A 70,369-nucleotide genomic window follows, 5' to 3' on the forward strand; every position below is an offset into this window, starting at 1 on the left:
AGTCCCGGCTACATATCTGTAAAGGATTCAACCGGGCGGTGAGTATAACATTTCATCCACTAATGATAACTTTACTAGCATTACTCATACGTATTTTGTAAACCGTGACTCTCAGCAGTCCTCAAATGTTTCAGCACCGGACAGTTCCTCTTGTCGCGCGCTCCTCAGACACAGGTTGTGGTGATCGATCCACACAAGAATGCGCAGGGAAGAGACAACTGTACTGTACCTTTGGGATGCCTCTTTGCATTTTATAATTACGTTATGTGTTTTTATTCAGTGTCTCCCCCCTCTCTCAGGGTAATCCTGGTCAACTTGTGAACTGATAATGCCCCAAGCGAGATAAAGTCACTTACAGGACTTCAATCTGGGGCATCGCAGGATTTTCTCCGTGGATGAAGCGACGACCATGGGATTAAATGAACATCGATGTTCCAGATCAGTGACAGACGACTCAGGTTGAATCGAAATCAGACATTTCCAAATGCAGAAATAATAATGGGAGCAGAGTTGTAGTTTAACACCCTTCTCTGCTCTTCCATTCGAGCAGTTACCACCCTTGACTTTAGAGTAGAGACTGTGTCTGTCCACGGCCACTTCAATTAAATAAATCAAAAGTAAGCAGAGAGAAGTCGTACACAATAACCTTATACAAGTTAACACCATTATTTCGACAGTGCTACAAAATAGGTCTATTAAATGTGGTCTCCTAAATATTCGATCTCTGTCATCTAAAGCTGTGTTACTGAATGATTTAATATCAGATAATCACATTGATTTATGTTGCCTAACTGAAACCTGGCTGAGCCATGAAGAATATGTCTGCCTGAATGAATCGACTCCTCCAAGTCATATTAATACTCACATTCCTCGAGGCACAGGTCGAGGAGGTGGAGTAACAGCCATCTTTGAATCAGGCCTATTAATTAATCCTCAACCAAAATTACACTACACCTCATTTGAAAGCCTTGTTCTTAGTCTTTCATCCAACCTGGAAAACACTACAGCCAATTCGATTTGTGATTCTGTACCGCCACCAGGTCCATATTCAGAGTTTATATCTGAATTCTCAGAATTTATATCAAGTTTGGTTCTTAAAACCGATAAAGTTATTATTGTTGGAGATTTTAATATCCATGTGGATGTTGATAATGATTGCCTTAGTGCTGCATTCATCTCCTTGTTGGACTCGATTGGCTTCTGTCAGAGTACAGAAACCCACTCACAGCTTTGGCCACACGCAGATCTTGTTCTTACTTGTGGCGTAGACATTGAGCATCTGAGCGACTTCCCACAGAATCCTCTTCTGTCAGACCACAACCTCATAACTTTTGAATTTATACTACCGGAGTGTACTCCGTTAGTCAAAAGTTTCTACACTAGATGTCTAACTGATGGTGCTGTAGCTAAATTTAAAGCGATTCCTTCTGTATTTGATTCGATACCACGTCTCAATATAACAGAGGACTCCTGGTCTAACTTTAGTCCGTCCCAGATTGATCATCTTGTTGACAGTGCCATAGGCTCTCTGAGAATGACACTGGACTCGATAGCCCTCTGAAGAAGACAGTGAGAGAGGAGGTTTGCTCCTGGGTATAACCCTCAGACCCGTAAACTGAAGCAAGCGTCACGCAGCTTGAGCATATGGCGTTCAACTAATCTCGAAGAATCCCGCTTAGTTGTGAGATAGTCTTAAAACATATAAGAGGCCCTCCGTAATGCCAGAGCAGCCTATTACTCATTAATAATAGAAAAAATAAAACAACCCCAGGTTTCTCTTCAGCACTGTAGCCAGGCTGACAGAAGTCACAGCTCTGTGGAGCCGAGCATTCCTATAAACCTTAGTGGTAATGACTTTATAGACTTCTTTAATGAAAGATTTTAACTATTAGGGACAAGATTAATAATCTCTTGCCCATAACCAGTGCCAATCTGTCCTCAAGTGGAATGGCCTTGGAAACCGCTGTATGCCCTGGTGTATATTTGGAGGATTTTCTCCTATCAACCGTGACCAATTATTTTCAACGGTTTCTACTTGAACACGTCTACCTGTCTCTTGGACCCCATCCCGACGAGGCTGCTTAAAGACGTTTGCCTTTAATTGGCGGCTCTCTATTAGATATTATCAATGTGTCTCTGCTAACAGGCCACGTACCACACTCCTTCAAGGTGGCTGTTATTAAACCTCTCCTGAAGAAGCCCACTCTGGATCCAGAGGTATTGGCTAACTACAGGCCGATCTCTAACCTCCCTTCCTCTCCAAGATCCTTGAGAAAGTGGTCGCAAATCAGTTGTGCGACTTTCTACATCATAATAGTTTATTTGAAATTTCAATCAGGATTTAGAAAACACCACAGCACCGAGGCGGCACTGGTGAAAATTACAAATGACCTCTTAATGGCAGCAGATAAAGGACTCCTCTCTGTCCTGGTCTTGTTAGACCTTAGTGCTGCATTCGACACCATTGACCATGACATCCTGTTACAGAGACTGGAGCAGTCGATTGGCATTTCAGGCACGGCACTAATTTGGTTTAAATCCTATTTATCAGATCGATCTCAGTTTGTATTTGTAAACGATGGCGCCGATAACCACCAACGTTAATCACGGAGTTCCACAAGGTTCTGTGCTTGGACCAATTTTATTTACCTTATACATGCTTCCTTTGGGCAATATTATCAGGAAACACTCCATAAACTTTCATTGTTATGCAGATGACACTCAACTATATTTATCGATAAAACCAGAGGAGAGCAACCAACTCTGTAAAATTCAAGCATGTCTTAAAGACATAAAACATGGATGACCTGCAACTTCTTGATGTTAAACTCAGACAAAACCGAAGTAATTTTAATCGGCCCTGAGCACCTCAGAGATCAATTATCTGGTGATGTGGATTCTGTAGACGGCATTGCCCTGGCATCCAACACCACTGTAAAGAATCTTGGCGTTATCTTTGATCGGGACTTGTCCTTTAACTCCCACGTAAAGCAAATCTCAAGGACTGCATTCTTTCATCTACGTAATATTTCAAAATCAGGCACATCTTGTCTCAAAAGATGCAGAAAAATTGGTTCACGCGTTCGTTTGTGCGAGACTGGATTACTGCAACTCCTTATTAGCAGGCTGCTCTAATAAATCTCTTAGGTCTCTCCAGTTGATCCAGAATGCTGCAGCTCGTGTTCTCACTAAAACTAAGAAAAGAGATCACATCACTCCTGCACTAGCTGCTCTGCACTGGCTCCCAGTAAAATCAAGAATCACTTTTAAAATTCTTCTCTTAACCTACAAAGCCTTGATTGGTGATGCTCCATCATATCTTAAGGAGCTTGTCGTACCATATTGCCCACTAGAGAGCTCGCTCACTAAATGCGGGACTACTTGTAGTTCCTAGAGTCTTAAAAAGTAGAATGGGAGCCAGAGCCTTTGGTTATCAAGCTCCTCTTTTATGGGACCAACTTCCAATTTCAGTCCGGGAGGCAGACACAGTCACCTCGTTTAAGAGTAGACTTAAGACCTTCCTCTTTGACAGAGCTTATAGTTAGGGCTGAATCAGGTTTGCCCTGGTCCAGCCCCTTGATATGCTGCTATAGGCTTATAGCTGCCGGGGACGTTTAGGATGCACTGAGTACCTATCTCCTCTTTTTCTCTCCTTAAGGATGATTTTTCATCTCTCAATCACACGTTACTACCTCTGCTTCCACTCCGTAAGTCCTTTTGACTTTACGTCTCATGGGGTCATCGGACCCTATGAGGCGGCATAAATCTATCTGCCTGATGGATCGTCTGGGTCGTGGAATTCCTGCTCATGACTACGCCACTGTCCTGTTGAGACTCCGCCACTCCTCCTCCCCACCGCCATCTGCCTGATGGATCGTGGAGGTCTCCATCGTGGAATATGCCTACTATGAACTATTCATACACTCTGTCATATTCATTGAATGTATTTTAACTCTAAATCTGTCCTTCTGTACACATTACATCTATTGCATCTGTCCATCCTAGGAGAGGGATCCTCCTCTGTTGCTCTCCTCCAGGTTTCTTCCTTTTTCCCCTGAAGGGTTATTTGGGAGTTTTTCCTGGTCCGATGTGAGGTTTTGGGGCAGGGATGTCTATGTGTACAGATTGTAAAGCACTCCGAGACAAATTTGTAATTTGTGAAATTGGGCTATACAAATAAACTGAATTGAATTGAATTGAAACAGTCGACTGTCCTGATCCGTCTTAGTCTCTGTAGGCGGAGGTTATCTGTCGGGGGGGCATGTGCTGTGGATGGTAGGAGTTATATGGACCCTCCAAGTGTCCGTTATAGCCGGTTTGAGTCTGATACAGGCTCTGGTCCACAGGGGAGGGGGAGTAGTGGTGAGAAGGTGGGTAGTGGGGTGAAGGCTCCTGTTTGGGCATCAGGTTACTGCTGATGCTCAGAGGTGGTGTAGGGGGGCCGTCGTACGGAGGGGTCCCCACTCCTCCGGCATTATACTCATTTGGCGAGTGATTCTCATTCACTCCTCCTTTTATGGCCCTCAGGTGAAGCAGGTGAGCAGAGTCAAAAGTGCCATAAGGCGGACTTGGCAGTCCTGGAGAGGAGTAGCCCACCACGCCATCGAGGGGAGCAGGTACGGCCCGGGCTCTGTGTCTGTCCTCAGGCCTCGCCACAGCACCAGACGCTGGTCCCAGCTGCAAGCAGCCAGCCACCAGGTTGCTGGTGGGCTGTGAGAGGCCCTTACACAGCGTCTCCATGAAGGCCCGGCTCTCTGTGGAGAGGCCCCCCTCCATAGCCTCAGACAGAGCGCAGATGTAGTTGCGGGCCAGTCGTAACGTCTCGATCTTAGACAGTTTCTGTGTTTTGGAGTGACATGGCATAATGGTGCGCAAGTTCTCCAGTGCATCATTTAGACCGTGCATACGCGAACGCTCTCTTGCATTAGCCTTCACACGTCTTGCACGGAATCGCTCCTGCCGGGCCTTTGTTATCCGCTTTTTCTTGGGCCCGCGTCGCTTGGACTCGTTTTCATCCTCGGGTCCCTCCTCCTCATCCTCCTCATCCTCCTGTGCATCCTCACTCCCCAGCTCACTGTCCTGTTGATTCACTCCACCTGCTCTGTAGCAGTGTGATGAGACTGACGCATCCCCATCAGGTGAGCTCATGTCTCCGTCCATCCACTGCAGAGGGCTGACGGCCTCCTCCCCCTCGCCTTGTCTCACATATGGTTTAATCATCATGGTACTCTAGAAACAACACAACATTTTTGTCAAACACATGTGCTTTTTAATCAACACTTTTACAACCACGGCAGAAGAATGACAATGGTCAAAAGTAACGATGTAATATTAAAATATTGCAATCATACTTTCACTTCAAGGATGTATTACTTTATCCACTTCTGTTTTAGACTGTTTTAATCCATATAGTTTTAGACTAAAAAAACAGCAAAATCTTGATGCTATCTATGACATATGTATGTAATAATACTATCAATTATGTGGAAATATATAACACAATGTCAGGTTAACACCAGGCTAAATGATTGTTAGTATTTAGGATGCTGTTCATACATCAGTTGACTGAATAGTTTCTCTTCCGTGGTTTGTGATAAAGAAGTATGACAAAGCAATGGATCAGGACTAGCGCTGCAACTGTGAGAATACTGAGGTCAAGTCCTCATTATCTTTTTTTCTGGGAATTAGATTGTGTTGTTGTTGTTGCAACAAACAGGATATTTACAAACAATTTAAACATACACATTTCAGTATTTAAAGAAGAGTTTAAATGTGATACAAAATAAAGGATTTTGTATTTCTCCACCTCACACTGTCCTTTGTTTAAGTGAATTCAAATTACAGAAAATATAATAAACAGTTTGAGGAATAAAAATGAATAAAAATAAAAATAATAGGAACTTGTCATTTCTTCTTTTTGGTGTCAATCAAATGTGTTTGCATCAGCATCGGGGGACTTTGGTATTTCTTAAGTCCCGGCTACATATCTGTAAAGGATTCAACCCGGAGCCGGTGAGTATAACATTTCATCCACTAATGATAACTTTACTAGCATTACTCATACGTATTTTGTAAACCGTGACTCTCAGCAGTCCTCAAATGTTTCAGCACCGGACAGTTCCTCTTGTCGCGCGCTCCTCAGACACAGGTTGTGGTGATCGATCCACACAAGAATGCGCAGGGAAGAGACAACTGTACTGTACCTTTGGGATGCCTCTTTGCATTTTATAATTACGTTATGTGTTTTTATTCAGTGTCTCCACCCTCTCTCAGCTGGTCAACTTGTGAACTGATAATGCCCCAAGCGAGATAAAGTCACTTACAGGACTTCAATCTGGGGCATCGCAGGATTTTCTCCGTGGATGAAGCGACGACCATGGGATTAAATGAAACATCGATGTTCCCAGATCAGTGACAGACGACTCAGGTTGAATCGAAATCAGACATTTCCAAATGCAGAAATAATAATGCCTCGCCTTTAAAGTGCGTGCATGAACTGCTATTTGCTAAATATACTTTTTGTAAATAACTGATAATATATATAGTAGATGCGATTGAAAATACACACACAAACGAGTCCTTTAAACTCATCCAGGATACTAAATTCCATGCATATATTTTTTTAATCTCTCACCGTGTTGTTGTGTCCCGGGACCTCCTCAGGAAGTTGGCCGATGATATGTTACTTTTACAGATTGGTGTCTCTGTAGCTACTGTCAAACGGTGAAGAGAGGTGTCTGTCTCTGGTGTCTCCCGGTGCAGAGCTGTCCCACAGGTTATCAGTGTGGGTCACTCTGCGGGGGCTCTGGGTTTTAAACTCCACGTCAAAGCTCCTCCCTTCTCCCCCATCCAATTTATGTTGACGCGCTTGAGCTCGCGCGTGGCCGGCCCGTGGCTCAAGTCCCTGAAGCTCGCCTCACGCGCGCGCCTGCGGGGTGTGTGTGTGTGTGTGTGTGTGTGTGTGTGTGTGTGTGTGTGTGTGTGTATGTGTGTGAGTATGGTCAGGGAGATGTGCATAAGCTCACTGAAACTCTCCAGACAAACTGGAGAGGCCCAGGCCTTTGTTGCTTTGCGAGGGCGGCCGCCAAATCCGCAACACGTTTGCATTGAACGGAGCAGAGACGCGCTCAGTCGGCTGAGCCTAACTGTCTGTGACAGCTTGAAGTTGCGCGTGAGCAGGTGTTTGCTCCATCCCCTCTTCTGCACTGCAGAAACAGGCTGTTGAACAAGTTCATCTCACCCAAGAGGCAGCTCTGACCAGACGGGGTACGTTTGGTCACATGGTGCATATAGTGTCTCTGGGACTTAACAGCTTCTTCTCTCTGCTGTAGGTCCATGCCCTAAATCAGCAAAACGATATTGAATGTTGTAGCCGGACTTCAAGCTCTCACGTACTTTACACGAATTATGAAATACATTCCACTATAAGTAGCGTTGAGGTTCTGCCTTACAATCCATGACTTAAGCAAAAAACACCATCAGAAAAATATACAATAAGTAAGTAAGCATATCAAAAGTAAAAGCAAATTGTATGCACATTCTCACTTTGATACTGTTGTATTATTATGGATTATTATTATTGATAGGATTGCACAAAATGTAAAAGCAATGTATACTGATCTTTATGTAAAATCTGGATCAGAAAAATAACTATATAGGAATAAAGGCACTAACTATAACTACAAATGGTGATGCCGTGGAAGAATACTTTTTGGTCAAAAGACCTTTTTAGAATACTGTGTTTTTTTAGACAACAGCTAAAAAGTATAGTGAAGTAAAAAGTACAGTATATCTGGTATAAGTACAACATGGCAAAACATGTAAATGCTCAACTAAAACGAGTACTCCATTGATTAGCATTACAGTCCTACAATAATGTCAAATGATTTATACATCAATTTAAAGTTATTTTAATTAATGTGGCAGAAGCAGTAATATCAGCTTTTTTATTCGACACATGTTTCTCCCTTTTTAAGGGCTGGAGCCATACATTTCCCACAATATAACTCGAGTTCATGAGTGTGATATAGCGGAGACTTTAGCCTCAAGCAGATATGAGGAGAGGCTAACTCCACACCCCAGGTAGTTTTATGTTTCAATCATGCAGTCTTCTGCCACAACTGACGCTGAAGTGATATCACTTAAGTTCATTTATCGGACATGACAGCTCCAGCCACAAAGGGCGTTAATACAACTTTATTCATATGATAACCTCTCAGACTTGGAAATACACTTTGATGTGTTCCCCCTTTCTGAAGTGCAGTACTTGTATCAGTGTACTTGGTTACATTCCAACACTGGTAGTTTTCAACAGGGAAAAATCTGTATCATCAGCAAAGCTGCTGGATGTAATTCAATTCAGTTATAGCCCATTTTCACAAATTACAATTGTGTCTCAGAGTGCTTTACAATCTGTACATATAGACATCCCTGTCCCAGAACCTCACATTGAATCAGTAAAAACTCCCAAACAACCCTTCACGGGGAAAAAAGGGGAGAAACCTTCAGGAGAGCAACAGAGGAGGATCCCTTTCCAAGATGGACAGGTGTAATAGATGTAATGCGTACAGAAGGAATCATTATACATAAATTAAAACACAGTAACAACACAACCAATGAATATGACAGAGTGTATGACTAGTTGGTAGTAGGCATATTCCACGATCCAGACCTCCATGATTCATCAGGCAGATGGATCATGGAGGTAATGATGTATGTATTGCTTTTCTTTTAGTATCCTATAAGTTAACAATATCAAAAGTTGATTTGATCAATTATATCTGAGGCTTTGCACTGACCAAGAAAGAAAACGTTTGTGGAGGGTTGGCTCTTGCAACATTCACGTGCCTAAACAACCAGTCAAGGATTTAATAATGTGCAAAACATTCTCATGTTTTAGAGCAGTTTAACAAAAGCAGAACTGTGAGGTTGGTTTATCGCTATATGATATTGATACATACACTTATAAAGTAACTCAAAAGGGGCATGCTGTGTGTGGAACTAAAGATAACTGTGTCTTACCAGGACTGATTTATACTCCTTCGGAGAATAATGCACGTCCTTCTTAGTATACTTGTAAAGCCACAACCAAAAGGCTTGCGTCAGTAGACAACTCAACTGTGACCCATTATATTTGCCTAAAATGATCAACATTAGGTTGTAGATTTGGTATATACACACACTAATTCAAGTGTAAGGATACATTAAATAGTGCATTAGTATTTTGGTCTTGGTCTGTCAGAACCACGCTAAGGTCCTGTGATGACGATGTGAGCAATAACAGAATATCCTGTTGACCCTGACATCGCTGTTTGGGGAACAGGGAGGCATTTGCATGATTTAGGAACAGAGCACCTTATGCTCAAACAGAGAGGCTTGAGTTAGGTTACGAGGTAATCTGCATGGCCAGTGTGCTTCTCATTCTCGCTTCATTCCCAGGCCGACCACCTTCCCCACTGCTCCTCCCTGTGGGTCTTTGCCTTTCCTATTCCACACCTGCTGCCTGAAATGGGAATAGCAGAGCCGGGCCTCTGGCATCCCAGGAGTGTGAGTAGCAGGGGAATATGATAGCTGAGGCCTTGTGTCCTCATTGCACACACTCATAACACTGGGATTCTAAAAGAAATTGGAATTTGTATTTTATTTTGTCTTCGGGGTATGCAACCTAACTTGCTGAATGCATCTGTCATGACAAACATCTCTTTCACTTCATCATTTTTCTTTTCAGTCTGTCCCACTTACTCTATATCACCCTGTCTTTATCTTCCACAAGTGGTGCTCAAGTGTAATAGTGTATGTATGCCATCGTGTCCCCAGATCCCTCAGTGCTGACCTCACACGATGAAGCTCTACTGCAGATGGCCTTCTCTTCAACATATCTCTTATTTTAACAGTCTGTGGCTCAGATGCTCATCCATCCTCCACTGGCTGTCAGCTCACTCAGCATGTTCACATTGCTCAGAGGACACTGCCTCACCTTAACAAGGTATGTTCGTGAGATGGGAATTGAGTTTATTATAATCATTAATATGAAGGACGGATAAAACTTCACTCCAGTACACACACAAACATGACCTTCCCATGAATCCCCAGTGTATCTGTTTGTGACAGTGGGGGAAAGTGGACTTTGTCCATCTGTCATACTGGAAGTCCTCTGAGAGATGCCAACGCCACAGCACGAGGAGTGAGTGTATGTCAAGTGGGTGTTTGCGTAGTTCATATTTAGGGATGTGGGTGGATTGCATACCAAAGTAATCAAAATAATGTTCTTCTTCTTACAATATTAGCAGCCCTGGATATATTGTGATTGCAGTGATACTGTGATGAGGTGAGTGCAATGGATCAAGATTGTATCGCTCACTGCATGTGTGTATCCACTTCAAATGATAATACGGTCATGAAATTGTTTGGAAAGCACACAAGACACTCTCGAGAATGAATGTTGCTCTGTATTTCATGGTCCCCCATCAACTTTAGAAATGGCCGGCATTTAAGCCAAAACTTGAACCTCCCTCCAGCCCAGCACCGACCCTGGGGAGACAGGGGTGATGTTGACCATGCGTCCTCCTCCGAACCATCTCATTGATGGACCCCACTACTGGGTAAAATAGTTACCCCCCTCTGCCTGAACCCCTAAACCCCCTTAACCCTTCCCTAAACCCACTGTTGGCCCCCTGTTGTGCATGCTCATTGGCTGACCGCCTTCAGGCGTCCCTTTTCCACGGGTCCATTGTCTGGCCCCATAAGCAGCTTTGTTTCTGCATGTGCAGCTGGGCTAGCCTGCGCAGCCATTAGCCACAACACGCTCAAGGGAGAGCGGGATAATATAATTACAAAACAAAAGTCAGGTGGCTCACGAGATCTGCCGGGAGAAGCCCATTTGGGGGAGAAGCGAGGACACGCTGGCGGGTGGCCAGCTATAATTTGATTATGAAGTTGTGTGAGTGACAAAAGAAACAATTGAATCTCTTTTTTCTTTTATTTGCCCCACTGTGGTTTAATTTGATTCCACTGGGGCTTTAAAAAGAAGGCAGTGTGAAAAGAGAGAAGATTTACTCTTCTAATTTCAAGTCACCAGCTCAGAAAATGTAATGTGCTCTGACAAAATAGCGAGAGAAATTCTTCCCTGAGCTAACTTTATTGTTACTACAACACTTTGACTGCATGGGAGGCCCAAATCAGATAAATCGCTGAATGCCACATTTTTCCTGTGAACTGACTGGTCTTGTGCTCTTGTTTTGCATGAATGCACAAAGACTGCTGGACAATAGGATCAGTGGCAGATCCATCTCCTGTAATACGTTCTTCAAACAGGGCTGCAAGTGTGTCCCCCTGTTCTGTCGGCAGACCAGAATTTATCCTGTTAGTCACCCTAGATGAGTGAAAGAGTAAAATCAACCCCCATCCCAGCTGGACGGACAGACACACACACACACACACACACACACACACACACACACACACACACACACACACACACACACACACACACACACTTAACCCCACACTGGGGAGTTATACACACAGCTTTATGGACAGCTGATAAGAACAGGTTTAGCTGGTGCCTACTGTTTGAAGCAGGTCAAGCAGAACAAGATCTGTGAATGTCTTTTTTTTTCCATAGTTCATACTGCTAAAGACTGCATTTTGTTTAGTTTTTTTTTGTTTAGCTGTTATATAAGACAATAAGCAATTGTGTCAGATGCACACATGCTCTCACTACCGAAGGGTTGGTGTCAGTATTGTGCTAGCTCAGGGTGTGTAAACGCCCATTTCTTGCCCCATTAGGCACAGTTTGATCGTGCCCCTGGGAGAACACCACATTCTCTTGGTCTGGAAGACTGTTCACGAGAGGTTACACTGCAGATTAATCGACTGTCTGGTTACTGTTTTTTATAAGTATCCACTTGTATAAAGAAAACGAGTGTGCCACTTATGAAAAGAATCCATATGCAAAGATATATATATCCCATTTTATTTAATTGTATTCCTACTTTAAAAAAAACTTGTATGGATATATACAGGACTGTCTCAGAAAATTAGAATATTGTGATAAAGTTCTTTATTTTCTGTAATGCAATTAAAAAAACAAAAATGTCATGCATTCTGGATTCATTACAAATCAACTGAAATATTGCAAGCCTTTTATTCTTTTAATATTGCTGATTATGGCTTACAGCTTAAGAAAACTCTAAAATCCTATCTCATAAAATTTGAATATTTCCTCAGACCAAGTAAAAAAAAGATTTATAACAGCAAAACAAAATCAAACATTTGAAAATGTGTTTCCAGGTGTTTCGAGTTAATTAGACGATTCAAGTGATTTGTTTAATACCCTACTAGTATACTTTTTCATGATATTCTAATATTTAGAGATAGGATATTTGAGTTTTCTTAAGCTGTAAGCCATAATCAGCAATATTAAAAGAATAAAAGGCTTGCAATATTTCAGTTGATTTGTAATGAATCCAGAATGCATGACATTTTTGTTTTTTTAATTGCATTACAGAAAATAAAGAACTTTATCACAATATTCTAATTTTCTGAGACAGTCCTGTATACATATATATTTATATATATATATATATATTTATATATATATATTCCGTTGTATTCCTACTTTAAAAACAACTTGTATAAATATATATATATGTATATATTCCATTTTATTCCTACTTAAAAAAAACTTGTATAAAGAAAACAAGTGCGCCACTTTCTTAATATATATATATATATATATCCATCCATCCATCCATTATCAATTCCGCTTATCCTCATTAGGGTCGCGGGGGCGCTGGAGCCGATCCCAGCTGACATCGGGCAAAGGCAGGGGACACCCTGGACAGGCCGCCAGTCCATCTCAGGGCACACATAGAGACATACAACGATTCACTCTCACATTCACACCTATGGGCAATTTAGACATCAATTAACCTGCAGCATGTCTTTGGACTGTGGGAGGAAGCCAGAGAACCCAGAGGGAACCCACGCTGCCACGGGGAGAACATGCAAACTCCACACAGGAGGACCGCCCCGACCGGGATTTGAACCCACGGCCCTCTTGCTGTGAGGCGAAAGTGCTAGCCACTACACCACCGTGCAGCACAGCATATATGGAATGGAATATATATATTCCATTTTATTCCTACTTAAAAAAAAACTTTTTAGTATAGTATAAGCTGTCGCGGTCCATTTATGTCACCACATATGTTTTTACTTTTAAACAGAAAAGTTCAATTAAATTCATGTAAACCTCTCACTGAGAAAAGTGATTCTTATGTGGGTATTACTTTTCAATGTTTACATCATGCGTGAATTTAAACACAAACATCCTTCTTTGTGTTGCTTATGTTTTATTAGATGGCAGCTTTAGTTCTGAGGTGTTGCCGGAAAGGCAGAGCCGATATACTTCTTTCCACCACCATAGGAAGAATTATCCCAGGTGTAAGTTTGGAAGATGAGCTCCTTTCCCCCCAGGCTCACACGACACCTGGATGGACAAGAACAAATGTGATGTGGAAAATCACATTCTGGAAAACATCCCAAGAGACAAGACAAGAGGTATACTCACTGTTTTCCCGGGCGAGTGATGTAACAAAGACTGTATAAGGCAAAGTCAAATTCAGGGCTGCAGCCAATGACTGCAGAACCGACCTGCTTGAAGTAGCCCTCCCACATAAACTGCATCCCCATGACATCAGGGTAGGAAGTCCACTGAGAGCAGGTGAAAGAAAGACATTTGGAAAGTGAAGGGAGTGCCGCTCGCGTCAGTTTAAATCAGCACATTGAGCTCTACATTGTAAAGCTTACGGGCCCATTGAAGCTGTGGCTGTAGTAGTTCAGATTTCCTCTTTTTTCGAGAAGATAAAACTGGATCCAGTTGTGGAAACCAGACACCTTTCCTCCCTTGATCTCTCCTATGAAGGACATTATTTTTTGAATAATCAATCAAAAAAAATGTGCAAAACATCTGTGGTGTTTGGAAGAAATCTGCTCTGTCCAAACCTGCAAAGATGTGTTCAAAGCCGCTGGAGTCCATCTTGTTGTTGTTGCGTGAGTACAGACCAAACCACATCATCTTCAGATCTTGAATGAACTCTTCCTCTGACACATAGATGCCTTAAAATACAAAATAACAAGGATTCACTGTCAGTTCTACTTGACACTTGGCAGGTGCATTGCTGGGGACCCAAGGGAATTCTGTGTTGAATTTGGAGTCAAGATTGAAAAAGTTGGAATAAACTAGGACTCTATGTGCAGCAGCGGGGGAGCTTCAGGGCTCTGCAGTCCAGCATGTCAAGCAACTAATATGGCCATTTAGAAGTTACCTCCAATACTGCACCAATGTTTCTGACCACGAGTTACCACCTGGGTGTGTTTTTTCTGATTTAGTGATTTTGGGGACAAACGCCATCTTGCTTTACTTTGCCCCCTTTCTGGAACTGGTAATGTTGACATTGGCAGTGGTATTGTTGTATTGTATGCAGTCATGCCAATGATTACATTTAAATTGATAGCTACTTTAAGAAAAATTCAAATGAGATCAAATTGTAGACCACAGCTAACTCACTGTCCTCGTGGCAACATTTTTGTGGGGTTATCTGTCAAAGCATTATAGGAACTCTAGTTCCAAAATGTTGCGCAGAACTTTCCGCAATGAGGAGATTGAGCAGGAGACCACTAGCATCAACAGACATGTGTGGCTCCACCAGTGTCTGGATGTGTACTTTACATGTGGACCTATTACCCTTGGTGTAGAGGAAAGCAAACAGCTTCCTGCCCAGCTCAGTGTTGGACATGGTCTCCCTGACGAAGGCTTCCTGCTCAGCCAGCTGCTGAGGACTGAAGTCCTCTGTCTGTCCAGTCATCCTGTCGTAGTTGTCCAGCACAGCAAGTAGAGCAGCGTAGGTGGGTCTGGAGAACAGAGCCTCCTCATTCAGGTATCGGAACAGGCTGGAAGAACAAACACAAAACAACACCAAAAAGAGGGTCAATATTTGACATCAAGTTCAAGCAGAAGACAGTGCTGCGTTAATAAGATCGTCTTCTCACGGTCTAGAGGACAGATCGTCCTGGGAGCTCGTCTGAGAGCCGCCCACCAGAGCCTGAGAGTCAATGATCAACTCTGAGGCTGAGGCCTTGTTTGAATCCAAAGCATAGAGCATCTCAGAGAGAGCCTTGATCTCAGCATCAGTGATCAGACCACCTCCACCTCCACCGCCCTCACCTGCAGAACATCACAAACACACACAGATAGTTACTGTATCATGTTAGGGGTGGTAGCACTTGTGTATTTCTACCTGGTTAGTTAAAAAAAGTGAGACTTGTAATGGAGTATATTTATATTACAGTATTGCTACTTTTATCTCAGTCAAGGATCTCAGCACTTCCTCCACCACTGAGTATTATTACTGTGGAAGAAGGGAGCATGTTAAGTTAAGTGAAGTGTTTTATAGTCCACCAGCGACACCTGCTGGTCAAACACTGAAAGCAGATTTGAGAGGTTCAGATCCTATATTTAGGTGAAAGTACCAAAACCACAAATTTAAAATAATCCAATACGAGTAAAACGTGTTCATTTAAAACTGTAATCAAATAAGTATTATCAACTTAATGCACTGGAAGTTTCAAAAGTAAAATGAGGAGTGATTGATTTTTTTATATAGATTATAATAAATCGCATGATTAATACTGATGCATCAATCCATAGGTAGTATTTTGCTTTTGTGGTTGGTAGAAGCGGGGCTAATTTAACTTATTTACATACAGTGAGGTAGTAGTCCAGTGGTTCCCAACCTAGGAGTGACAAAGGGTCAAGAGTTAAATCTGAGGAGTCCTGAGATTATTAAAAGGAGAAAAAGAAAGTTCTGACACCACATTTGCAGGTTTTTTTTTTACCTTTCTCAAATCGTTGCTTTTAGTTAAATATTATATATTTTAAAATATCAAGCAGTTCTTCAAATAAAACTTTGAGACGTATAAAAGGATGCTCTCTTTTTGGTGGAACTGCTGACAACTCAGATGTCTAATTGAGAACCTGCAGTATTGGGCTGAATGTTTAACTTCTTGTATTCAGTGTCCACCCTGGGGAAATGACCAGGTGTCATACGTGAAGGAGCTGCTCAGGAAACACAATCAGCTAGAAACTTGCTATTTGTTGTAAAATACTATCTGACACGTTTGGCGGGAACCGCTATCGGCAACACGTGGTTGTTCTTACTGTCACAAAGGTCTGCGAAGTCGCTGCAGCAGTTGTTGTGCTGGGCACACTTGGAGTTGCAGTGGCACTTGTTCTGATTGTTGTATTTCTCGTCACATCTGCCTTTACAAGATGTGGCTCCAGCTAGAAAGTAAAGAAACAGAGATTTGATATTTTCCGTCGGAAGTCTGCGTTGTGTTATGGATTAGTTATAAAATAAAACTTTGTCATGTACCTTTACATATTTGATTGTAGTCAGAACAACAGTCTTTGAAGCGTTCACAGGACGAGTTACACTGACAGGACAAACTATTGTCTGTTCCATAACCACACCGACCCTGACATGAGTCCAGAGTGTCTGAGAATCAACAGGACAGATTGGTTTCTTAGTGACAGACCGACATGTAACTGTATTACATGGTTATACATAAACCAAAAAGAATAGGTTATGTGTTAATAGAGGAGAAAAATATATCTTACTGCTGTATCCCTGGTGGAGCAGGGTTGTCCAAAGTGCCAGTACAGCAAAGACCTTCATTTTGGCTCAGCTGCAACCTGAAAACAATTTGAACTGACTGTTATCATGATCCTCCTTATAAAGGAAGTGTTACGTGACCAAGCCAAGCGCTACGCTTACACTAAACCAGCCCATAAGTCAGGAGGTCAATCACTTCTCCGGGACCGTGTTTAGTGGATACAATTGGTTATCAGATATTTTAACTCTAAAATAATTATACTGTTTTTAATGACAATGAACATTTGTAAATAATTTGTGATTGATATGTTGTAGAACAGGAGTGTAAATCAACAGTGTGTCATCTGTATCTCAGCTCTGTGAAACTACACACCTGCTTGGCACAGAGGTGGCACTTTCAATGTATCAATATATCAAGGTTTTTTTGTGTAAATAAAAATGTAACTGATCCAAAACAGGTAAAAATAAGTTTCCACATGAGCATCCGTCCTACCAGAGTGACCAGGTGCTGCATTTCACAGGATCTCTGCAAGCGCGGAATAGCTCACCTGCTTCAGTGACACTGTTGAGATCACTTGCTCACACGGCGAATACCAACCATCAGCAATGCATACAGGCCCTTAAAGCAATGCATACTGTAGAGCAGTGGTTCTCAAATGGGGGTACGGTACACACCCCCCTGGAGGTACGTGAAGGCATGCACTCCAGGGGCTACGTGAGTTTTTTTAGCTCACGTAAATTAGTATTCATTAAAAAATCCTTTAAAAATAGTTATTTAATAAATATAACTTACATTTATGTTTTATTGATTAAATAAAAAAATCTTAAGGATTTTTGAATCCACAAACACACAGACACACACGCACATACACACACACACACACACACACACACACACACACACACACACACACACACACACACTGCTGCTGCACATAGAGGTAACTAATTGCTTTGTCTTTGAAAATGTGAGAAGAAATGGGGGGAAATGCTAATTTTCTTAGACATATTGCTTGTTTGTCTGACCCAACAGTCCAAAATCCCAAAATATTCAGTTTTAAAATCCTCATGTTGTAGAAGCAAAAGGTTTGGGAGTTCCGTTCGAAAAAATACTGAAAATATGAATGGATGAGCAAAACAGTTGCGGATTCATTCTGTCAATCAACAAATTGTTAGAAGTTGTTCTTAAATTTTAACAACACACAATCTAATTAACATTTTTAAAACAGTATAATTAAAATCTACACTAGTCTAAAATGAATATCTCCGAATAAAATTAGTATCTGATGAGATGGTTACACATCGACGAATAATCCCATTTCATTGTAATGCAACAGTGCAATCTTCAGTTTTCTATAGTTGAATAAATCAGACACTGATGACACAGCGCTATGTTTTACTTCTTTCTTCTTTTTTTTAACCAAAAATAATTTGCGCATGCAGGTTCGGGGATACTTTGCTGGAAATAAATTTCACAGCCGGGTACATCACTGAAAAAAGGTTTGAGAACCACTGCATATAGTGAAATGTTAGGCTTATTATATTCTGAGGCAGGTGCTGTCAAACATACACTTGCAAAGCACTTAACACTTGTATAACAAAAGCATCTAACAGTAATACAAGAACAGTTCAGCTTCCAGTGCAACCAACCATGATATATCAGAATAAACAGGGAGATCGATGAAGGTACTTATAAAATACTACAAAATGGAAATACGTAAGCGCCTCAAAATTAAACTGAAAAAAGTACAGTATTTTATTAATGTAGTCTAATTAGTTACATTACACTTCTGAGAATAACAACATGTAGCTGTCGAAGGTTGGGAAAAGATGACCAGGACAGCAAAGTAAAATTCAAAACAAAGTGGATTTAATCAAGTGTGGTAGAACAAAAGTCCAAAGACACAAAATATTTAACGTGCAGCACGGGCCTGGATGAAGTCAGCTAAAAGCATCGTTCGATAACAGACTCAAATTCTCAAGGAGAACATGACTCTTTATAATCTTTTAGAGCAAGCGTGATTGGATAATATAGATGGAGACGTAACTCGGTTTAAACTTTGTCCGTCTCATTGTTGGAGCTCAGGGTGGTCCCACCCTCTGGGCTCACGACAGCAACACTGGTTGGTTAAAACAGATGGAGGTGTTCCTGGTTTAGACTTTGAACACCTTCTGATGGAGCTCAGGGTGGTCCCAGCATATATCCCAGAATGCATTTCACCAGCAACCGGAAACAGTAACGGAGGAGAAAATAAACTACTGACAGTTGACTTTTTATAAATACTACTGTTGTTGAGTCACGGAATGTAATTTTACTGTAAAAAATAATTTACATTGAATAATTAGAGTAAACCCAGGAGCAAGAACAGCTGATGTGGTGACGTCATCAAGTCAGCTGCTGTTCCAATCGCAGAAAGACCGTCCTCCCGTCGTCCCGTCCTCCCGTCCTCCGGAGTTTGGACTCCCAAGACCAGACTCCCAAGTCCAGACTCCAAAAGAACACAAGTCTGTACTCGTGGACTTTGAATTGAGAAACGCCGATAGCCTACCACATTATTGTGGGGTCAGGATCGAGCAGGATGTTAAACACAACTGTAAGCTTCTCCCAGACGGTAGAGGGCGCTGCGCAGTTATCAGCGGCTCTTCTCAGAGTACTTTTGTCCCTCCTCGGCTTCCTTACCCAACGTGCACTTCAATGACATTCTGAGCTTTGATAAGTCAGTTCTTTGCAAATAGTTCAATGATGTCGTTAACCTTTTTATTCCGAACAATTACAAGAGACTTTGCAAAGGTGAGCGCATAAAGCTTTACACTTGGTTATTTTAAAAATCATTGTACCTGAAGCTCGAGCTGTTATAAGCTGTCGTGTTGGTTAGCTTCCTTATTTTCTGATTCATGAGCTCAACGTTACTGGTTCAGTTCCAGTGAGTTACCTATTTATTTTATGTTTTAGAAATCATCGTGGCTGGATGTCTCTGGAAAATCTGTTATCTAAACATGGCATTTGTGGATACAAAGTTGTGCACGCTGTCCACTAAAGACAGAGTTGGCCCCAGGTCACCTAAGTGTTCACATTCTCCCATCTGTCGTCCTCAGATCACTATTTCTCATCATGTACAGTCGTTACACACAGGCTGTCAGCTCCTGGCGGCTGAGAAAGCCCTCCTGATCAAACTGCGGAAAAACACTGGCTACACTTTCATTAACTGCAAGAAAGCACTGGAGAGGTTTGATAATGACGTCACACAGGTAACTTAACCCCCTACTCTCAATCTGCCTGCACTCAGAATACAAGTGTGCTAAAGCATTATATATGTATTGTGTGTGTAATGTGTGTATGTTGACTTGTGAAACGAATAGCTGTGTCGATGATGTCATTTCTAATCGTTCAGGCAGAAACCTGGCTCCATGAGCAGGCCCAGATTGAGGGCTGGAGCAAAGCAAGCAAGCTGGTGGGTCGCAAAGCCAAAGAGGGACTCATTGGTCTGTTCATTCAAGATCAAGCTGCAGTTATGGTGGAGGTAAGAGCTGTGATACAGGGGTTAATTACAAGCACAATAAGTCCTTTATTGCTTTTTTAAGTGTTGGATGTGGTATTCAGCCTTTCAGCTATATATGTTGTCTTTCTTCTTCTCTGCTGTATGCAGGTAAACTGTGAAACAGACTTCGTGGCCCGTAATGAGAAGTTCCAACAGCTGGTTAAGGATGTGGCCTTTGTCACCTTGGCTCACCACCTGAATAAAACCCAAAGCAAGACAGGATATGTTAAGGTAAATGCAGTGGCGTGCCGTGGGCCTCGTTTGTTTGTGAAAACATTCATTCTTTGGCAATAAACCTGTTTCTGATTCTGATTCTGATTCTGATTCAGTGAGGTCCTACACAGTCCCACCCGAATTAATCCACCTCTTATTACTATCATTATGATGGCATGGCTCTAGACACTATACAGTTAGACAGAGATGCAGTATAACCAGGCGTTGCGTCACCTTGAAATTGACATTTTTATTCAGAGAATTGCAGGGGAAGTGTGCAATACAGTCCAGTTCAACTAATAGGCAAGAACATACTCGAGTGCAACAGTTATATTAATATTCTTCTTCTATCCATTTCTGGTAACACAAACTTTGAGCTTTAAGTCCAACTTTTTTTTACATTGTGTTCACTAAACAGCGCAGTCACCCAGAGCAGTTTCACCGTGATGATGAAAGTTCCTGTTTACCCAAACACATGACACAATGAGTCTTTTCAATATTTCCCTATTTTTCTTCACCTTTTCATTGTGCAGATCGGTTGCCCTGCGCGCTTGTTCGTTGATCTGTAGATCCGCTCGGGTGTCCCCAGAAGTTTTCAAAAGCACCGATGCTTGCAAGTGCCGAGCCGTACTCTGGTGTCTCGTTGCTGCCTTGGTTAGACAACTCAAGTTTGCAAAGCCAGTGTGGCTTCCAACACCAAATCGATCACTTGCAAATAATAGGCATTCCCAGCAGTCCGGTGTGCAGAGCTTCTCGGAGCCTGAGTCATTGGTAGCGCTCGTAGTTGAAACTTTGAAAGTGGCGAACGAACCCCTGTCCCGCCTGTGACGGGCTTTGTAGCGTCGGCTTCGGTCTTAAAGTTCGTCTTGAGAATGGCGTTATAATTATATCCTCGACCAAATCGATATCTTCTCCTCCTTCCGCCATTGTGGGTTGAAAAGCTTCGTAGTACGCGAATTAATTCGTTTATCAAATTCAGTTTCCTAGTTCTGAGGTTCTGCATATACCTGCCCATAGGCCCCGCCTCTCAATATTGGTAATCCAATCAAAAGACGTGCAGCACTACGCCTGCTAGCTGGCTCCTGTGCCGGTTCCGGGGCCTTCTAGCAGGCCTACAGGAGCCAACTCTAAAGCTGATTGGTTGACACAAAATGTTCATTCCCATTCACTTTAAGCTACCAGCGCCCGCAATGTTGATTCTGAAGGCCTGAGGGCAGATTTTAGCCCCCTAGCAACACACGATGGCTGAATATGATTGGATAAAAGATCTAACATAAAGACCAGCCCTCCAAATCTCAACCTGGGGCTGGAAGCAGTGCAACCAAAAGGAAAGCTATGAAATGAAGAGTATAACTCTTACTCTGGGGAATAATTAAATATATATTTGTGGGAATATTTATTTTAAATTTTTTTTAAATATTCTGATGATGTTTAGGCCAGCAGAGAAGGCCTTGCTGGCCCTGACGGCCCACCACTGGGTGAATGCCATTGGGCTTCAGCCTGTACTGGGGAGAACTTCTCTCTTCACTGTGGCACTCAGTGCTAGAAATAACATGTACATATATGCTTAAAGAGGATGGATATACTGATCTGGCTTCATATCAACATAAAATCGCCATATAATCGGCCTTATTAATAAAAGATATATAAAAGTGCAGGTGTAAATAATGACGTGGCAGTAATGATGGCTGAATTCCATTTAGCTGCTTCGGTTTGAGGGTTTATTGTTCTTGCTGGTTCACACTGTCATGCTGAGAACACAGCGAGCCAGTGTTACGTTAGTACTGTGAAAAAGACCTATTGATCATTCATATAATTGCAGAGTTAACTACTAATCTTTGTTAATGAAGCTACAGCACTCATTATGTTTTCATATTATGTGCATGCAGTGATTATAAAACTACATTATCAGAAATGATTTTGTTTCTTTCATTAGTGATTTGCATCTTCAATGTCAGATAATATGACTGCATACCACTGAATACAACACTGTCAACTCATGTCCTTTGCTCTGCTTTGATTGTGCTTACATACTACATGTGTTTCTAGAGTGTCCTGGCAAGTGATGAGTTAAACAAACTCTGTGTGGATGGAGGAGCTTCACTTTCTGATCGGGTGGCTCTCACAATTGGTCAGTAAGAAAATGCTTCATGACACCATATAAAATACATTAAAACACTGTTTTAGTTTAAAACACCAACACCAGCAGTTTATGATTTTCTTTTATTTGAAAAAAAGACATATTTAAACTTAAATTTAGAAATGTTTCACGCCCTCCACCATGGAAGAAATAACCACTATTTCTGCTTTATACTTGTTGTGGACATCCCACAAACGTCGGAACATCTAACGCCCTCGTGTTTGGGTTCATAACATTAATGTCATATATACAGGACTGTCTCAGAAAATTAGAATATTGTGATGAAGTTCTTTATTTTCTGTAATGCAATTAAAAAAACAAATGTCATGCATTCTGGATTCATTACAAATCAACTGAAATATTGCAAGCCTTTTATTCTGATTTATTGCTGATTATGGCTTACAGCTTAAGAAAACTCAAATATCCTATCTCTAAATATTAGAATATCATGAAAAAGTATACTAGTAGGGTATTAAACAAATCACTTGAATTGTCTAATTAACTCGAAACACCTGCAAGGGTTTCCTGAGCCTTGACAAACACTCAGCTGTTATAAATCTTTTTTTAACTTGGTCTGAGGAAATATTAAAATTTTATGAGATAGGATTTTAGAGTTTTCTTAAGCTGTAAGCCATAATCAGCAATATTAAAAGAATAAAAGGCTTGCAATATTTCAGTTGATTTGTAATGAATCCAGAATGCATGACATTTTTGTTTTTTTAATTGCATTACAGAAAATAAAGAACTTTATCACAATATTCTAATTTTCTGAGACAGTCCTGTATATATATTTATATACATTTATATATATTTATACAAAACATCACCCGTAGGCTCACACAGCTCGGTGAATTTCACCGACTACATCTGAATGACTGCCGCTTCCAGCGCTTCTAGAGTAGCAGCAGACAGTTTGATTCCCCAACGGCGCGACGTCAGTGACAAAAGTAAAAGCTCAAGTTGGGCTTTAAATGAACTACACCTCGGGCGCATGACTTCACGCCATCACCACTAAGATAAAGGCGTGATGATGTTTTGTAGCCACTGATAGCCACTTATCACCTTTTTTAAGACCAAGTATAAGCTTTATTATTCATAATTGGTATTTACTGACATGTTTCATATCATAGAAACAAAAATAAACATTTACTTTGAGACGATGGAACCGTAAGTGCAAAAATGCAAACTCATTTCCACGTTTTAAAACTCATTCCTGCAGCACACGACTGGATGTTCTAACAGTGAAAGTAAATCAAACACAACGTCATGAAATGTATAATTCGTTAACCGCAGAAAAAAAGGACAAACCTTCTAAAAAAATTTGACCTCGCAAGAATTGTAAATACTTTATACTCTAGAAAGGAGGGTCCATTCAGACCTTAACATTAAATCATCTATAAAATAAAGTTACGCTGAAATAAAAAAAAATCGTACAAATCTTCTTTTCATGCTTTCCCCTCTTTGCTCTCAGGTCGCCTCGGTGAGAACATGTCAGTGAGGCGGGCCGTGACGGTGAATGTGCCGGCTGAGTGGCACATTGGCTCATATGTACACGGGGGTGTGCGTAACCAGACTGAGGTGGCCATGGGTCGGTACGCCTCCCTGGTCGTTTTTCATGGGGGCGAGAAGGGAGAATTAGAAGTTCTAGGACGTAAACTGGGACAGCATATCGTGGGAGAGGCCCCTGTGGCCCTGGGCAACATGGATGACCTGCCTGGTGGTGAAAGTGAGACACGCCTGCTGCCTCAGACCTTCTTGGGAGACCCCAGCAGGACTGTTGCACAGTTCCTCAGAGGTCAACAAGCTCGAGTGCTGGACTTTGTCCGATTTCAGTGTGGGGAGACAGCCAGTGAAGAAGCTAAATGAAGGGATGACAAATTATTTTTGGATAAATAATTACACTGTGTCTTTAGTTAATATTAAGATGAAATGCAACTACACATTTATTCTTGAACATTCAGAAAGCAGACTATTTGAAAGCAAAATATGTAGGTCTACCAACACTGGTGCCTCATGAAATTATCAATCCAACAATAAAATGTTTTTTCCTTGAATTCTTAGTCCATATTTATTTGTATATGCTACTCAGTATTTTGAACGATAAGATCAACATGGACTTCCTCTTAATCAGGTAACTGCCTGACTTGCTCCTTCTTCCATGTTTTCTAAGTTCCTTTGATGTATTTACGTGAGGTTGACTGGAAGAAAATGTTCATGTCTCGATGGAACTTGGATTTCTTTCAACCCAACGTGCATTCTCACAAGAAGCTTTGAAATGCTAGAGACACATTCTCAACAAAACAAGAACCTCCCCAATACACTTTTTAGGGTTTTAAAAGGGTGTTGCGTAGAAGGACGGCAGAAGTGCATGTAATTAGTGATGTTGCTTTTTGAATAAAAGGTGGTGAGACAACAAGCCTACAAGGTGTCTGTTCTAAAATTACATGTTTGATCATTTTGTCTATCTTGCAAACTCCTGCTGACTGACAACTGATGTTTACCAACTGTACTCAGAAAACATCAGACAAACATCTACTAGAAGCAAGTGTGTCATACAGCACAGGTCCACTGAATTGTTCTGGTTTTGAAAAATCAGCACTATCAGACGATGCTCTACTTTATCTAGTTTTTAATCATGGCTGTAACACCCAATTATGTGACCATTTACCACAAAGTACGAAATAAAATGTATTGCATTTCACTTTTTGTATGATGCAATGCAGAGTTGGGCCAACTTTGGGATGTGTTTAGCCAGTTTTAAACTTCATTGTGAAGGCTAAGACAAACTTTTATTTTGTGTTGGTTTTGAGTTCTGTTTTCCAATCTCCAGTCCAGTTTACTGCAACAGGGTCGGCCCCCCATCAGACCTGGTTTGGTTCTCACGTGCCTCCTTCCCTAGCGGCCCCAGCAATACAACCTGGGCCTCCAGCAGCTCCCTGTGGGGACCGGCAGAGGAACCTGCCAAGCAGGTGGCAGTGATGACGAGCAGTAAGAATGTACATAAATATATGGCCCATCTTCTTGCTGGTGGTCTTTAGTGGTCTCCCATTTACTTGCTTATCTTTAATTAGTGTCATATCATAGTACTGTTACAATTAAGTTTAATTAGGACACCCCTTTTAAAATATATTTTATTTGCAATTGTGTTCCATAAAGCAATATCAATATATGTATATAGGAAATAGATATGTATACAGTATATATGTATGTGTATATATATATATATATATTTGTGTGTGTGTTGATATATGTAAACACATATGTGTACTGTATATGGGGGTGTGATGTGTTGTAACTGCAGCCCTGAAATCAAGGCATGTGATTGGCTGTTGCGCTGTGACATCATCAGATGCGCTGCTAACAGAGGAGCTAGCCGGTGTCCTCCTCATTAGCATAGAGAAAACACAACACCCTCGCCCGTCTTTCATCCAACGACTTCAACCCGACATGGTGAGTAAATATATTACTCCAGGCTAATTCTTGTCTTCTGTTAAACGATTTGTACTGAAGGACAACGTGGTTCTTTATTTATATGAATTTGAAAACAACTAATGTTAACCCAGTTAACGTTCAGCTCGCTGCGTATCTCACCCGGCCTGCTTTACTCATTCTAGCGCTGACGTTCAGCCTTTTGCCACAATCCTTTTGTTAAACTGCTCGTTCATGGAGGATTAACTTGAAGCATTTGCACATTACAGTAACACCAGTCTGTTATTCCTCTGTGCCATTTTAACCCCGCCTCAACCAGTCTGACTTCACAGAGGACCAGATCATGGGTGAGTCAACGTTAACATCTGATTAGAAAACGGGCTTCATCCTTCTAATGGTTAAGGTCATACAGCAAACATACCATCGCCTTTTATTCATTTTAAATAACGTTAGCTTTATGAATTCGTCTCTAACCCTGTAGCTCGAGCGTTGTCTCTGCAAACCACTGGAGTCCTTCAGGTGACAGATGAACTAAGCATAAACTAAACTCTTTCTAACTGTGTGCGTTCAATGCTTGTCACGACTCACACGTAACAAAAACTATGTGAATTAATCCGACTAGTGCCACAGAATGCTGTTCTAATGCTGTACTAATAAAGCATCTTTGTGTTTTTGCATGGCGATGATATAATATTCACCTTACATGTTGGCCGTCATGACACAGACAGGTTGTAATGTATGGATCACGGGGTGGCTCAGACATCATGATTCAGGTGGACTTAAAGGCGTGACAAATGTCTCTAAAACTATTCTTTTATGGTACTGCCTAAAGCAGTTTGTTAGAACAAATAGTCGACATTGATGTAGGACATCAGCTACTTTGTGGTGGTGTTTAACATGACCGTATTCTTATTGGAGTTGCAAACAATTTGTGCTTTTAAGGACTGTATTGTTTCAACCACCACCACCCACTGGCTCTGTTGCTGTCGGCGATGAGAGTATGTTTTAGTATTTGCTTCAACGTGTGTTTGCTGCCTTCTGACCTGATATCAAGTAATACCCTGACCAGAAAACCAAAATATTAAAAGCTGCTCAAATATAATACCAGGTGGAAGAGAGCCATCATGTGTCGATATGCATGAGGTGAATGTGTAATCAGTCATTAAAATAAGTGTGTGTAAACATGCACCAAGCTGAGAAAATGCAGAGACATAATTGTCTTGTGTATCTAATGTAAACACATTGTATGCACTGGTATTGGCTGTTCTTCTACAGAAACCACTTTATTCATTAAAGTTATACACACAGGTGTGTGTGTGGGGTTATACGCATGGTGTTATGCATTCTGCATTTGCTTGTGTCTCCAATGTTGGAGTGTAATTGATATACTGTTCAGCTGAATGAGTTCTCTGTCTCCATTTCAGAGTTCAAGGAGGCCTTCCTTTTGTTTGACCGGACGGGTGAGGGGAAGATCACCTTCAGCCAGTGTGGTGACGTCATGCGCGCCCTTGGTCAGAACCCTGTCAATGCTGAGGTGCTCAAGGTCCTGGGAAACCCCAAGTTAGAAGGTAAGCCTCTGATTCACCACCTGCAATTATAAAAGACCAATCCAAGCTACATTATTGGTTATCAGATAGGTTGTGTGTACATTTCGAAACCATTGTGACTAAATCTGAGAATCAGAATGTGCGAAATGCCTTTTTTGACTTGTTTGGGGTACAGGAATAAGAACATTATTAAATGTGCATTCAGCTGAAATCTCTGGTAGTGGAACAAGTGCATTTATACTTGCTGGGAATAAAGAGAGGCTGATATTCATACACATCTCACTCTTTTTATAACAGTTTTGGGGGTGTTTAAAATATACAATATGTTTTACTCATTGCCTTTCAGATATGAACTACAAGATGTTGGATTTTGAACAATTCCTGCCCATGCTTCAGGCCATTGCTAAGAACAAAGACCAGGGTTCCTTTGAGGATATTGTAGAAGGTCTGCGGGTCTTTGACAAGGAGGGAAACGGCACAGTGATGGGAGCCGAGCTGCGCCATGTTCTCACGACACTAGGCAAGTCAACTAAGCACAACACAAAGATGTGTCATTGTCTAGTTTAGCAGACCTATTTATGTCTTATTATTCAATTCAGTTTATTTTGTATAGCCCGATATCACAAATTTGCATCAAAGGGCTTTACAATCTGTACACATCCGACATCCCTGTCCCAGGACCTCACATCGGATCAGGAGATCTCACAAGAAATAGATAAAACCTCTTTCACAGGGAAAAAAGGGAAGAAACCTTCAGGAGAGCAACAGAGGAGGATCCCTCTCCAGGACGGACAGAAGACATAGATGTCATGTGTCCAGAAGGAAGCATTACAGAGTTACACATTGAGTATGACAGAGTGTATGAATAGTTGGTAGTAGGCACGGACCACGATCCAGACCTCCATGATCCATCAGGCAGATGGAGGTAGAGAGGGGGAGTGGGCGGAGCATCAGCAGGGTCAGGGAATCAGACCCAGCCTGGTCCAATGGACCCTATGAGACGTGAAGTCACAAGGACTCCAGAGAGGAAGCAGAGTTAATAATGTGCAATTTTTGAGATGAAAATTCATATTTAAGGAGAGAGAGGAGAGGAGAGAGCTGCTCAGTGTATCCTAAACGTCCCCCAGCAGCTATAAGCCTATAGCAGCATATCCAGGGGCTGGACCAGGTGAACCTGATTCAGCCCTAACTATAAGCTCTGTCAAAGAGGAAGGTCTTAAGTCTACTCTTAAATGAGGTGACTGTGTCTGCCTCCCGGACTGAAATTGGAAGCTGGTTCCATAAAAGAGGAGCTTGATAACTGAAGGCTCTGGCTCCCATTCTACTTTTTAAGACTCTAGGAACCACAAGTAGTCCCGCATTTAGTGAGCGCAGCTCTCTAGTGGGGCAATATGGTACTACAAGCTCCTTAAGATATGATGGAGCATCACCAATCAAGGCTTTGTAGGTTAGGAGAAGAATTTTAAAAGTGATTCTTGATTTTACGGGGAGCCAGTGCAGAGCAGCTAGTGCAGGAGTGATGTGATCTCTTTTCTTAGTTTTAGTGAGAATACGAGCTGCAGCATTCTGGATCAACTGGAGGGACCTAAGAGACTTATTAGAGCAGCCTGATAATAAGGAGTTGCAGTAATCCAGTCTACAAGTAACGAACGCGTGAACCAGCTTTCTGCATCTGTTTGAGACGAGATGTGCCTGATTTTTTAAAATGTTACGTAGATGAAAGAATGCAGTCCTTGAGATTTGCTTCACGTGGGAGTTAAAGGACAAGTCCCGATCAAAGATAACGCCAAGATTCTTTACAGTGGTGTTGGATGCCAGGGCAATGCCGTCTACAGAAACCACATCACCAGATAATTGATCTCTGAGGTGCTCAGGGTTAAGACATGCTTGAATGTTAGTGAGCTGGTTGGTCTTCTCAGCCAAAGTAAAATCCCTTCCGGCACTTATTTGAACCAAGAACAATGTAAACAAGCGTGCTGTCTCCTAGTCCTTTCCTTATTTGGTCCTGAAATGTAAATTAATTATTCTTTGTTTGTTCTAGGTGAAAAAATGACAGAGGAGGAGGTGGAAAGTCTTTTAGCGGGACACGAAGACGCCAATGGCTGCATTAACTATGAAGGTAAAACGGCCCAGTATATGGAAAGATGCAATTAGAGGACTGATTTGTACAATTTAGTGTGCTAGGAAAAGATAATATAAGTCCCTATACATGGATTTTCAAATGTCTGCAAGTTAGCCATCTTTTGTGGCTATTCTGACCCACAATCATCAGTGCAGAGGATCTGAGTCAGAGGGTCAAAGATCAATGTGCAATGTTATGACAAAGTAGTATGTCCTGTTGAAGAAAATTTCTTTGAGTTTATTACAATTTTTTATTATTACGAGTTTATTTACAATTCTGTGGCTGTTTCAGAGAAGTGGTATTCACTGCACATTGGAGACAGAAGTTCACAAAAAAGCTGAAGAATTCTCTCAGTTAAACAAGACGTGGGTTGGTCTGAGCTTCTCAGGAAGGACGAGGGACCTTGAAACTATCGGCACCCAAGATGTGTATTCCTTGTCACTTCAGGGGGCCATTTTATATTTATTATCTATTTATTTTATAGAGTTTATATTAGGAGCGAACTGGAACAAACATGTCTGCTTTGAGCAAGCTGAGTAAGTAGGAACTGGGCACAACGACGCGGTCGTCATAGCAGCAACACAAATCCTCAGCACAAACAAAAAGAGGGAGAACAAAAGAAGTTAGAAGAAGAGACACATTTGTTACAATTAAGAAAGCAAAACAGACAAAGACTAAAGAAAAAGTAACAATATAGTAGGTAAAAATAAAAGAATGGAGAAGAAGAGAGAAACCAATTCGAATATAACAAATTGAATAAAATGGAAGTTTAAAAAATAAAGTATCAGCATGACTGGTTACTAGTTGTATGAATACATTATTAATTATCATACATTATTAATAAAACTGCCGACAGGCTTTACCACATTGCAAGACTGTTACAGAAGACAGGAAGAATGGACTACACATGTTACAGTACAACTTACTTTACATGGGTACTTAACACACAATGTAAGAAACGCATAAAAACAATTCATGCTTTTTATGTATCAAAACTCACCAGAACTGCCTGCAGCGTAGAATATGATTTTTCTTGATATTCTTAATTTGAAATTGGAGCGTGTTACCTGTGAAGGTGGATGATCTGGTCTTGAGTCAGTTTAGGGGGTTTGGGTTGAGTTTGTGTCCTAGTGGACAAAAGGTGTGAGGAGACATTAAGGTGTGACCTCTAACCTCTCTTCACACAACACCAGAAGGTTTCACTGGCAGAGGTTTGTTCGTGATGTCATAGTTTATGTCTGCAGAGGCGGGGACTACAGTTGGATGTTTGTTCCTGCTTTTGTTTGCTTTGTTTTCGCTTTGATGCCGATGTTCTTCTCTTTCTTTCTCTTCGAACAGAACTCGTCCGGATGGTGATGAGCGGTTGAGAATTTCAGAAACGCACTTCCAGCTTTAATTTTATTCCTGAATATTTTTATATTGTTTGTCTCGTCTTGCCCTTCCATCCATGTCATCCTACGTCCAGCAAGTCATTCTTTTTGTTGTTGTTGACATCTTCAATTTATTTCGAAAGTGCCTATTCAGTCTAATGTGAAGAAACCCTTTCATCTCATGTCCCAAACATTATTCAGCCTCGCAGCTACGCTCCCCATGAAGGTTCCCTTGATGATTTCACCTATTACATCTTTAGTAACCTGTCAGTCTTGTTGTCAACAGCTTTTGTTTTTTGTTTGGATGGCTATGATAATGTTGCATGTTTCATCTTCCAGTATTGAATAAAAATTCTACTTTCCAAAGTGTCTTTCAGCCTCTGAGTCTTCAAATATGTCGTTATAGGGCATAGATATTACACGCCTGCAATCACAATACAAAACACAGTGCATCTTTCATTTCAATGTATCATATACTGTAAAATATCTGTTATGGACCATCTCTTGGCATGGTTCCAATGGTCAAAATCTCATGTTCTAAAACAACTTTTTTCTGTGACTTACAATCAATACTGTTGTGATATTTTGTGTACCACACTTCCTTTTTGTAACAATATTTTATGATATATTGTACTGTACTTTTTATGATCAAATACTGACTTTTATTACCTAATATAGAACTTCTTTATGACATACCACAATGTTTTGGGTATATTTTATGACATTTTAATGAAATTTGTATGACATACTAGATACTGTGACTTGTGATTCATTATCACATGCTGTGATCTTTTTATGCCTTTGCATAAAAGGCTTTATGTTCTTGGGTGGTCTGTCCGGTCCGGCTGATGGAATTCCTTCCGATTTTCTTCAGATGTTGCACTCGTGGATGAACTAATTCAAATTTGGTATTGAAAGGTCACTGTGACCTAAACAATCTTGTATTTGGCCATATTTGAAGAATGGATATGCTAATTATTTAAATGTCACACTAATGGCTATGGAGATAAAATTATAAAGTAATACAATTTTGATAAGACATGACTAATCAGTAATAAGTCTGGTTGGCAGAGGCATAGAACCATGAGGCGGATATTCTAGTTATGACATACTATGCTGTGACTTTTTAAGACTTAATTAGATTTTTTAGTGGACTTAAGTTGTCATGATACACAATGAGATTGTATGGCATACCATACTATCACTTTTATGACATTCTTAGTGACTAACTCTACTATGCCTTTTTGATGATGTTTTTATAACAAACTTTATTTGAGGAAATTACAATTTCATGGCATACTATACTATGACATTTGTATCACATACTATGACTTTCTTGAAGATTGCATCTTCATGAACAATTAAACAAACCGCACAGACTTTAAAATGACAGGACAAATTTAAAATGCTAAATTATTAGAATACAACTCGTAAAACAAACCACTCCACACAATTACTTCCTCTTCACATCTTTATTTTTTCCCTAACATTTTGTAATTAAAACCTGAACTGCTTTAGTTATGCATTGTTGTTCAATACAAACTGCCAGTCCGAATGTGATGATTTACTGAGGAAAAATGTATTCTACTGTATCGATCTGTAATCAATGCAACGGCTGCTACCTTCAGCGTAGTGAAAAATACAGAAACTGAACATACACTTATTTCATATCACAAAATTCACACAATGTAGTAATAACACAGATAAAAGAAGTCCATTTATGCTCACAGCTATGGTGAGGTCGGCAATACTGGCTTGACGGACATTAATTGTAAAGTTTCACCTTCTGACTGTATTATAATTCATGACACGAAGTGCCATGTCGTGTTCAGAAGGAAGTCTGTTTTCTTAATTCTCCAAACTCCGTGACACACGACAAATGGCACTGTAAAATAAAACGGAACGGTAATGTGGTTTACAAATCTTCATGGCATGCGTTCACATCCACAAATGCTCACAGTCACATCTCAGGACAGTTCCAACAAAGCTGCCCGATTCATACACAACAGTGGAGAGGGTAAATATAAGCTACAAATGTAATAATATACAGTTACAATGTTGACATATGAAAAGAGATGGAAAAACATAAAGTAAAAAATATAAAAATTGATAGGCTAAAAAGTGAGGATATTGTTGCAGATATTAAGGACACAATTCTCCATTGTCAGCTGTTTAAGGTGCGAGTTCCCTTGTTTTTTGACAGGCTTCACATTTCTTCCATGTGTAACTTGAAATGCACCATCGAAAAACAAGCTGCTAAAAAAATCTTCTTAGTTTCCCAAGCAACCACAAAAAAACTCACTGAATAAATGTGAGATAAACATGATTATAAAATATTTTGGTTGAGCAAATAACAAAAAGTCAAATTATTAAGAAACACTCTTGCGGTCACTGGTATAATTATTATTCCCAGACTTTCAATCATTCCCTTTGAACACAACTACATTCCTCAGAAACTCCTGGATGCTTTAGTTTATCCAGATGTGAACAACATGAAGCTCCTCGCTGACATGTTATTCCTTAAGTGCTGTCGAAAGGAAGGACATTATAAAGATATTTTTAAAGAGAGTTCTTTCTCAGTATGATGATTTCATGTTGTCAGAACTTTCAAATATTATCATTACGGGGCAACACAAGATGTTTGTAAAAAAAAAAAAAAATCAAATTTACAGTACATCGTCTCAGACTGCATACAAACCAACTCACTTCAATTTTTTTTCCATTCATATCAGACATTTCTCTGGTTTTAGACACGTGACCTCCAGGCCAGACCCGTCGAGTGACTGTTTGTTCATGGAAAACAAATAAAAATAGAGCGGAAAAAGTAACATTTCCAATCAAGTTTTCAAAACCTTCAGCATGAAAATGTATTTAAGACAACAAAAAGATGATATAAGTGCTAAAGTTAAATCATCGATTTAATCATTGAGGCTTCAAGTCTTTCAATTAGACCTTGGGAAACATGTTAAAAGTGCATTTTTGTCTTACATATATTTTAATTAGTACCTACAGTACAAGGGGGGAACTCTAGAGCGATTGCGAAGCACAAACTTCACAAGCTGTGTCAAACTGTTGCAGAAAATAAATGCAACAATTGCCAAAACACTGAAAACACAAGATGAGTCTTTTCTCTTCCTCCTTGACCGGCAGCATGTGGGTGAGACCTCGGCGTTCACTCTGGTGCTAAGCTTCAAATTATGAAGTGGGATGTTGTCGTCCAATCGATCGCACAGGATGAACAGCTTCTGTTTGAAACTACATTTTCTTCATAGGCAGATTCAATTTAAAAAGGACAAATTTTTCGAGTGGAGCTGGTTTGTTTTATTCTTTATCATTTTTTCTTTCTTTCATCAATTGTTTTGTTAAAAAAAATAAAAAATAAAAGCTGAACATGTAAAATGTGTTCTTCTTCGGTTTATGACTTCTTCATTTCAGATGATACCGGCAAGTGGTCAGAGTCATGTAGGATTCTCTCACTGTGGAGGTTGGACTGGAGCTGAAGGATGGAGTGTTTCTCCAGGAAGAGGGGGAGTGGGCTCTGTACAGGGTAAAACAGGTGATGAGAAGAAAAATGTACTCCTTATCAAAGCGGATAAAAGTGTATGTGTCGAGAATGTAGGACATTATATTTTGACATCCATCCAAGATATATTTATTGAAATAAAGAATGGATTCACAGATCTGTGAGATGAAAAGTAGGGATGAGAGAGCAAATGAATGTTCTAAAATAATGAATGGATAATATGTATTTAAGAACTTGTGATCAAAATATTGCTCAAGCTTTGAACTCACCGTGGAGTACAGGCGTAGTGCTGGAGCTGGAGCTTGAGTGGGTAGCTGGGGTTGCACCTGGGGGGCAGGGGGGCGAGGTGTGAGGGGGTTGGGACTCCGGGGCCGGTGCAGAAGTTGAGGCTGGGGACGCGGGACTGGGGGCCAGCGGCGGCACTGGTGTGTTGGGGGCCGGGGGTGGTGGGGCTGGTGCTGGGGGGCCACTGGCCTGGCTTTGCTGCTGGTGCTGAATCTGCTGGAAGTGCTGCTGGCGGGCCCTCATCTCGGCATATTTCAACTGTTCCATGTGGAAGGACTGACGGTCGGCCAGCAGCTGCTGACGCTGGTACTCCAACTACAAACACCAAAGATAGAAAGGTTAAAGGGATTGCCCTGTAGTTAAGTCGACTTCTCTCTTGAGATACTACATATCCCAGAATCCCTAACTTACAGCCTCCCTCTCTCTGTCCATTATGGTTTCCAGTTCTTCAAAATGTCGCAGTTTAATCTCCAGCTTCTTCATTTGGGTCTCCACCAGCAGAGCCACGAGGGATTTAATCTTCCTCTCTTCAACCGCAGCCAGGTGCTGCGAAGAAAGGGAACGAGAAACTTAGATGAGACTGTGTGAAAGTAAGAAAAACGAGGATACAAGTTTATATCTGTCAAAAACTACATCACTTTAAATTGTCATAATTAGCATAGGATTTCTTGAATTATGTCAACAAGCATGTTTTGTAGGTCACTGTGACCTTTGACCACCAAATTCAAACTCCAAGTGAAAATATGTGCTATTTTGTAATGTGTGTGTATGTCAGAGAAATGTCGTAGTATAGAGTAAACAAAAGTATTGTATGCTTTGCAAACAGATGTAAAAAAGAGAATAGAAAGACAAAGAATAGAATATTAAAGTAATAGAGCAATGGGGTAAAAAGTAAAGTATATTGTGTCATAAAATAATAAATATGTGTATGGAATGTCAATAAACATGAATAATTCATAGAGTATATCATAAATATCATCAAAATGTCACAATAGATTTCAAAGTATACGACGTCAAAAGAATCATCTAAAATATTTACTTTGTCAAATAAAAAAATGTCGGAGAAAATCATCGAAGAGCATGCAATGAAATGTATTAAGGGTCCAAGTAAAGTATGTCGGAATATGCGGTAATAGTACAGCATGCCATAAAAGAAAGTCAAAGTATAGTATGTCATGAAAAAAAATAAAACCGATGTCTTGTAATCGTGGGCCGGACAGAAGGAGGTGCAGCCGGACGGACAGGCAGCACAACCATGACAACATGGCTGCTGGAGGAGGATGCAGCCGGTGTGAGACTCATGCAGTACCTTGGCTTTGACGGCAGCAGCAGCGAGAGCAGACGCAGCAGCAGTGGCAAGGTTCCCCTCTGCAACGTCACGCTCCACCTTAGCCTTCCTCTCTCCTTCACTCTCTGCTTCTCTCTGTCCTTCCTCTGTGCCCTCTTTTCCGTCCTTCGCCTTCTCTCCGTCACCTAAGAGAGAAAAAAAAGTTGTTTTTACCTTTGTCAAGAAAACTCTATTTCTGACTGAGATGCATTCACTTACCGATCTCTGACTCTCTTTTGTTCGTCTCCCTCTCTCCTTCTGCTTCTCTTCCTCTTTCTTCTTCCTTCTTCCCATTCTCTGCCCGTTTCTCCTCTTCCTCAGTCGCTCCATCTTTGCTGTCCTTTACGGAAAAGCAAAACAACACAATGAGCTCTGCAGCAGTTCATCAGCAGAACTCACCAAACAGAAATATGATGTCATATCGAACATGCGTCATACCTTGGCTTCCCTCTTCTCGTCGCCCGGTTGGCTGTCACTCTTTCTTTCAACACTACTTTCATCTAGAGAGAAGACAAGTTACTTTTTCTTTTTCAGTTTGAAGTGCAAAAGTGTTTTCTTTCTTTTAACTTTGTCGGGCTGAAACCTTCCGGCTGGTTGATTGGTTGGTTGGACCAACGAGGATTTGATCGAAAAAGAGCTTCAATAAGAAAAGCACTTCTTCCTAAATGTGTGTGAGACACAGCTCACGTCTGTAGTGACGGGTCACTGCTTCTGCTGCTATTACTCAAAAATACAGAACGATGTACATTTGTATTACATTATTACATTTAATTAAGCTGACGCTTTTATCCAAAGGGACTAACCATAACTTACAATAAATGCAACAATTAAATCGTTTAGTTTAAAAGTGGGTTAAAATAATTTGATATACTACAAATAGATTTTTAGCTTTATTTATAATTAATTCAGGCTACCAGGTAGAGTGACCAGTGCGCTGTGGCCATTGAGTTCATCTTGAGGAAAAAGCAAACGTTTCGACCGATCACCTGGTCGAAGAGTAGATTTAGTATAATTTCAGTCAAACAAGATTTTCTTTGGTTGATCTCAGCCCGACAACTGTGCATGCTGCGTGTCTCCATCCTACCGGGCCTGTCTCCCTCCTCCAGGCCGGTGCCTGCGATGCCACTACCCTCCAAGCCATACAGCGGGTCCTGTCGGCCGCTGACCCTCGCCGCCTCCTCGACCCGCCTCACGTGAGCCTCAACAAGAGTGCCAGGAACCTCCTCCTTCATACGAGAAAACTCCTCTGAGAGGGAGAGAGACAGATCAAGGTCATTGTTTACTAAAGAGTAACCAATAAGGACAAGGGAAAATCAAAATCAAAACATTCAGTGAATTCAATCCAAACGAAGCTCCTTCTCACCCAGAGCAGATTTGGCTGCAGCGGAGGCAATGCGTGGGTCGACGACAGAGGCGAGGAAGGCCACTGTGCTCATGACAGGGTTTCCTGCCTGGCTGAAAGGAACTGGCTGGAAGGCTAGCGGTCCCAGGGACGACGAGTTCGCCTCTAAGTAAGGGTCCTCAATGGGCAGCCGCAGGAAGTGCAGGATGCACTCATCCTGCGTACGGCTGGCCACGTGCTCTGAAACCTTGTTCCAGTCGTCCTTGTACATCTCCAACCCCTGAGAGAAGTGGGGACGACATTTAGCTTCATAATTCTACTTTCTTATTTTCACACAATTGATTTTAAGGATAATTTATACCTCAAGTAGGAGTAGTGTTTCTTGCTCTGACCACTCCCTCATGGAACTCGCTGTGCTCTTGCTCTGTGCACAAATGTCACCACTACTTTGTTAATATGGGAGGTTATTGAAAATGTACAGAATAATAATGCTTCCTTCGTGCATTGTCTTGGACTTGTACCTTTGCAGAACAAGTCTTCTTGCTGTACATGTCAGTCCGCAACCCAAAGTTTTGTAGATCGGCTGGTTTCTCCTTCACTTTATCTGGGAATGAGATCACCTGCTGGGTCGCAGGGGTCTACAGGTGCACAACGACAGGACATGTGTCAAACAACCCAGAGCGTGTGTGCATGTGTTTTTTGTGTTTGTGTCTGAGAGTGTTTGTGGACCTGGGACGTCTTGGGCTGCAGGGGCACCAGACTGGACGGAGTGTCTGCCAGGACGTGGAAGTGAGAAGTGGGTGGGGGGCCCATGGGCGTGGGTCGGCTCTCAGAGTCAACCTGGTAATTGATCAGGCCCCACTGCTCCAGGAAGGCGTGCACTCTGCAGCACAAGAAACACACATTGTACAACACTGACAGCAGTTTGACCAAAACACAGTTAAAACTACTGGATTGAGTAGAAACATTCATATTCAGCCTCCAACTACCTCATGATGGCACACACGTCTCCTGCCAGGTTTCTGCGACAGGCCGTGGACGTCAGATATTCCTGAGGGTTCAGCCGGTAGGTGTCAATCATAAAGTTCCTGTACGCCAGGTAACTGAAAGAAGGAGCATAAAAAACTTTTAAAATGGCTTTTTAAAAATGTGTGTCAGATAAACGTTTCAGATAACACCTGATGTTGTTTTGTGCATGGATCAAATACTCACATCTCCGGGGTTTTGGATTTGTTCTTCCCATTGAAAAATTCTGGCAAGGCTCTGCGCTCAATGGCATGAACACTGGGGGGGCAACCACGAGGACATCATGACGACTCGCAGTTGAAATCCATATGAATATCTCCTGTCATATGCTCTCTAGTGCTGAGACTAAACTGCTTTTCATATCGAATAAAATCGACACAAGCTAATTCCACCAAGTTCTTACTTCTAACATATCTGTAATCAGATTACTTCAATTTCTCAAGAAGAATGTCTTCCTACCTGTTGTAGTCAAACCAGGCCGCGTAGCTCGGTATAATAATGTGATGAGTTTGCTCGGTCACGTTGTCTTCGTGGAGGTCCGATCCTTTCACTGGTTCCCCCTTCACGCTTGGAGAGCCCTCCTCCTCCTCCTGGTCAAACACACTCACGTTGATATTTGGGTTTCCTGCCTCTGTCCCCACAGCCTCCTGCAGTTTTACAAACGACTTTACCTTGCCTGTTGTTTCCATGGACTCATCCTCTTGCTCGTCTGTTCAAATCACAAACGAATGGTCAGTGAATATAAAACAAGGGCACAGAGACATAACATTCACGACATACAACATTAATAGAGGACTTCTTCAGTTTTTGAAAAGCACACTTTTCCTCTATGCTGTGAGAGATAACAGTGGTGTAAAAACAATGTGTTATAAAATTGGCACAAAAAGAAGACGCACGATCAGGCAAGACATTGTGGATCATTCTTGCTTTTCCATTGTTTTACAGGGTTTGAACAGAGAAGGGATGTTTTCTTGTAAAAGCCGTTAGAGGTGGCCGTGATGGAGGTGAAACATACAAACGTTCTGCTCACCCATATCTGTTCCTCCCTTGACGGGAGTTGAATCAGAGTCCTTCTTGGTGTTATCTGCAAAAAGAAAGTATAATGTCAGCCAGTAACAGACAAGTCTTGAAGGAGGCAATAATGATTATATAGTTTTATTTATGTATATTTTGAATGTTTGTGTACTTGTTTTAGGTGGGTTTCCCTCTTCTGATGCTGGAACAGGTGATGCTTCATCCAAGTCTTTACTCGGATCCTCCTGTTCCTCTTCCTTTTGGCCTCGTTTAGACTTGGTGTACGGGGTCGTTGGCCTGTGCACACAGACATAAACAACATTATTGTACAATATTACATCATGTCTCTGATACTGGTTCTAATGGCTGACATCATTGCACAAAGACTCATCTGGTCACCAACCCTTTTTTGGTATTCTTCTTCTTGCTCTCCTGAGGCGGAGGGGTGGGGGATGGCGACGGCGACCTCTTCCTCTTCTTCGCACTGCCAGACTTCTTGTCCCTCCGCTCATCGGGAGTGCTCACTTCATCTGTCAGGGTCTTGGCTGAGATCCTCTTCCTCTTAGGGTAGCCCTCGCCCACTTCATAGTCCTCCTCATTCATCCACTCGTTATACTGGTCCAGGTCTAAAATCCACTTGGCATGGACCTGTGAAGACAGAGCATTGTGAGCATGTCAGCGTGAAAAGTCACCAACTTGTTTCATAGTTTAACCAGAAATGGGTTTCACACAGACAATTTCCACATGATGTTTCCTTGTACACATGGATTAAAATTGTTTTCTGGATGTTGGTTTTGTGGGAGAAACGTTTTTTATTTGTGAAATAATGGCTGGATTAAAAAGAAAATAAATCCGACAGTGAGAGAGACTTAACTACACAAATGGAGCCGTCACTGAATGAAGGCAAATGCAGTTCATCTTAATCAAGTCACTTGGAAGTTGTGGTCTGTGGGAGACATTTATACTCATGTGAGTAAACAGAGTGACAGGATAGCAAACTAACACTGGATGTTGATGTGACAAACATTTGAATGCTTCACTGCTCCTACTATCGTGTCGTGAGTGCCGGGCGCCTTGAGCGATGCTGTGAATACACAAAAGAGCTAGTGACGCGCCCTTTGATTCATGGTTCAGCAAAGTGCCAGAGTAAGCATGGTTGCTTCAAGTGCTAACTTACCACAGCACTTCACTCTTCAATGTTTTGCACAGAGAGATGAGAAGAGTCCTGTTTCCAAACAGCAGCTCTACGTACACTCAAGAGTCCCCTGACAGGTTTGTATCATAATGAATCGGCTAAGACGCAAACGATTAACTTCCATCATTACATACTTCAGATGTAAAGACGTTTTCTGAAATTGTGTACATAAAAATGTTCCATTTGATATAACAGCATATTTGATTTGAATATGGTACTCAAGTGTCATTTAGGCTCAATTACGGTCAGGAATAATTAGATGCAGCAAATATTGATACGGTATATTTGCTGTAGTTGTACAGGATGAAATATGTGAAATTAAATTTCGGGGGTTTATAAGCAGACTTTAGAAAGGATTTGTTATGATTTCTTTTAACTAAGATAGAATAAAGAACACAGATTGTAAAAACAAAATTGTGGAATGGATGACACAAAAACAGAGAGATAACAAACTATAAAAAAGTTTCTAGAACATAAATACCTTCCTAGGTTTTTCTGGGCTGGGAGGATCCTCCACAGCAGCCTCGATCTCATTAGCTTGGATCCATGTGTCGTAACTAAATTGTGAGAGGAACAAAGTCAAAGGTCAAGGCAGGGGGAAGATTACAATTTTGGGCTTGTTCAAACAACTCATTGTTTAACTTAGGCTAGTAGAGTTAAGAGCAGTATGAGGCTTCAATAAAACAACATTTGCTGATACACTCTACATTGTTAAACTTCGACAGTTAAGTGTAAAACCTGTTTGTAAGTCTGTTTAATCAAATGTTGGATGGTATTCAGATCTCTGTAAACTCAGCACCAACCTGTCAGGCAAATATCCCCAGTGGAGCAGCACTTGCTTATCTCTCTTCATCACTGGACGCACCCACTCCTCTGGACCGAAAAGAGAAAAGGAAATCAGCACAAAGCTGATCGCATCAGAATTCACAATAAAAACAACAATCTGACGCCTCACCTTCCTCCAGGCTGGTGGGAATAGGAACAACAACATGGGAGCTGGAGGCCTTGTCTTCACTTACTGAGCCCTGCAACAGATAAAGTCACAAGGAGATTACAACAGTGGCTTTTCTGTCCGTAGCACTGAGACTTTTATATGGCAAATGGACCTGTACGCTTTTCTAGTCTTCCGATCACTCAAAACTTTAAAACTACATGACATCATTCACCCATTCAATTCAATTCAGTTTATTTGTATAGCCCATTTTCAGAAATTACAAATTTGTCTCGGAGTGCTTTACAATCTGAACACATAGACATCCCTGCCCCAGAACCTCACATCGGACCAGGAAAAACTCCCAAACAACCCTTCAGGGGGAAAAAAAGGGAAGAAACCTTCAGGAGAGAACAGAGGAGGATCCCTCTCCAGGATGGACAGGTGCAATAGATGTAATGTGTACAGAAGGAATCATTATACACAAATTAAAACACAGTAACAACACAATCAATGAATATGACAGAGTGTCACACCCATTCATACAGTGAGGGGAGTGGCTAAGGTGCCACCTGCTCATCAGCAGTATCTTAAATTCACACACACATTCAAACGCCGTATAGGCACAGCTACAGGAAGAATTTGGGGTTAAGTGTCTTGACACATTGACATGGGTCGCCGGGGATTGAACCACTGATCCTCTGATTGAAGGACGAACCTGCTCAACACTGAGCCTCAGTCACTCAAAACATAATACACACCTGATGTCTTTTTATGATGTCTTTTAGTTTCCCGAGCAGTTTTGGCTCTATGTCAGAGCTCAGGTAGATGACTGGCCGACTCAGGCAGTTGTTCTGAAACAAAAAGAAATGAAGCAGATGTGTCAATTAGTGAAAGTCGTAATTCAAATAGTCACGAAATATATATAAAATCTAAATATTTGTTATCATATAATCTAAATAAAACCTGAGTCAGTGTAGTTGAGCTCTCCAGATTAAGAGAGCTGTATGATCTTGTAGTGTCACTGCAGGACTGATTAAGCAGGATTACTACTTATGTCACATGACTGGGTGCCCTTCATTGTTTCTCTCTGAAAATCCCAGACAGCCTGATTCTCAGACACTTCACAAATATAATCGAATCGCAAGAGAGATGCGATCTCTCAAATAGAGTTGCTGCTTTGCAATTATTAAACTGTGATGCCTGCAGCAAAAAACAAACAACGGAAATGTATCAACTGACCCTGGTTAGGCTCACACTTGATTGATTAAAAAGTGCCATTAGAATTGTGACAAATTGTGGAAATGTTGTAAAAGTGATTGACGTGAAATAAACTTTCTAAATATATATATATGTATATATATATACACTACCGTTCAAAAGTTTGGGGTCACTTAGAAATGTCTTTATTTTTCAAAGAAAAGCACTGTTTTTTCAATAAAGATAACATTAATCAAAAATACACACTATACATTGTTAATGTGGTAAATGACTATTCTAGGTGGAAACGTCTGGTTTCTAATGAAATATCTCCATAGGTGTCTAGAGGCCCATTTCCATCAACTATCACTCCAGTGTTCTAATGGTACATTGTGTTTGCTAATCGCCTTAGAAGACTAATATCTGATTAGAAAACCCTTGTGCAATTATGTTAGCACAGCTGAAAACAGTTATGCTGGTGATATAAGCTATACAACTGGCCTTCCTTTGAGCTTGAAGTTTGAAGAACAAAATTAATACTTCAAATATTAATCATTATTTCTAACCTTGTCAATGTCTTGACTATATTTTCTATTCAATTTTCAATTCATTTGATAAATAAAAGTGAGTTTTCATGGAAGACACAAAATTGTCTGGATGACCCCAAACTTTTGAACGGTAGTGTATATTTTTTTAATGAATTAAAACTGCTATTACAGTTCAAAAAAATTAACTGGAAACATTTACAATTTCATTTTGTATGTCCAGGTAATGTGTGTTACAAACATACATAGAGAAATGCTCAGTAGCAAACTTACTTGCACTAAAGACTTCTCAATGGTCATGAACATCTCCACATTTCGGTCCATCCTCGATGGATTCTGGAAGTCAAACCTGCGCCTGCCAGGAAATTAGACTGGAGTTACACATGAAACAGCCACATAGCCAACTTCCAACTATGTACAGAGCACATATTCAATATATTTTAAGTTAGTTTGATACGGAAATGTTTATACTAGCTAAAAAGAAAGTCTTACCATCCCTGGTCACTCTTGAACTTGTAGGCAGCAGCCAGGATGTGGCAGAGAGCCCCACCTGACTTGAAGTCCAGAAAACATTTCATCTGCAGACACAAAACAGTTTGAAATGCCTCAGTGGGACGAAGTCACGTGTTGGTGTGTGAATAACAGATAAAAGACACATACTGGCAGCTTGGTCAGCGGAGGGTTGCTGACATGTCGACCGAACACCTCCTCCTGGAACTGGAGCAGCTGGACCACCAGGCTGGACAGAGACTTGTTGGTGGGGGGCTCGGCCTGGATGTACTGAGAGGACATCGACACAGATATGAATCAGTGCTGAGCCACAGAGAGGACAGATAACAGCGGACTGCAGTGTGCGGACGACTCAGATCAGAAACTGGAAGGAGCATTTTCTTTTTTTAATCCGTTTAAGTGATGTTATGTAATATGAAATATGGGAATTAAATGGTAACTAGTTAATTGTTTTCATTATTGTTGTCGCACTCTTAAATAAATAATGCAGGTATTTTGTAAATGAATGTGTTATTACAGACAGGCCACGGCTCCAGTCGGCGGTGCGCGCCACACAGCCAACATCTGGATCTCAGCTGCATTACCGTTAGCCGGTTAGCTAACTAGCTCGCTAGCTGCTTGGCCGATTAAAGTCACCTCTTTTGCTAAATATCATCCCCACCGGGCTGATTGTGTGCTGCTTTTGCATCGGTTTAGCTACAATAACGTTCAGGGATGCCGCGTTTAGCAGCTGCATCTGTTGCAGCTGTTGGCTCAGCATCCTTTTGTATCCCGGCTCGAGAGTCAAACAGCTGGATGCTCAGCAGCACCCTCCCTCCTCTCTTTGTCACTGCCTCTGCCCAATAGGTAAGTAGCCGCATTTCAGGGAGAAAGATGTCAGCTCTGTGTGTATGGAGACAAAACATGCGGTCAGTACCTTTTTGTAATTCTTTCCCAGCCAGACGCGGACATTATCAAACTGAGAAACGGTATCAGACGCTTCGAAATATTTTACATTCGGGCCGCCGTCTTTCTTACGCACCGCCATCTTTGACTGCAGACAACTAGTCAACGTTGCCTGCCGCCTAACGGCCAAAGGCTGGTACTACACCTGATGGCGAGGGTAATGCCAGTCGATGGACAGCAGGTTGCGCACACGCGCAGGGAATGAATTAAATAAATACTTCTTCATGATGTGAGTGATTTGAAAAGTAGTGGCATTCACCGTGGTTGCAGAAGAAGAATGAAAAACACATTGTAAAAATACTACACTACAACTTAAAATACTGTTCGAGACTAAGAGCAGGCAGTATACTCATCGCGCAGAATGGCTCCTGTCAATTACCAAATTACTGGAGCATCATTACATTACTTGTGATTTAGCTGACACTTTTATCCAAAGCGACTTACCCTCATGTTACATGCATACACCGTAGACAGTTAGCTACAGGAAGCAGATCAGGGTTAAGAGTCTTGCTCAAGGACACATTGACGAGGGCAGGGATTAAACCGCCAACCCCATAATTGAAAGACAGACCTGCTGACCACAGACCCACCGTCGCCCAATAATGATTGCTGAATGTAAGCAGGACATGTTTTACTGCTGGGTAATATAATCTATGAATTATATTTGATAGAAGTGGTGTTGTGTTTTATATGTTTTTTGATATTGTCTGTCACTGTTTTATTTTGTATTGTTTGACACTTTGTGTAATGTGCTACTGCTGCTGTCTTGGCCAGGACACTCTTGTAAAGGAGATGTTTAATCTCAATGAGGCATTTCCTAGTTAAATAAATGTAAAATAAAATAAATATAAATAGCGGGAAAATCCTCATGATAAAATGTCATTTTGAAAAAGGTGAAAATCAGTATTCACTGTCTGTGGTCGAGGGATGTTTTAATTAATAAGGATAGATATGCACTCTATATTCTGCTTATAGGCTCGGTATGTTTCCAGTGACCTTTTTTCTAAACTAATAAAAATAAATGCAAAGTCTATAATAAATATCATGTTACATATCATTTAGCAACTCATCAGATCCCACTGCATCTGTACACATTTGAAAAATTAAACAATTTCCAAAATCAACAGATAGTATGATACACCTCAAAGCACTCATGGATATTGTAATTGGCAACCAAAAGAAATGTGTCTAATTTCAGTATGAAGCATGACGAGAAGTAATTTCATGCTCCCTCCTTAAATCTTGGATAGAAAAGAAAAGAGAACATACACTCTGGACTCTTAAAATAAGACTGGAATATATCAAACATTTTCATAAGACCAGGTTGTGATTCACAGGCAGTGAAATACACATTGTATTTACAAAAAAAATGATTTTATTAATCTATTTGATAATCATCCATGTGAATGAGATACTGTCCACTAGGCATTCTTTCAATTCATTATTGTGATTGTATGAGACCTGGACTTGATTTTTCCATTTTTACAGTAGTTATTCAAGTCCTCTATGTCTGCTAATCACTCGACAAAATACAGACTGTTTTTTGTCTCCTCAGTGGTGGAACGAGCTCGCCGGTGACACCAGGACAGCAGAAAGTCTCTACATCTTCCACCAGAAACTAAAAAAACGTCTTTTTCGACTTTACCTTGAATAAAAACAGATTTGCACTTCAGTGGCACTTAAATAGCACTTATGATATTTTTGTAGTTTGGCTTTTGTCGAAGGTTGGGAAAAGATGGCCAGGACGGCAAAGTAAAATTCAAAACAAAGTGGATTTAATTAAGTGTGGTAGAACAAAAAGTCCAAAGACACAAAACATTTAACGTGCAGCACGGGCCTGGATGAAGTCAGCTCAAAGCATCGTTCAATAACAGACTGGAGTTCTCCAGGAGAACATGACTCTTTATATCTTTAAGAGCAAGCGTGATTAGATAATATAGATGGAGACATAACTCGGTTTAAACTTTGTCCGTCTCATTGTTGGAGCTCAGGGCTCACGACAGCAACAGTGGTTGGTTAAAACAGATGGAGGTGTTCCTGGTTTAGACTTTGAACACCTTCTGATGGAGCTCAGGGTGGTCCCACCCTCTTGGCTCACGATCTTCTCGCCATCATCATAATCAGTGTGTGTGTATGTTGTTCTCCATCTAAAGCAGGAGCTGTGCAGTTTCTTTAATATTATAGGTACTAAAAAGGCATTGAAACTATCTGTTGCTTTCATAAACAAATTCCTTGACGGTGATAGGTACGGCTCTTATTTAAATCTCAATTCTACGACTGAGCGGTCAGGGTGAGGTCAGAGCCTGTGTGGATGTGTCATCTTCTGGCTGAGGTCCAGAAGTGTTTGTACCTACAGTATCTGTGCTTCTTATCCAGCAGTGTCAGTATGTTCCAAAACATGTGGGTGAGCATGAGTATGAGCTGTTCTCTCTGGTCAGAGCCCTACTGCCATAGAAGGACACAAGGTTTGGTGCTTCGGGGCCTTAATGCAAAGCGAGGGACATGGGGTACTATGTATGCATTTTTATATTCTTAACACTTTCTTGAAGAAATTTTACTTTTTTTTATTGTTGTTGTTCTGAGCCTGTACTCATGGTTGAATGCAGTTATTGTAAGCTAAAGTAAATGTTATGTAATGTCTTGCAAGTTATTTTATTCATCTCTTTATTACTATTGCAGTTTTTTTCATTTGCTAAGCGACAGCGGGCACAACTGGAGTCGCATGTGCAAAACTCTAACTACAGTCTGCACAGCAGCAGTTCATGTGGACCAAACTCTAGTTTGTTTTTCATTGCTTGAACACAGTTTTCGAAACTCTACACACTTATCCCATGACTTTAACCACAACCTGCACAACACTGTGGATCTACAGCACTTTGTTCAAATGCTAACACACTGCTGTCAAAACTGTGAACCACACATTCAAAACGGAATAGAGTTCAGCCTTGTGCCTTTCAAACACTGCTGATTGCAATTTCAGATGAAAGGCTAAGCAGGTGTCTTGTTTTAGACTTGTTAGTGAACACACACACACATATATATATATATTACAGTATATATAGGTAGAGCTCAGAAAGACTCATTTTGGAAATGGAACAAGGAAGACGGGTTCGTGGAGGGAGAAGGGAGGCAGGGAGGAGTGGAGGAAGACAAAGAGCTGTTATTCCAGATGAAATAAGGGCTCCACTTATAGACCATGTAATGTAATGTCGTGAACGAAGTGTTTGGTCACACCCACATGACCAAATGTCTCTTTTGGAAGCCATGTGTGCCGGATGTGAGGACACGAGTCCAGAGGACTGCCAGGGATGGATAAGGCCCTCCAGAAGGTTCTTCCCCAGGTGCATGGCAAGAGAGAACATTAGATGTGATATTGATGACAACATGTGGCCTGATGCTAGAGAGAGGCAGGATTAGCCCCTCAATTATTTGTTTGAATTATGTACTTTTAGTTTCTACCCTTTTTTTCTCGTTTCTGTAATTCCGTAAATTACTGCAGACTATTGAAGCAAACTGCTAATTTTCATTTACCTTAAAGAATTGTTATGTTCTAAAAAATTTAATTAATCATGTGAAAGAATGTCACTCTTTTCTTTGAAGAAAATATTACTTTGATTGAAGTCACTGAAATTGTTCAAACTGTAAAGATGAAAAGTTAGTATTTTCTGTATTGGTGTTTGATGCTCGTGTTTTTACTCTGTGTGTTCTGAGTGACAGTGTGTGTTACCTCAGTGTGTGTTACCTCAGTGTGTGTTACCTCAGTGTGTGTTATCTCAGTGAGGGTTGTGCATGTTGTTTGGCTGCACTGAGGGTGTTTTGAGCCATGTGTTAAGAGTTGTGTTGCTTGGAATGAGTTTTGCAGGTGATGTGAACTGTTTAGCTCAGGTGACTGTTGGTAGTGCAGACTGTGGTTAGAGTTTTGCACATGTGACTCCAGTTGTGCCCACTGTCGTTTAGCAATCGGAAAAAACTGTAATGTATTTATTTGGGTTAAACTTTGATTAATTCAGTAGAGTCATAGTGTGGCAGTTGTTCCATATTTGGGGATCGGGACTTCTCCAAGGCGTGACAAATTCACTCTTTGGGGAAATGATTAGCAAGGCAAGGCAAGGCAAGGCAAGTTTATTTATATAGCACATTTCATACATGAATGCAATTCAATGTGCTTTACAAAAAATAGATCAAGAATAAGAAATAAAAAAAGAGGAATACAAAGTGCATCAAAGAAACAATTTAAAAAGGCATAAAAGCATAAAAGAAGATTAATAAAAGAAAAAATAAAGATAAAAATCTAAGTGCAAAGAATCATTCCTTCTGTCGTTGTCTTATTATTTCAGGATTAATACAAGATTCAATTTAAGGCAATGGAGAACATAAACGTTTTAGCCTGTTTTTGAAAGTAGTAAGAGTTGGTGCAGATCTAAGCTCTTCCGGAAGTTTGTTCCAACTGTGTGTGGCATAATAACTGAATGCTGCTTCACCATGTTTTGTTTTAACCCTGGGAACAGTTAGCAGACCGGCCCCAGATGACCTAAGAGGCCTAGAGGGTTCATAAGGTGGAAGCAAGTCAGAGATATATTTTGGACCTACACCATTTAGAGATTTATAAACGAGCAGCAATATTTTGAAGTCGCAGGATGAGATATGTATGTAACTTTTTTTCACTTGTATCTAAAATGTCATTTCTAATATAACAAAGTAAAACATATTTAATTATTTAAAACTGATAAAAGTGATTTCCAATGTCTGCACAGATAAAGGGAGTGACAACCACTAATAATTAAAAAAAAATTAAAACCTCCCATTGTAAATATGAATTTACAGTACGTGACCAAAACTATGCATGCAAGCAGTCTGGAGCCATTATTCAATGCTGTATTCCTGATAAATACAATTGTGTATCCATGTACCCTCATAATGAGTTGATCCAGAAAAATACTTTTGTAAAAAAAAGTCTTAATTGAAAATTCAGAAGACATGAGAGATCCGAAAAAAGGGAGCAAATTATAAACTAACGGAATGTTTTCATGTCTTTGACCTTTTTACTGGTTCTCAGTTAGTCAGAGGCTTAAATTAACCTTCATTAACAGAGAATGTGTGTGTCTCTCTTTCTGTGTGTGTGTGTGTGTGTGTGTGTGTGTGTGTGTGTGTGTGTGTGTGTGTGTGTGTGTGTGTGTGTGTGTGTGTGTGTGTGTGTGTGTGTGTGTGTGTGTGTGTGTGTGTGTGAATATTACATGACCCAGGCTAATTTGTGAAAGTCCAGAGACAACATTGTAGAGTAGTGCTTAGTTTTCCTCAGGCAGTCTGTGTGTTTGTATCTGTTGTGTGTGTGTGCGTGTGTGTGTGTGCGTGTGGTGCATCCGTCTGCACTGAAGGCGAGAGAGTGAAGCCTATTGATTATTTTAATCCTCCTATTTGTGAGTCTGTGATCCTCTCGGCTGAGCCTTCCACAGAGGGATTGCTAATGGGGCGAAACGCTTTCCTCCTCAGACCTCTCTCCCTGTCCAATTAACTTAACGCTGGAATCTGTGAGGAGGGAGCAGTGGGACTCAGATGGTGGTGGTGGGGGTGGGGGGTGGACACACTGCTGCGACACAACTTTACCAACACCCCCCCGTCCAACATCTCTCAACCTCTCATTTGCACCAGCAAGAACTTCCTGTTCCAGAATAGTAGTGTGTCTCACCTTTAATTGAAGATCCATCTGCTTGTTTTATTCTGGTGAGGTGAGAACTCCATTCAGATGGTGTTTCATTTTCACAGGATGGCCTTGTAGAGGGTATAAAGCAGCAGCAGACGAAGAAGTAAGATTTGTAATAGGAAAGCTACCTTAAAACAAGCTGCTGCCGCTGTAATTCTGTCTTACCGCAGGTACTTAAATAAAATGTGTCCAATTAGTGTTTCTGTTCTACTCTTCTTGAAGCTAGAGTTCAGAATATGGACTGCCTAATAAGGCACTGCTGTATTTCACCAACTGATAATAAACCTGAGTGGGGCGAAGAAAACTCCACCACTGACCCAATTAAAGAAGAAACCTTTAAAACGATCAGGTCAATGGAATTAATTGGCATAAAAATATACAAACGAGACAATAGAAACTACCAGGTTGAGAGGCAGCAGTCCCGACGCCAGAGGCCTCTCCCTTCTGCTGCTGCCACAGGAGCTTTAAAGCACTCCCTTCATTTGCAGTCCAGGTGCAAACGCACATTTGTTTGAGGATAAGTTGAGCTCGTTGAACAAACCTGGGCGGAGCTTAACCCTTGTGTTGCCTTAGGGTCATTTTGACCCGAATCAATATTACACCCTCCCCCCGCCTTAGGATTAATTTGACCCCATTCAATGTTTAATGTCGGTGTTCTTTCGGTAGTCAACAAACAAACATAAAGTGCCTCACACTTAAACTTGGAAAACAATATTAATTCTAATAATTTTCTGGAGGTTTTAATTGCTGGCGTCAAATTGAACCCAAAGGGTAAAATATGTTAGTAAATATAAAGGTAACAGGAGGGTGAAACATTGAATCGGGTCAAAATGACCCAAAGGCGGGGGGAGGGTGTAATATTGATTCGGGTCAAAATGACCCTAAGGCAACACAAGGGTTAAACAGGACAACAGTGCAGGGAACAAAGACAGCCATAATACCTAACACAGAGAGGGGGTGTCAATGTCACAAGGCATTGTTTTGTGCTGTTTAAGATTATGCAACCGCTTCTCTAAAGTGAGCGACATCAGATCCAACACACTCAGAGTCAAAAGGATGAAGTCACTGTGAACTACACATTTACTTTCTGGACTGGCTTATTTCACACATCTCTGTAGTATCTGTGCCAGAAGTTGTTAGACAGTTTACATCTGAGTTTTCGGTGTTTGCTGACATTTATACTACAGATCAATATGTGTAGAAATTTAGCTGCCCACAAAAAATACCAAATAATATTATAAAAAAATATATTATATTTTAATCATTTACCTGAAGTACTTGAAGTATATATTTTTACTTTATTTATTTAACTCTAGCATAGAGTCGTTTGATGTAAATACCCAAAAAAATAGCACAAATCAGGCAAAACTTATTGTTATTCAAAAATAACAATAATTTGGAAATAATGTCCACAAAGTCAAATAGTTTACCACATTATTCTTTATCAATGAAGGAAAAAATACATGGCAGGTAGGCTCTAGGTGGAAATACTGGAATATATTTGTCATCTTTTTTTCATATTCGAACCTTAGATAAGTTTGACAAATGATAAAAACTTCTTGAAATCTTTGCAATAAAAAATAATCACCCTGAGCAGTGAGAACTTATCACAAAATGTCACGAGCTGGGTTTTTGAAGAGAACAAAGAATTTAAAAAACAGTGATTTTACTCAGCAACGCAAAATAATCCTGAATTTTCTTTTAATTTTCTTGTGTTTTATGGTCTTCAAGGGCAGAGAAAGAAAACTATGCTGATTTTATACATAACAAATACACACAATTCAGCTTGTACAGTGACAACAATGAATCCGCACTGCTCGTGAACGAAGGTAACAGCGGCAGAAAACACACACATTGGGAGGCAGCATGACACAGAGGTTATGTAAAGCCACTCAGGGGGAATGTCTGTGTACAATTAATTCAATTCAATTCAGTTTATTTGTATAGCCCAATTACACAACGTCGGGAGGGCTTTTCAATCTCAGTACGAGAATGATCAGAAACATTCACGTCCAAATCTCATGGGGGTCGTCACGCTATCTATCCAGCTTCAAAGTTGGATCTGTGACTTGTTGGGCCAATATAAAACGTGTTCCATGGCACTAAAACTACAACAGATGTGCTACAAAGAAGTATTATATTGTACCCGTCAAAGCATTATATCATGAAAAAAATAGAAATGTTAAATATAGTCATTTGGTTACATCAACATATTTATAATGTAATCTGGATGAACAGCACAGTTACATGCTTCTGTTGTTCGTTCCCTCATGTTTCCCACCATACCAAATGCACCTTGGTCTTCATTTTGGGGGCTTTTATTCACAGTAGAGTCACATTCAGTTACATACAAAGATTCACAATCAACGTCCTCAGTTAGCATCTATATTTCTTAAAGTGGTCATCAGATTGCTGTTTATATCAGCTTGTTCGTATCGCCTGGATTCAACACGTGTCTCATGCATAAAAATGAAAAAGATAATGTAAGGCACAGAAAACCGACATATATGGCAGTAATACATCAACAACAGTCACCTGCATTTGAAACACATCTTCACATGAGTATATTCACAGTAAAATGAAAGGAAAAGTTTGACACTTTGTGAAATAAGCTTATTTGTTTTTATGCAGAGAATTAGTCAATACCACTCTTAACTGTTCAGTAAATATGACACTGCACCCAGCCCAGCCTTGCTATGTCCAAACGACAACCTACTCCACCCACCTTTTTTTAAACAGAACCATCTTGAAGCCGCTGTTGGAAACTCTGGAAAAGGGAATGCCCTTTAAAAAAAAGATGTAGCAGGGGATTGGATGAATCATCTGTCAGAAGAGCAACAACTAAATAATTGACGAAGGCCGCCATCGTCATTCTTTGCTCTTCTTTCAATGAAGAATTAATCTGATGCTATTGCAGCATCTACGCTAACCAGTTCAGAAGCCACCATTGTAAGAACGAACAGTCCTCTCTCTGTATCGTCACACACACACACACACGCACACACACACCTAATGACCGTAGCTAACACTAGCTCCTCGCAGGACGCTGACTGGATTACTTTGGATTACCGGACAAAAACACATTACTTGAAGCCTGACGAGATGGCTTGATGTGATCCTGTGATTCTCTCATGATCTGTATACATCGTGATAAACTAATAATTAATTACCACCAGAAAAACCACAAATTCTTGTTTTTATAGTTAGGTTTTTGCAGGAATCAAACAGACAAACACACAATGTTTAGTGAGTCTTAAAGATTCTGGTAAATAGATTCTATTACCTTTTCAACCGTGCCAGACTAACAAATTCCCCCCGTTTCCAATGCTGTGTTAGCATAAAAGTCAGTACACTTCCTCAAAAGTACTTATTGGCTTAAATAGCTTCGGAGACCCCTTCTCACACACCTTTTGGGGGTTTAGAAAGGCTGTGTTTAACCACTTCTGTAAGTTTCTGATCCAACATTCACACACATCTCACACTGTTATTGGGCAGCTGTGCAGAGGTGAGAAAGGAGCCATGGTTTTAACTTTTTTCTCTATTTGTTACACTACAATTTCAACTCCATATTGGTACAATATCCCATAGCTCCCCTCTCTAAGACTGCTGGCTTGTCACTTGACCTTCCAGTGTAACCATTCGGTTGATGGACTTACACTTTTAAGTTACAGCTTGGTCAGACAACACGTCTTACAACTCCTTTTCTTGTTTGACCCTGCCCTTACGCTATAAGCTAAGTAGATGCTGGCCAAAGCGTGATCGTCAACAGACGAATATCAGGGTTTACATTTTCTTATCTAAATCTCTGCAAGAATGCAAACAAGGGTAAAGCAAACTTTGGAAGCCAGATGTAAGTGTGTCTGAACAGTCTGTAGAGGAAGCCTCAGCTCGTTAGTAGGACATAATGAGCCTCCGCCGTGAGCTGTGACTCAGGAAAGATGTCAAAGCGAAACATCTCGATATACCGTGTGTATTCAGGGACTGTTGTCAGCAACTTGACACCCCCTCCCTTAACAGGAGGTGCAACATTTGCAAGTTTAACTAACAGTAGCGTGATACTTTCATGCTTTAACACAGGCAGAAGGGTCAACACACACGTATGCTCGCACACAAACATACAACACACTGGATTATGTTCATGGCCTTGGCTGTATTATCAGCTGCGATCAATATATTCATGACTTTTTTCATTTGGAAATCCACCTCACAGTGAAGGCGAGAGGCGGTAGCCAAGTACACACACTTTGATTTACAGTCTACATTGAGAGATCATTCCAGTCGATTTCAGACCGGTGGCTGAAATGGTCATCTTGTCACAGCGTGACAACTGATAGGAGAAGTTCAATTCATGTGAATCCGGTGTTTTAGTCACACCGACACACACTGTACATGGCACAGAATAATGATTACATTAATGTTTGTGTGTGAGAAGCAAATGTTAACTGGTAATATATACAATACTGTATGATTTTTTACACAATCTCTCTATTTGTTAACTGTGACCATGTAATTACATGTCTGTATTTGGAACGGCATTGAAATGACAAATTACATGAAGGAGTCATGGTGATGTTTGATGAAGAAGGGAGAGAGAATACAGAGAGAGAATATATAGACGTGAGTACAATGTCAGTCTGGGTAGATGAGGAAGCCAGAGAAGGTGCTGTATTTGTTGATGTTTCCGCCGTGTACTTTGCCCCCGTCCAGCTGTACACACACTTCGTCCCCAACATCCAGGTGCAGGATCACACTGTTGGAGGCGTAGTCGTAGTTCTGATCTGCATCTTGAGCGATTGCACTGGCTCGCACCTGCAACAGAGACAGAAAAAAAAGGCAATGTTGACAGACTGCAAAGGGGGAAAGGAATAAGGAAATGCCATCAAAGAAGTGTATATGTGTGTATTTTACAGTATATTGAGGTCTTGATTAAAGCTTATTATAGTTGACATACTCTGCTGTATTTATATTTCTTGGTTATTTTTTGCCTTTGTCGAAGAGATTAGGGATATATTTTTATAGCAAAAGTCCCTGGGCATGCTCACAGATGTCATCTTAACCTGTAAGCCATGGGACACTAGATCAGTTGTGCAGATATTAAATATATTTCAGATCTGAGTTTTTTCCAACCACATTTAAAAAAACTTGATGCTTGCTTCTACCTGAGTTTTAGTTTTAGTGTGGTGAAAAACTACAACACAATACTTAGCGTGATGGAAAACTCTCCACTGACATTATGTGATGTTTTAGGCGTAGCAACTTTTTGAAGAGCAAATGTACATCCAGGTAGAACATCTGCATATTTTACAAACTCATTTGAATTTTAAGAACCGGCCTGAAAAGTGGCCCGAACTGAACACCTGACACTCCAACAACAATATGTATGTTTTTTGTTCAGATGCTGATATTGGAACAGCATTGTTTACGTTCATCACTAAATGTAACTGAGCCATTTTACTCAACACAACATTTTTTGGGGAGGTTTGTATGGCAAGAAAACACAGCTGGCCACTACGTCATACTACATAAATACTAACCACTATTGAGGCATTTCAAATGTTTTGAAGATTTAGAACCTTTATGTATGTACGTACATTACTGTATCTTTAAGATAAACGATTTTCACTAATTATTTACCAATCTTTCATTGGTTAAAACATATTTATTAGTCTCTTCCAAGCGTCTTTCCAAGCCTCTGCTCCCACAAGCTTCTCTGCTCTTATTTAAATTGTTGGTCCTCTTTTGCAGCCCGAAACACTAATAATCACCTGCAATGGAGGCATATTCACCACAGCCATCTAAATATTAATTACTGGGTTGAGGGAAAAGTCATGGCAGATATATGACTTTCTGTTTTCAACGGGAAGATTGCAAATGTTATGTAATTCAGCGATCTATTCTAGATTGATTACTATAGATTAGATATAGATAGTACATCATTCGGTCATCACCACAGCCGTCTACATACCACCACAAGCGGACACCGACGTAGCACTATCGGACCTACATGATGTGTTATGTCGGCATCAGAACAAGTATCCCGACGCGGCTGTGGTGGTGGCTGGGGACTTTAATAGGGCTAACCTAAAAAAAGTCATGCCGAACTTTCACCAGCACATTACGTGTGCTACCAGAGGGGAAAGAACGTTGGACCACTGCTATACGCCATTCAAGAGAGGCTACAAGGCTGTCTCTCTCCCTCCGTTCGGGAAATCAGACCATGCCGCCATTTTTCTGCTTCCGGGGTAGCGGCAAAAGATCGCGGGGGAAGCGGTAGTGACGAGGAACGTGAAGCGGTGGTCTGACCAATCAGAGGCTGAGCTACAGGGCGCTCTGCGTGTCGTCGACTGGGACATGATCCAATCCAGTTCCAGTGGCGTCAGCGAGTTCTTGAAGTAGCAATGAGCCTCATAGCAACGCTAGCGGACACCATCGTCCCCACGGTAAAAGTTAGGGTCTTTCCTAACCAAAAGCCGTGGGTTGATGGATCCATCCGTGAAGCTGTGAACGCCCGTACTGCTGCCTATAACTCCGGTCTTGTATCCGGCAACATGGACGAGTACAAGGCAGCGGTCTATGGACTGAGGAGGCGGTGAAGGAAGCCAAAGGAGGTACCGAGACAGAGTGGAATCACAGATGGAGCAGCGCGACACCAGGCGCCTATGGCAGGGGCTACGGACTATCACAGACTACCAGAGCAGACCCCGCGCTATGGTGAGTGCCGACGCATCCCTAGCGGACGACCTGAACTCATTTTATGCACGGTTTGAGGCTAGCAACAACAGCGCTAGCTCGCCGGCTAACAACAACACCGTTAAGCGTAGCGAGGTGAGTTCTACCGCTGGGACGAACACACACTCTCTGTGACCGAGCACAGTGTGAGGAGGGCTCTGTTGAGGGTGAACACCAGGAAAGCTGCAGGTCCAGATGGCATATCTGGGCGAGTACTGAAGACCTGTGCTAACCAGCTAGCTCCAGTGTTCACCACAATATTCAACCTCTCCTGGCTGAGTCCGTGGTCCCCGCCTGCTTCAAGAGATCCACTATTGTCCCTGTGCCCAAGAATGCTTCTCCAGCATGTATGAATGACTACCGACCGGTGGCCCTCACCTCGGTGGTCATGAAATGCTGAGAGGCTGATAAAGGACTACATCTGCGCCTTCCTCCCTTCCTCCATGGACCCGCTGCAGTTTGCTTATCGCCCAAACAGATCCACAGATGATGCTGTCTCCCAGGTACTGCACACCACACTCTCTCATCTGGACAGCCAGAGGGGGCTATGTGAGACTGCTGTTCATTGATTATAGTTCAGCTTTCAACACCATAGTCCCTCCAGACTGGCGGCAAGCTGATTGAGCTGGGACTGAACACCCCCTGTGTGCTTGGATCCTGGACTTCCTGACCGCCAGGCCACAGGTGGTCAGGGTGGGCAGACACACCTCAAATCCCTCACCCTGAACACAGGATCCCCCAGGGTTGCGTCCTCAGCCCCTACTGTACTCCCTGTACACACATGACTGTGTGGCCAGGTTCAGCTCAACACCATCATCAAGGTTGCGGATGACACAGTGGTGGTGGGCCTGATCTCCGACAACGTCGAGAAGGCCTACCTGGAGGAAGTTGCTGATCTGTCACTCTGGTGCCAGGACAACAGCCTCATCATGAATGTCACCAAAACTAAGGAGCTGATTGTGGACTTTAGGAGGGTACAACAACAGAGGACGTACTCACCACTGGGGATTAACGGGACTACTGTGGAGAGGGTGAGCGGGTATAAATACCTGGGAGTCCACATCACCGAGGATCTGACATGGTCAACAAACACAGACACTCTGGTGAGAAAGGCAAGGCAGCGCCTCTACCACCTCAGGCAGCTGAGGAAATTTAAAGTTTCCCAGAGGATCCTTCAGTCCTTCTACTCTGGAGCTGTAGAGTGCGTCCTGACAGGAAGCATCACAGCCTGGTTTGGCAACTGCTCCGCTCAGGACAGGAAGGCTCTGCAGAGAGTAGTGCGTTCGGCTGAACGCACTATTGGAACTACACTCCCACCCTGCAGGACTTGTACACCAGGAGGTGCAGAACCAGAGCCGGCAGGATCATGAAGGATCCTCACCACCCCAACAACAGACTGTTTCAGCTGCTGCGGTCAGGCAGGCGCCTCCGTAGTCACGCTGCAAGAACAGAGAGACTGAGACGGAGTTTCTTTCCTCAGGCCATCAGGACTGTGAACTCCGACCTCACCAGGACCCCCACATAGACCCACACAACTGCCCCTCTTAGGCACACACACACACACACACACACACACACACACACTTACTGTAAATATTGTGTTGTTTTTTATTGTAAATAGTGTGTACTTGTTGCCCTTGCACATTCCTGCTGAGCATTGCCACTTTCATTTCACTGCACACCCTGTGTGTGTATGTGACAAATAAAAACATCTTGAATCTTGAATCTTGAATCTTGAATTCTAATACAAATTGACAATCCAGTGTGTTATAGGCTGATGATGTATGATATCTCTTTCATCTTATTGCAGAATCCCAACTCAAACCAGTCTGCTCACGTTATCTGGATGTAACCGATGTCATTTTATTTCCTGTTTCATTCTGTGATCTTGGTGTAATGTCATCAGCAGATTCCTTCCTGCCCACTGGGTACAGAGATGAGATGTGCAGTGATCTTTGGCCTAAAACCTCCATTTGAGAGCACATCCTTTCTTAGCCGCTATCAATTTTTCCAGAGGATTGTTGCTCTCACACCTGATCCACCTGTTGCAGAGAAGAGGCTGATGGGGATTGCAAGGATTGCATCAGGGAGGACCTGTTCAATTGTAGAGCAATTACAGCAAACACAATGAACGTGCAGACACACACATACTGCTGCTGATATATGGACATTGTTTTTTATGCAGCTGAACTATAACAATTTATAATCAATGCCATTAGCCACTATTATGTCACAGGCATTCAGCTTTGCAAGGGTGGCATATTTTCACCAAGTGTGTGTGCTTAATTTAGCATTATATTTATAATTAAATTCTAAAATAAAGCACGTTATTTGTCAAACAGGTTAACAAACATATATAATTAAATAGGTTGACGAATATCATTAAAGAAACACAAGAAACTGAAATATTTAATGCTATATAATGCTAAACATGGACAATATACATCAACAAAGACCCCTATAACACAGTTACAACAAGAGCTTGTCCTCATGAGCTTCATAACACTGGCATTAATGTCTATAAATTGCTTGTATACAAAACCAACACACAAAAGATACATTAGCTGGTGTGAAGACCGAACAGACCGACAGAACCTGGAGGCTGAAGGAATATCTTTAAAGTAATATGGTCTGGAGAGTCATTCTCCACTCTTTTATCTACATCTGGACAGGTTTATGTGTGCATGTCTGATTACACAGTACGAGCAGCCATTTGGGAGGAAGTCGTTCCATCTGATGATTACTGTACATGTTTAATAGCAGTTAACATTAATATAAAACCGCTAAACACAGATGCCTGCATATTCCACGATCATAATGCTCTTTTACATGTTGCTATTGAAGAGAGGTTTCAAATGAAGGCATACACCTGCAGCTACCCACAGTTTTTAAATGTAATGTCATGGTTCAAACAAACAAAAAAGGTCTTTTCTTCAGTTGAACATGGATAAAGAGCTGTTTTTCTGTCGAATAGGAAAGTGATTTTCATTATTTAGGGGTTTATGTTTAGTTACAATTATATTCATTGGGTAAGTAACCAACTATTCAAGCACAAGGTCCATTTAATAGTTGAAAATAAAGTACACAACCACAAACATATTAATTATATGGAAATATGATACCCTCACTCCATCCTTGTCTGCGGCTCACTAGTCCATCATCTCCACCAGTCATTAAGCTTCCCTGACTCTCTTGTCATTACTTACATAGAATCAAATAGGACTAAACTGTCCGTCACTCCTCATCCTCCATCAAATGATACGTTTTTTTCCAATCATTTCATCAATTCAACTCAATTTATTTCTCCATGCAACCATTCCTTCAACGTGGTGAAGGTGAACAGTTGTATTCCCCTCCCCGAGACAGAAATGAATCGATACATTTCCTTTGATTTAATTCAACTCACATCACATCATTAATTGTTGTCTCACCCTACACCTCACGCCCCTTCCATCTCCCCTCTCCCATTCGCTACCACATCGCTATCTCTTCATTCTGGACCCATCTATCCATCTTTTTGTGTCCTTACACTCCAATTAGATGCAGGTCACGTACACATTTTCTCTCCCCCACCATGGCAGTGTTGGCGGGAGCAGCGACTAAGTGTGTCCCTGTCCGGTCTAAATCGGATTGATTAACGGCGTGCTGCTGTGGCATGTCTCCTGAGGACCCCACCCCATCCCCCCTTCTGCCTTCTTCTCCTCCTACCCTTGCAGTATCCCTTACCCCTCTCTACCTCCAGATGTGTCAGGGTGTGCTATACACGACTGCAGGCTACAGTAATTGGTATTCGGATAGCCATGGCAGCTCCCTGCCTAATAGGTCCGACTCCTCAATAACTCCATACAATCACAATAAATGGGGCCACAGGATAGGCTACAGTGGTCAAATGGGCCCATGAAACACTAGCAGGAGGATTACACACTCACTCACGCACACACACACACACACACACACACACACACCTACACACGCACACACCAATCCATCCATCTCTCTCTTTCTCTCTCTCTCTCGATCTCTCTCTCTCTTTCGACAAGAGCAGCTCTCTTTGTTTTTCTCAAATCTCAAGTGAACACCTGAGAAAAACCATGCAGCATATGAGACATTTTGTTATTTTATACTGTTGGACTGCTTTACACTGAAGGGACTGAACAGCTCCCCTGAGGAGACCTAATAGGGTTTAGGAGAAATATAACAGTAAAGACATTCTGACATCTTGTACGTCCAACATCTGTCTACATGGTTGAGCGGCAGGATTCCCCTGACAGTATGTTCAACTGAGCTACAGGCTGCCAGGCTGCTCTAACTTCCTACAATACAGTATAATATTACAATAGAAATATAATACATCTCTGTATGTGCATGGACAACATTACAGCAATCCCTTCTATTTTAGTATGTGTTTAAACTACATGCAGCACATTAAAAGGACTGCTGGGTTCTACCTGTGTGTCATCCATGTTGAAGAGTCTATTTAAGTTGCAGCATTGATATTCACACCACCTCACAGAAAGTCCCGTTAAACATGAAGATCAGTTAATTATATTTGCTGCCAAAAGGCTGCAATGTTATTTATGGCTTTCTGTGGTTGACGTCCTTATGAGAACTTGGACTCGACTCCACTAGACAGTGGTTATGCTGACATTTAATATGTTCATGATTAATTCATGGTTGCATTCTCCTCCATATAGTAACCCAGTGGACAAGTTTAAACATTTTATCCACATATTTTGATGAGTGTGACAATTGACATTATCACAGTCAACATCAATATCATTGCCACAAAGGAATATGAGTTGATTGTAAATCAACAGTCATCTGAGTTGTACTCAATTAAACAAAAATGATAAGGTTAAACTATTTGTTTTTATCAATGTATTACAAAAAGGAAATATGTGTAAAGAGTATTATTAAAGTGTTTTAAATTGGATAATCAGTGGGAAAATAACTACGCACATTTACTCAAGTATTGTGCTGCAGTAAAATGTTTGGTTACATATTGTGCTTTATTTTTTATTTTTTTCATACTACATAAAATTGATCTGACATGAAGTATTGTTCATATATATTTTTGATAAAGTTTAAACTACCTGTAGTAAATAACTAGCTCCAGTTCAACCAGCTACACAAGTGGAATGTTTGTCTGCATCTGTATTGAGACTCTAATAATGTAATTGTTGTATCATTCACAGGAAACATTCATTTATGTGCATACTATAACTATGATACTGTGTGGTACATTATAAAATCTGACAAACTAATTGTACCTTTTTTTATATTAGTTAACCAATTGCCTTGAAAAAAAAGTAACTAGGTAAACGTAACCATTATTCAAAGGTCTTTAAGACATTTGTACTTTTTAAGATTTGGATTGAAGACTTTAACTTGGAACTGCTATTTTTTTACATTGTTCTATTGGTTTTCTTCAAAGATCTAAATCAGTGGTCCCCAAACTGCGGCCCGCGGGCCGGATCCGGCCCGCCTCCACATTTGGACCGGCCCCCTGAACAATACCAGAGACGCGTTCCGATTTATTATTATTTTCACCTAGCCCGCTGCCGTTGAGATTGCAGTGAGACGCGGAGAAAATGTGAAGTGTTGCTCTTCGCAATAGAACATCTTTGATGGGACGTGTCGCGTCTCGGCCAATCAGCGTTCAGATGTCCACAGCGTTTGGGAAGTTAGGTTAGCTTGAATGTTAGTCCGCTACATCTGCTGCTGTCACGCTGCACGGTGTAGCGATACTAACAAAGTACCCGTACGTTAAAAACGATGTGATTTAGCATATTTTTAGTATCGATGCTTCATTAAAAGAGCGACAAGGGAAACGTTATGTGGCCCTATAAAAGGAAAAAGTTTGGGGACCCCTGATCTAAATACTTCCTCCGCCATTGTGGAATATATTTTCTTGAACCGAGCATGAGCTGGTGACATTGCAGAGCTTTGTGACACTAAAACCAACACAGATGTATCTGCGGGTTCGGCTGTCAGCAACAATCAGTGAAACCCTGTTTTCTCAAAGTGCACAGGAGGCGCCGGGGCTTTGGAAACACAAGAGGGAAAGGCAAATCAGGATTATTGTCAACAGTGCCGGAGATTGATAGCGACAAGGGAGTGAATTTCTGTCCGTTGGCTCAACGCTGTTCTGACTTGATCTGCTGCTGTTAGGGAGAAGGGAGACCCGCGGGACAATAGAGAAGATTACACTGCCTCCACTTTTCATTATGGGGCAACATTAAATAGGGAGGGAGCGAGACAGAGAAGTTGGAAGAGACATTGAAAGAGAGAGGAAATTGAGAGCGTAAAAATAATTTACAGACACTCCAAAATGCTCAATAAAATCTACATTTTCAGATGTGAGCTTCTGATTTGTGTGACATATTTAAGGGCTCCCATACTGTATTTCAAATTAATGTCAACAAAAAATGTTCATCATTTGTATGTGTATTGACCCAACGTGTTCATATTGTTTATGTCTCAGAGAAAAAGATAATGGAAAGCGGCCGTGGGTGTCAGGAGAAAAGAAGGACACGTATCGTGAAAAAGAGTGGCGTGTGAAAGCAGACATTTTGGATAAGGAAATACAGACGGGTGAGCAGCTGCATCCACTTTCAACAGTCTACGCACAGGATTCACAGGAAGCCGAAGTTGAGGGTGGCTTTGAGTGATGTGGAAGGAGCCTGTTGGATAACAAACTGATCAAGCATGTCCGCTTCAGAGGGGGGGCGGTGCATGTAGTGGGTTATTTTTTCAGTTTTGTTTTGTTTCGCAGTGGTGCCTTGATCCTCTGGTAATAAAACTGACAGGATTCATTCACTGTGATGTACAAACCTCTCAGAGCGGAGCGAGGCGATTGAGACGGGGTCTCTTAAACTTACCTCAGGGACCTCTAAGGGTGAACTGGGAGATGGAAGAAGGCCAATTGAAATGGCCCTTTTTGTAAAAGCCACTGTGTTCTCTCTGCCTCCAGCCATATGTACCAGCCTGAGGTATCCTGTTTCTATTATGCAGGTCGACATGTAACACATCTGCTGCACTGCACTCACGCTAATTGGCATACTAAATGTTAGTATTTTGCCATGACACTCAAGACTCAAGGTGTCAAGATGTTGATTAAAAAGTCTCTAATTGGCTCTAGACTGAAACCTTTGAGAGTAGAGGAGATGCCTTGATTGGAAACGAAGGGGTTCTTTGGCCGGTCTACCTGCAGCTAGACACAAAGCCTCTGCTCTGAAGTTAAATTATAGTATTCCCTTATGATAGATTGTTTTCTGTCTCTTATCAACTATGTGTGTTTAAAAAAAGGTATGTGCACAGAAACACAAACAGGAGGTGTTTTAAAACCTGTTCACAGGGCAGAAGTTTGTATTCCTCTAATTCTGAAATGGTAATCCAATATGCATTTTATGTTGGTTTGTGTCAGCTGTGCTACTATCAAACACGGCTGTCTGTGAAAGAAACAACATCCTGCTTCCATGATGAGGAGAAAATTATGGTATAATGGGGAGGCAAATGGAAAGCACAACAAAGACGCAACAGAACACAGTTTTAGTTGGCGGAATATAATGGCCTTAGCCATTATAACAGAAACATATAGTCAAACAATGACGGTGTGCATGAACATGCATATAAATGTGTGTGTTCTCAGAGAAAAAGACAAGAATAGAAAACAAGGGCAAGCTGCAGGGTACATGAGAGGACGCATTCTGTTTACTCTTGAAGAAAAGCTTTCTGAATGGGGAGGACTATTGTCCTTTAACACACAATGTTCCCCATTATAATTGTGTCTGACACCAAAGCAATGTACCACACAGAAAATGTGTCTTGATTATAAATAATTCTCATAACATACACAACCGTTGGGGAAAAAACAAAGCTCCCAAAAGGCAAAAAGAAAAGTCCAATGAATTGCCACATGAGGTCCATATTGACACCTTGACGTACTGTAATAAGCTTCTACCTCTCACAGAAGACACATCACACCTACCTACTGGAGGCGAGCCGCTCGTTTCCTCTAATTGAGCCCAAGCTTGTCATCACCACCAATTGGAAGTGACATATTACATTATCTAATTAGCTTATTTTCCTACATGATCAGTTTCTGTTGGTTACATGAGAGCCAGTCCAAAAGTAGCCAGTTGACTGTTAAATCCACATATATTGTTTTCACCTGCACACCATTAATGCACCTTTCCTCCCAAGCTGAACTCTCCACTTTTAATTCATCTTTGCTTCTTGTGTTTACACCTCACATTGTTAAGGCTGAGCCACTGTGTTGGGCTTTAATAAGGCGCTGCCTTCTCCACCAGGCCCCTCACATCGACCTAATGCCGGTGCCACATAATGAGATCACTGTGTGTCAAAAGCAGATGAGATACTGAAATGCTACTACCACACTGATGTCATCGAAACGATAGTGTGTGTGGTGTGTGTGTGTGTGTGTGTGTCTGTGTGTGTGTGTGTGTTTGTGTGCATGCATGTGTGTGTGTGCATGCATGCATGTGTGTGTGTGTGTGTGTGTGTGTGTGTGTGTGTGTGCATGCATGTGTGTGTGTGTGTGTGTGTGTGTGTGTGTGTTTGCAGGCACCATAGACCAAACAACTGACCAGCCCAGTTTCTCCCATATTGGACCAGCTATAAATATTCACAATCCCTATCCATGCTCATCGTTGTAAAGGGCAAAGTACATATTGGTGGTGAATTATATATCCATTGAAAAGGTCATCTATTTCAACACCAATCTTCTGATGAGTTATGGGACACAAAGAGAGAAGAGGATTCCTTGCATTGAGTGATTCATCTCTGCAAACTTAGTACACACTTGCACATCAGCTACACAACAGCTGGCAACGTGAGTCTGATTTGTTTCATATATGTCAGTCATAGCTTTATCCCATATCCTCAACTCCTCCCTTCACCGGAGGACAGAGGACACTCTCATGTTGCCTATTCTCTCATCCTCCTATGTCCACTCTCTTGTGAATATCCATCCATCTCTCTGTCAGCCCACTTGTCTCCTGCCTGTCCCTGCAGTGATCTCTCCCCGGGATGCGTCTTATTCTCAGCTCCTTTTGACAAGACATTGATTAACACAAAGCATATCAGCCTGACATTGTTATACACATACACACATACACCCATGCTGCGAAAGCACTATCGACTGGCATACAGTTTTAAAGGAATAGTTTGACATTTTGGGAAAAATGCTATTTCACTTTCAATGTTGCTCCCTTTTTTATGTTAAATATGCAGGCCTTGATTGCTTAGCTTAGCTTATACATAACTCCAACGTCAAAGGTAAATTGTCATCTTTACACTTGTTTTTTTGTTCAAAAAACAAATATCAAAGATATAATGTGTTATTTAGCTGTGTTGAACAGTGACGCAAACATGTTTCAATATTTTAAGTATTATTCAGGATTAAATTAGAAATGTAGTAGCCTGTCAACAAGAATAATGTTAAGATAGCTGTTGATGGTGAATACAAAACTCAAAAACACAAGCCAGCTGCTACCATAATATAAAATGTTCTGTTTGTGACAATATAGAATCTGAGATGTGGGTGTGGAGGCTTTTGTAAATGTTTAAAGACACCTTGGAAGGAGCTATGTAAAGTTAGGATAGTATGATTTAACTATTTGTTTTACCTTTAATGTAATCTCTAATTGACAAACTTTTCCAGTTTTATTCCCAAGGTGTTCCTCATTGACCTAGCTGGTTCACAAGAGCACTTGTCTATTCACACAAGAAGCCATCAGGTGCAATGAAACTGTGAGGGCAAGATCAGCACTGAATTGGGTTAAATAATTTAGTTGATGGAAAAGATAATTAATGGGGAAGGAGTCAATAGCCAGTGTGGACGATAATGGTGTGTGTGTGTGTGTGTGTGTGTGTGTGTGTGTGTGTGTGTGTGTGTGTGTGTGTGTGTGTGTGTGTGTGTGTGTGTGTGTGTGTGTGTATCTGTAAAAGGAGGGGCACAGGTGGAGGGGACAAGATCTCATCTAAAGGCTATGAAAGATTTATCAGCAAGTGAAGACAGGAATGACAATGTCTGTGAAGGCACGCAACAAACCAAGTCCTCCAATTATAGCTGGCATTTAACTGTCTGTCCTCTTTACTCTGCACCATCCCGTCAAATCGATGAAATAGGGAAAAACTGTTTTTATTGACTTGATCCGACAAAAGAAAGATCTATATTACAATGATGTAGGTATTTGGGATGTCTATAAAACCAAAGGTTGTATGAAGAATATTACATTTTACTATTTAACCCTATTGTGTTAGTTTGTAGAATATTAAAAGAATATCAATATTCCAGTTAAATCTGGTGAGCTCATGTATCAAGGAACGGGCAATTCATTTTGGTGCAGATTCAGGAATAAAAAAATAATTGTATATCATTGCAATGAGTAAAATATCGTGAGCAATTTTCTCCAGTTTTCTCATGAACTATTGTACTAATTTAGATTTGATCCGGAGATGCAGTGGATTGTTCATTCTTTCTGGAAGTTTTCCTCATTGATTGATTAAGTTGTTTGACACATTTTTCACATTCTTATTTTTCAGCTTTTCAAATATACAGGAAGGATTTGCTGATTTGCTCTGTATTGCAACAGTGTGAATTTGATCGGAAAAAACTAGAGGATATTACATTGGACTATTTCACAGATTAAAAGATGAATCAGAAATAACTGTTAGCAGACACATTTCATCATCTCCATCTAATTATGCAGATCTGCAAATAATTCTAATTGTGATATCATGAAAACTCACGTGCCAGTTATGTTGGTGAATATAACAATTAAATGTGCTTACTGTCTTGCAATATAAAAGAAATATCTGGATTTGACACCAAAAATAATTAACGGCTTATAACCGAATTTTAAGCAAATTTCACTGAAATTATTTGACAGGTTTTTGAGATATCATGATGACTAAAAAACTAATTGCAGCAAAGGCACACGTCAGAGAGTGACGCTGCAATAAACCACTGCAACAATCCAGGTTTTCCCAGTAGCAGGCACCATATTGTTGGACTGTTGAATATCAATACATGGTGGGAAAGCCAACTAGGCCAGCAGCAAGTCCTCCTGACTGAGCCAAAAGGTGTAGCGTGAACTTCCTTGTGAAGCTCATCTATGGCAGAACTGGCAGACAATGGCATGTGTTTGGCTGCAGCCTTTTTTGTTCCAGTGTCCAAGCTTTGGACTTTAAAAAAACCCTTAGCTTATAAAAATGTAATGGCAATTTTTCATGTTCACATAATGAGGAACAACTTGTTTAGTGTGGAAGATTTGGATGCAAACTGCTCAACTGTCTCCTGTTTAATTATTACTGAATTGAATTCTAAAGTCTTCTAAGACATCAAATAAAAATCAGTGAACATCAGCCCAGCAGGTTGAGGAGTGTGCTGAGTAGCAAAGTACCGTCCGTTCATATGTGAGAAAAGACTGTTGTACATTCGAACACTCAGCCCTCTGACTTGTAACAATGCAAAGCGTACGAAGCATGTTCTTCCTTCTATCTTCCTTCTGGTAATCCCCCGGACGTCACTCCTCTGTTCCGGAGCACACATGTCAGATTCAGGGCTCCTCAACAGAGTGAGGGCTTAGCTCTTCAAGCTTGACATGGATCTCCAGATGGAAGCATTCAAGGCTTTGTGCCAGGCATTTGTACTTGTTTATTTATTAGTGTTAAAGTCAGAGTTCCTTAGAGGACAGTAGCCAGCTGTTGCATTTTGGCGTTGTTCCACTGAGACGTGGAAGATTGTTATCGTATTGATCGCTTGACTGTCTCTCTTGCTCTCTCGCTCTCTCTCTCTTTTTCTATCTCTGCCTTTGCGTGAAAGTTGTACAATTGATTGCGGTTTTCATTTTCCTTGTTAAGTTGTTTTTAGTCCCCCCCTCTGTTTCTACTCTCATCTTGTATTAGTTTCCTCTTCTTTGTCCTCCAATGTTTTTAGTTGTATTTTTAAAAAGAAGGTTGATAGATATTCGCTACACAACTTTTGAGATCATTTAATTTTAATGCTGCTCAATTAAAACATAATCTCTATTCTTTTGTTTTGTGGAAACTTTGCTTTAGATCGTTTTTGTCTGAAAATTCCAAATGATGCTCTCAAAGCTCAGATGTTAAAATACTAATAATAATACATACTCCTTTCCGCTTTCCAGCAGCCCACTACTCCTCATGCTTAGGATGGGCAGAATGCAGAGGTACAATTTCAAGTATGCATGTGTGTTGAAATGACAACGTTTTTCATAAGGTTAATGTTCTTTGTGCATTTTCCATGTCCAAATAAGAAAGATAACATGTAGTTGTCTCAGATTGGAAAACTGTTTTATGTTTTCTACTTTGGAAGTAGTCCAGAACACTGGACTGTAATATATTGTACAGATGTATGTATATGCTATTTGTGTCGTCGCTGCATTGCATGCAGAGTTGCTGTTATTGTGTCCACTGCTGTTGGTGGTACCGGGTGATACTTAATCCCTCTGTTTATGTCTATCTAGGTTTTCATTCATTTAATTTGGTTAACATCTGCAGACTGAGAGCTTCTCTCAAAAGCTGGACCTTTGAGATCACAATACCAGAGACACATTTCTTAAACACAAACGACTCACAGACACACTCACCTGTCCGTTCTTCTTCAGGTCAGCCCACATGCTCGTCCCATCACCTCCTCTCATCAGGACGTGGTAGGTGAAGTAGTAGATGCCAGGCAGAGGGCAGGTGAACTTGCCGGTGCTCGGTTCGTAGTAGTTCCCTACGTTGGTCACAACATCATCAAACTTGAGTATTTCACTCCCTTCGTGTTGTTTCCGGAGGCCTGCATAGAAGGCGATTTTGGGACTGTAGAAGGATGGCCCGTAGCCTCCGGGTCCAGGCCCAGGTGGACCAGGTGGGCCGGGCTTGCCGGGCTCTCCGGGGGGCCCTTTGGGACCTGGAGGACCGGGAAGTCCAGGGTTCCCCCTGAACCCCTGTTTACCCCTGCGGTTTGAGAAGTCTGGGGGCTGAGGGGAGACGGCTGTCAGCTCTCCCTGTGGGGGGGTGAAAGTGT

At 41.2% G+C, this 70,369-nt stretch overlaps 6 protein-coding genes and 1 long non-coding RNA gene across 10 annotated transcripts in view; 3 read left to right on the forward strand and 4 right to left on the reverse strand.

The window, feature by feature from the left end:
• Positions 1-3,727: 3,727 nt before the first annotated feature.
• LOC130208520 (neurogenic differentiation factor 4-like) lies at positions 3,728-6,754 on the reverse strand. Its single transcript, XM_056437700.1, has 2 exons — positions 6,635-6,754; positions 3,728-5,229 (listed from the first exon to the last, which is right to left on the reverse strand). The coding sequence occupies exon 2, from the start codon at positions 5,221-5,223 to the stop codon at positions 4,225-4,227; it is 999 nt and encodes a 332-aa protein (XP_056293675.1). The 5' UTR covers positions 5,224-5,229; positions 6,635-6,754; the 3' UTR covers positions 3,728-4,224.
• A 6,566-nt stretch (positions 6,755-13,320) lies between these two features.
• Positions 13,321-17,086, reverse strand: endou (endonuclease, polyU-specific). The gene is made up of 9 exons (XM_056437684.1): positions 16,679-17,086; positions 16,434-16,556; positions 16,220-16,342; positions 15,052-15,226; positions 14,747-14,952; positions 14,005-14,118; positions 13,810-13,916; positions 13,571-13,713; positions 13,321-13,489 (listed from the first exon to the last, which is right to left on the reverse strand). Exons 1-9 carry the CDS (start codon positions 16,734-16,736, stop codon positions 13,369-13,371), a joined length of 1,170 nt encoding a protein of 389 aa, XP_056293659.1. The 5' UTR covers positions 16,737-17,086; the 3' UTR covers positions 13,321-13,368.
• Positions 17,087-18,919: 1,833 nt separating this feature from the next.
• Positions 18,920-24,619, forward strand: tsfm (Ts translation elongation factor, mitochondrial). 2 transcript variants are annotated; one of them, XM_056438492.1, is made up of 6 exons: positions 18,920-19,267; positions 19,770-19,922; positions 20,066-20,194; positions 20,321-20,443; positions 22,475-22,556; positions 24,037-24,619. In XM_056438492.1, the coding sequence occupies exons 1-6, from the start codon at positions 19,253-19,255 to the stop codon at positions 24,429-24,431; spliced, it is 897 nt and encodes a 298-aa protein (XP_056294467.1). In that variant the 5' UTR covers positions 18,920-19,252; the 3' UTR covers positions 24,432-24,619. The 2 variants fall into 2 exon arrangements, with proteins under 2 accessions (XP_056294467.1, XP_056294466.1); XM_056438491.1 differs by lacking the exon at positions 18,920-19,267 and adding an exon at positions 19,295-19,464.
• Positions 24,620-25,947: 1,328 nt separating this feature from the next.
• On the forward strand, positions 25,948-31,404 carry myl6 (myosin, light chain 6, alkali, smooth muscle and non-muscle). Of its 2 annotated transcripts, none has more exons than XM_056438204.1 (6): positions 25,948-26,015; positions 26,314-26,341; positions 27,419-27,562; positions 27,888-28,061; positions 29,583-29,660; positions 31,002-31,404. In XM_056438204.1, exons 1-6 carry the CDS (start codon positions 26,013-26,015, stop codon positions 31,028-31,030), a joined length of 456 nt encoding a protein of 151 aa, XP_056294179.1. In that variant the 5' UTR covers positions 25,948-26,012; the 3' UTR covers positions 31,031-31,404. The 2 variants fall into 2 exon arrangements, with proteins under 2 accessions (XP_056294179.1, XP_056294180.1); XM_056438205.1 differs by having other exon boundaries at positions 25,990-26,015; positions 26,264-26,341.
• Positions 31,405-32,490: 1,086 nt separating this feature from the next.
• smarcc2 (SWI/SNF related, matrix associated, actin dependent regulator of chromatin, subfamily c, member 2) lies at positions 32,491-44,958 on the reverse strand. Its single transcript, XM_056438025.1, has 26 exons — positions 44,848-44,958; positions 44,082-44,201; positions 43,914-43,999; positions 43,695-43,776; positions 42,438-42,530; positions 41,701-41,770; positions 41,549-41,618; positions 41,227-41,302; positions 39,954-40,198; positions 39,723-39,847; positions 39,567-39,620; positions 39,208-39,245; positions 38,996-39,126; positions 38,723-38,794; positions 38,500-38,613; positions 38,240-38,393; positions 38,032-38,148; positions 37,872-37,934; positions 37,532-37,790; positions 37,253-37,414; positions 36,607-36,668; positions 36,388-36,508; positions 36,151-36,314; positions 35,253-35,387; positions 34,826-35,156; positions 32,491-34,571 (listed from the first exon to the last, which is right to left on the reverse strand). Exons 1-26 carry the CDS (start codon positions 44,956-44,958, stop codon positions 34,507-34,509), a joined length of 3,120 nt encoding a protein of 1,039 aa, XP_056294000.1. The 3' UTR covers positions 32,491-34,506.
• LOC130208739 (uncharacterized) lies at positions 44,566-46,565 on the forward strand. Its single transcript, XR_008834477.1, has 2 exons — positions 44,566-44,777; positions 46,432-46,565. It is a non-coding gene; the product is annotated as an uncharacterized LOC130208739 (long non-coding RNA).
• A 5,434-nt stretch (positions 46,566-51,999) lies between these two features.
• c1ql4b (complement component 1, q subcomponent-like 4b) overlaps positions 52,000-70,369 on the reverse strand; it is a 20,095-nt gene continuing 1,725 nt past the window's right edge. For both annotated transcript variants that reach the window (XM_056438537.1, XM_056438538.1), the window contains exons 3-4: positions 69,945-70,369; positions 52,000-55,386 (exon numbers count right to left, since the gene is read on the reverse strand). The exon at positions 69,945-70,369 is cut by the window's right edge. In XM_056438537.1, coding sequence (XP_056294512.1) covers positions 55,207-55,386; positions 69,945-70,369 — 605 coding nt within the window. In that variant the 3' untranslated portion in view covers positions 52,000-55,206. The remainder of the gene's footprint in view (positions 55,387-69,944) is intronic.

This window comes from Pseudoliparis swirei, chromosome 18 (assembly GCF_029220125.1).
Source record: "Pseudoliparis swirei isolate HS2019 ecotype Mariana Trench chromosome 18, NWPU_hadal_v1, whole genome shotgun sequence".
Lineage (NCBI taxonomy): Eukaryota > Metazoa > Chordata > Actinopteri > Perciformes > Liparidae > Pseudoliparis > Pseudoliparis swirei.

Bases quoted from the DNA above. Each gene is read 5' to 3' on its own strand.
- LOC130208520 (XM_056437700.1), bottom strand. From the start codon at position 5,223: ATGATGATTAAACCATATGTGAGACAAGGCGAGGGGGAGGAGGCCGTC.
- endou (XM_056437684.1), bottom strand. From the start codon at position 16,736: ATGAAGGTCTTTGCTGTACTGGCACTTTGGACAACCCTGCTCCACCAG. The intron at 16,557-16,678 runs GTAAGATATATT...GTTGATTCTCAG, and splicing joins GCTCCACCAGGGATACAGCA to ACACTCTGGACTCATGTCAG. The intron at 14,953-15,051 runs GTGAGAAGACGA...TTGTTCTTCCAG, and splicing joins GACGATCTGTCCTCTAGACC to CCTGTTCCGATACCTGAATG.
- tsfm (XM_056438491.1), top strand. From the start codon at position 19,414: ATGATGTCGTTAACCTTTTTATTCCGAACAATTACAAGAGACTTTGCA. The intron at 19,923-20,065 runs GTAACTTAACCC...CTAATCGTTCAG, and splicing joins TTGATAATGACGTCACACAG to GCAGAAACCTGGCTCCATGA. The intron at 22,557-24,036 runs GTCAGTAAGAAA...CTTTGCTCTCAG, and splicing joins TCGGGTGGCTCTCACAATTG to GTCGCCTCGGTGAGAACATG.
- myl6 (XM_056438204.1), top strand. The intron at 26,342-27,418 runs GTGAGTCAACGT...TCTCCATTTCAG, and splicing joins CACAGAGGACCAGATCATGG to AGTTCAAGGAGGCCTTCCTT. The intron at 28,062-29,582 runs GCAAGTCAACTA...TGTTTGTTCTAG, and splicing joins CCATGTTCTCACGACACTAG to GTGAAAAAATGACAGAGGAG.
- smarcc2 (XM_056438025.1), bottom strand. From the start codon at position 44,958: ATGGCGGTGCGTAAGAAAGACGGCGGCCCGAATGTAAAATATTTCGAA. The intron at 36,509-36,606 runs GTATGACGCATG...TTTTCCGTAAAG, and splicing joins ACGAGAAGAGGGAAGCCAAG to GACAGCAAAGATGGAGCGAC. The intron at 35,157-35,252 runs GTAAGTTAGGGA...TGGTGTTTGTAG, and splicing joins TGGACAGAGAGAGGGAGGCT to TTGGAGTACCAGCGTCAGCA.